Here is a 72,089-nt window from a genome sequence, read left to right on the forward strand (position 1 = left end):
TGCAGAGGAGCCTTGGTGGAGTCTGGAAGGGCTTGGGGAGAAGGGGAGTTCTCTCTTCTACCCCCTGGGAGTTGGGGCTAGAGAATGCCAGATGTCCCAGGAAGGGAAACTTGTGGAGGATTCTAAGACCCATGCAGAATATGGGGACAATGCTGATGAGCATTTCCTAAGCAGGGACCAGATCAGCCCCCCTACCGGGCCCCCCTCAGACCTCAGGGGAGGCACACCTAGGCCAAGGGTCAGGGAGGATCTAGTCAGGGAACTTCTGGAGGGACTGGATGTATTTAAATCAGCTGGTCCGGATGATCTCCACCCCAGAGTGCTGTGGGAATTAGCTGAAGTCATTGTGGGACCCCGGCACGGCTTTACAAGCACTCGTGGTGCTCTGGTGTGGTGCCAGAGGACTGGAAGAGGGCCAATATGGTTCCCATCTTCAAAAAAGGGAGGAAGGAGAACCCAGGGAACTATAGGCCAGTTAGTCTTACCTCGATCCCAGGTAAGCTTTTTGACAGAATTATTCTGGCACATGCCCACAAGGGGCCAGCAGGGGAGATTATGCTTAGGGCAACCAACATGGGTTCATTAGAGGCAGGTCCTGTCAGACCAACCTGGTGGCCTTCTACAACCAGTTCATAAATCCTTAGATGCAGGAGTAGCAGCGGACAGAATCTTTCTGGACTTTCGGAAGGACTTCGACACTGTCTCTAACCCTGTTCTCATTAAGCAACTGGGGGACTGTGGTGTTGACACCTACACAGTCATATGGGTCACCAGCTGGTTGGAGGGCCGCACCCAGAGAGTGGTGGGTTACAGGGGTGGGCAGACGAGAATAGGATGGGATTCAACACTGACAAGTGCAAGGTGATGCACCTGGGGAGGAAGAACCAGCACCGTACCTACAGGCTGGGGAACTCCCTTCTCGTCAGTGCAGAGGCAGAAATGGATCTTGGAGTCATCATTGATGACACGACGAATATGGGCAGGCAGTGTGGGGATGCAGTCAGGAAAGCCAACCGTACCTTGTCATGCATCCACAGATGCATCTCAAGCAGGTCCAGGAAGGTGATCCTCCCCCTCTATGTGGCACTGGTCAGGCCACAGCTGGACCACATCCAGTTCTGGGCGCTGCACTTCAAGAAGGATGTGGACAACATGGAGAGGGTCCAGAGGAGGGCCACTGACATGATCAGGAAGCAGCAGGGCAGGCCCTATGAGGACAGGCTACAGGACCTGAAACTTGTTCAGCCTCCATAAGAGAAGGCTAAGGGGGGATCTAGTGGCCTGTTACAAACTAGTCAGAGGGGACCAGCAGGCATTGGGGAAGTCCCTGTTCCCCCAAGCACTACCAGGAGTGACTAGGAATAACAGTCACAAGCTGGCAGAGGGTAAATTCAGGCTTGACATCAGGAGGCGCTACTTTACTGTCAGGGTGGCTAGGTTCTGGAACCAACTTCCAAGCAAAATGGTGCTGGCTCCTACCCTGGGGGTCTTTAAGGCAAGGCTTGACAATCACCTTGCTGGGGTCGTTTGACCCCAGTACTCTTTCCTGCCATGGCAGGGGGTCGGACTTGATGATCTGCTCAGGTCCCTTCCAACCCTACTAACTATGAAACTATGAAACTCCGATGGGGTGGTGGGGTGGAGGAGAGGGGGAAGAGATATTTTAAGAGCTCTCTGTAAGGTAGATAACATCTTTGGATTTTTCTAAGGGCCAGCTGTCAGGGATTGTAGAATCAGCAGGCTGGATGATCCCTAAAAACATTGGCAGGGCTCAGCCAGATGAGGGTAAGAAACTGTACTCTTCCTATTCTGTCTTCAAACTTATGGTCAGCATATCTTATATGATTCTTTCCTCCTGTATAACATATCCTTTTGCTGTTTGTCATCTTACTGATTGTCTGTGGAAAGAGTGACCTCTGGGCAGGTAGTAGTCCAGGCCTGCCCATTCTATAGAAACGGAAACTGAAAGTTTCTTCCTCAACTCAAATGGGAATCCATCTGGGGCTGGAAGGGATCCCCCTTTTGCATCTGTGAGGTCTGGTTTAAGGGCAGTGGAGCTGAGGCTTGTAGTGGTAAGGTGTTATTTCAGGACAACACTTGGTCTCATCCTGGGACAAGAGAAAGGACAGCAGAGAGAAACTCAGCACTTTGGATGCACTCTATGGATAGGTTTGTGACAAAAACAACCAACTCTCTTGAGACAGTTGCAAATTTGGGGGGTGTGTCCTAGTGTCCCCAAGACTCCTTTTAATATGGACATTTAGCCTACAGTTTTTTAAAAAGTGGTCCTGGTTGACTGCCTCCTGCAACATGTTCCCATAATTGCAGGCAGCATCCTGCTGTGTCTGCTAGAAGGATGCAGAACTATATGTATATGGCTACATTGTTTCCAAGTCTGGGGAGAACTGCAAAACATGGGTTGCAACATAGTTATAGACATGTAGCGCTGCGCTCAGGCAAATTAGCTGATTTACAATGTCACATTAAGATGTCTATACCATACAGAGCTGGAAACAGTATAGACCAGGGGACAGACATCTTTTACAAATGGCAGGCTTCCAAGTCCCTCCACAGCAACCGCCTCCAAAGTGCCCAGTCTTTCCTGCTCTGTGATGAGGACTGTTCTCTTTCACCCTCATACTGCAACTTCTCCTCACACTTGCTGCTGAGTGTCACCAATTCAGATCACCAATGGAGATGGGGAGCTGTGAATCTGGCAGGGAGGATAATCTGTGGTTGCAGTAGCAGAGTAAGAGAAGCCATTGGCAAAAAGAAAGGAGAGCTGAGGCAGAGGTAGGTAGCTTGTGTGCTTCAAAAGGAATTGACAGCATGCAAATGCACGGTGCAGGGCAGAGAAGGTACACTGCTCTGTGTTGCTGTGTGCCACATTCAATTTCTTTGAGGGCCAGATTCAACCCACAAGCCATAGTTTGCTGACCCCTACTATAGACTTATGGTTCCAAATGTTGATGTATCAGAGTCTGTCTTGGATTTTGCTCCCCAAAATTTAGCTTTCTTTAAAGAAACAGACTTGTTCCAGAACTACAGGACTAATTCAGTCATCTGAGAAGGTTAAATTAGCTAGCACAGAACTTCATACTAGTGCAGCTAGACTGTTTCCCACAAATTCAGTTAAGTCCTTAATGTTTACAAAGGCATTTTTACAAAATGCTAAAATCTCAGTTGTCTATTGGCTGATAGACAGCTACACCTCTCTAAAATATATATTCTTATTTCTAATCATGATAAATTAATTTTGATAAAATATATCTGTCTATTATTTTTTACTAAATAATTTTTAATTAGGCAACCATAAATACTCTGTACATGGTATACATGTAGGAAGTCTAATCAGGTGCCTAACGAATCTGCTTGAGGCTGACAAGCCCAATTCAAGAGTGAAATGGTTTGTTACAAGTTTCACAGATCTATGTGTTGTCTGAGTTTGAGTCCATGTCTAAAGCATGCTGCTTTCTTCTGTCTCACTTTGCTTCCATCCTCTGGATCAAAGCAGCTTCATATTGTGTTGCATGCAGTGTTAGATGTTCCCTCCAGAACAGATGGGATTCTGTGCGCTTTTCCAGCTTTCTACACTGATGCTAAATGAGTTCATATCATTGTATACATTATGGTACTGCCATGGAGAGTAACCCCATTTTCTAGAGATGTCCTGAATCTCACTGTACAAAATATTCTTGAGTATACACACAGATGACTGGTAGGGGGAACACAAGGGGGGAGGCATGTGCCCCCCCTGAGATTGCCCCCTGACTAGTGTAGGAGTAAATTTAGTCAGGCTTCTGGCCTACTTGACTAGAAAAACAGATAGAGACCAGAAGTGCTCATACTGCTTATTTCAGTTACATGTTTTGAAATAAGAAATCCTGCATGTCTTATTACCCTGAGCACAGATGTCCAATTAGGTAATGTTTTAGTTTCTCCAAGGTCGTATTTTTTTCTCTCTTTATCTGTCTTAAGTATAAAAATGCTTGAAAACTTAGAGAGGAAGAGGATTCCTTTGAAACAGACAAGAGGGTGATTCCCTTTGCTGTATGACATCCTCCCTGTGATCACAGTATAGCCCTAAATCAAGAAAAGCTGGCTCTGTCAGTTCTCATTCAACCACAACACAATGTTTGAGTTCTTCCACAATTTGGTGCCGTGACTCAGATAGAGACCCCCGGAGTGATCAGTTGGGACACAGACATCTCTTCACTGAAGCCCTGGTGCCAAACCAAGGTAAGAGACCGTTTGAAATCTCTATTGGGGCTTTTCAGTGAGAGGCTGTCTCTGTGTCTTCCTGATTCACTGCTTGAGGCTCACCCTATCCAAACTTTTTTTTCTGCCAGAACTGTCAGACCCACTGTGTAAGTAGTAAATGTGAGTAGAAAGAGTTAAGGTTAAAGACTCTGTGTTGCTGTTGTCAATGAAAATATTTCCCCATGTGAATTAAGTTCTGTAAAGAACTATGAGGTCTCTCTGAAGCCAGGAGTGGAAACCTTGTGCAGCTGCCCCGAAGACAACAGATTTGTTCTGTGTGCTCTTTGAAAGCAAGGGTGCAAGGTGAAAACTCTTAGAGTATGAGTGCTTTCCACGCTAAGCATTGACTAAGGCTGAGACTAAAGAAATGCTCTTGAACCTCATGCCTCAACGCAGAAATTCCCTTGCGTGAACTGAGAGTATAAATTGAGAAATATGAGCCACTGTCCAGGTCTGACACTAAGGTTGGGTTCAGCTGCCTTAAGACTGTCTGGAAGGGCAGTTTTGAATGCAAGGGGGCCCAACTGGAACCTCATGACCCAGTGGACAGGTTTACCCTTTCCCCACCCTCATAAATGAGCCATGTCTAACCGTAACTGCATTGTGTGCTGTTATTGCAGTAAAGTCTTGTCTTTGGACGTCAGCCACAGCATCTCTGTGTCGCTAGCAAATCTCACAACCTGACCGGACACCCTCAATAAGCCATTCCTGTATGAAAGACCTGTGTGAATTGAGTTTATAGATATGGGAAGCAGAGAGTCTAAAGACATACTGGCTCTGCCAAAATGGACTCCAGCATTGTACATGTACATACACTATGGCCATGAAAGTTGTAAGTTTCTAGACAAATGGAATTGGTATACAAGAGATGATTTTAGCTGGCAGTTACCTCTGGAGGGAACATTTGATTTAAGTAAAACTGTTCATCTCCGCAGAGACCTTTAGTTAGGAGGTAGTAATATACCACAGACTCGGTGGGACACATTTTTTGATTGGTATGAAGAAGCTTTCAAAAGACGTCAAGAATCTCAAGTTCGGAGTCTTAAGGATTCCCAAGAGAAACTGAAATCTCAGATAAAGAAATTAAAACAGAAAAGTGCACCAAAAGGGCCCCCCCACCCATCAACAGTACCGTCAGCACCAAAACAACTTTATCCACAAATAACTGAGAATGAATCTGCAGAACATATAATTGATTTTCTTAATGAGCCACCCCCATATCAGTCCCAGGAACAATCTGAACCTGAAGAAGTCCAATGTAACCAAATAGGCTCTTCGGGCAGGAAACTATCACTCAACAACCATCACCTGCCCCTGGGGCGTGCCCACGTCCACCGGAAGCATGGCATCTGTCTCCTGAAATCTCAACCCTCTCCTCTTGTTTAAGGTCTGGTACCCAGTATGGTCCAGCCCCTTCTTTAAAATCTAAAAAGGCTCAGTTTATGTCTTTACACCAACTTCCAGGGCAAGGTCCAAATGGGAAAACTACAATCACAGTCCCTGTCCCCTGGACCCCAGGAGATCTCCTAAACCTTGTTAAACAATTTCCCAACATCAGAGAGGAACCACAAAATTTAGAGATGAATTAGACACTGTAATCCATTGTTATAATCCAACATGGGCAGATTTGAACCAATTAATGAGAAGTGTTCTGCCCTCTGAGGTCTGCAACCACCTCATTGCACAGGCTACTTGGCGTACTCAAGACCCCGGAATAGGACATCACTTAGCAGATGCCCAAAGACGCTTCCTTGAGGCTGTGCTTAAAATTTGCCCCAGGAAAACTGACTGGGCCAAAATACATAACTGTAAACAAAATAAAGGAGAATCCCCAGCAGACTACATGGACCGCTTGAAACTAGTATTTGAAAGACATTCTGGTATTGAAAATGCAGCTGAAACTGCCCCAGAAGCAGTTGTTTCCGCTTTTGTCCACAGACTTCTTTCTAAAGTCCAGGAACAGTTGTGCACAATTGCTGTAGGTTGGCAGACTAAGCCACATGCAGAGCTAGTCACCATTGCAAATCATTGTACAACCTGCCAGGAAAAGAAAAAGGAATCCACGGAAACTAAGCTAATGTCATTACAATTACAGATTTTAAGCAGGGGCGGAAGCTGAGGTTTTCATCGAGGACAGTTCAAAGGCAGGGGACGTGGTCATGGGATGGGATGAGGAGGGTTTCAGTCCCAAAATAATGACAGTTGTCATTATTGTGGCCAACCAGGACACTGGAAGGCTCAATGTCCTCACCGGCCAGGCCAGCTGGGGATGACGTTTAGCCCACCACCACCTCCTCTCACTCAATTCTGTGTCCTGAATCAGGGAGGCTCCTGTTAGGCCAGCCTGAGGAATAGTAACATCATCACAACCCCGCTTCTCCCACTTAATCAAGATGATCCCTTCATTTCCTGCGTGATAAATGGCATCTCTACAAAATGTTTAGTAGACACCAGTGCAAGCCACTCTACTCTTCAAGCTGAAGAATTTTCCACAACTCCCCTCTCCTCTGCTGTTGTAAACGCTGTAGGAATTTCAAATCAAATAGTTCTTCATCCTGTTTCCCAACCATTACATGTTTCTCTTGGTCCTGTTTCTGATCAACATGCCTTTCTCCTTAGTCTTTGTTCTCCTGTTAATTTATTAGGCAGAGATTTGCTTTATAAACTCGGCTGTGCTATCTATTGCTCTCCTAATGGTGTTTATTTAGATGTTCCCTGTGATAATGATATAGCAGTACTTGCTGCTTTAGCTAGCTCACCTCCTGAGCCTGAGTTCCCTGATCTTTCTGTGTTGCAAGAAGAAATCATAAAAGCTGTCCCTCTGTTTCTCTGGTCCCAGCATGCTAATGAAGTAGGACAAATCCATACTGCCCAGCCTGTAAAAATTAGATTAAACCCAGCTAAGCCTTTACCCAAAGTTGCTCAATAGCCTTTATGTCAAGAAGCTGAAGAAGGGATATGCCCTGTTATAACTGCCTTTTAAAGCAAGGTATCATTGTCCCGACTAAGAGCCCTTGTAATACACCTCTTCTTCCTGTAAAAAAACCTGGGAAGAATATCTATCGCTTTCTACAAGACCTCTGTGCAGTAAATTTTGCAGTTGTACCTACATTTCCTGTTGTACCAAATCCAGTTACTATCTTGTCCTGTATTCCTCCTAATGCTTGTTATTTTACTGTTGTTGACTTGTGTTCTGCATTTTTCTCTATTCCTATACACCCTGATAGCCAGTTTCTCTTTGCATTTACCTATCAAGGACTTCAGTACACCTGGACGCGATTGCCCCAGGGACTATACTGAATCCCCTTCTCTTTTTTCTCAAATTCTGAAGAAAGATCTAGATGACATAATATTTAAAGAAAATTCTGTGCTTGTGCAACATGTTGATGATTTGCTCTTGGCAACTACCTCCCTTGAAGCCTGTAAAACTGATTCTTTAACTCTCCTCTCTTGCCCTAAAAGGCCATAAAGCATCTAAAGAAAAGCTACAACTTTGTCTTCCTCATGTCCACTTTTTAGGTCATGGTATTTCTGCTAGAGAAAGACTGCTTTCCTCTTCCAGAATACAAGCTATTCTTAAAACCCCTAGAGCAATTACTGTGTCCCAAATGAGTACCTTCCTAGGTACTGCCGTCAGCGGATACTTGGCTATGCCTCTATAGTCAAGCCGTTGCAAAATCTGACTCTTGTTAATACCCCTGAGCCTTTGCCCTGGACTTCAGAGATGAAAGCCGCTTTTGCCTCCATTAAACAATCTCTGTCGCAAGCTCCTGCCTTAGGCCTTCCCGATTATACTAAACCTTTTATTCTTTTTTGTTATGTAAAGGACGGATTTGCACTTGCGGTACTTACTCAGACACACGGAGACACGCACCATCTCATTGCTTATTATAGCTCTGCTCTTGAACCAGTTGCAGCCGGATTTCCTCCATGTCTCCTTGCTGTAGCTGCAGCCGCCATCACTGTTGAACTTTCCCCCACCCTTGTATTAGGTTCTCCCTTTACTGTTGCTGTCCCACATGCTGTAGCAGCCCTTTTACTAAAAACAAAAACCCAACACCTTTTAAATGCTAGATTAACTAAGTATGAAATCTTGCTTCTCTCTGCTCGAAATGTCACCCTAACTAGGTACCCTGTTTTAAACCCTGCTTCCCTGTTACCTACCCCTTCAGATGGTGAACCCCATGATTGCATTTTTGTTACTGCTCACCTAATAATGCCCCTCACTGATCTAAAGGACAACCCCTTGCAAAACCCAGATCTAGTATTCTATGTTGATGGATCATGTCAAGGAAATGACAGTATGATGTTATAGAAAGCCATCACTTACCTAATGTGTATTCAGCTCAAGTTGCCAAACTTGTGGCCCTCACCAGGGCTTGCACCCTAGTCTCTGGTGCCTCTGTTAATATTTATACTGATTCTCGTGATGCTTTTGGTATTGTACATGATTATGGTCAACTTTGGAAACGAAGAGGCTTCCTCACTTCAGGAGGTGCCTAGATTAGTAATGGTCCATATGTAAATACCTTGTTGAATGCTTTACAATTACCTTCTGCTGTTGCTATTATTAAATGCCAAGCTCACCAGAAACCTTATGATGATGTTACACGTGGGAATGCTCTGGCAGATTCCACTGCCAAAGCTACGGCTATTTCCACTCCTCAGGCTACGCCTGTGTTTTTGTCTATTCCAACTGACCAGTCTCCACTGGCAAGTCTTCACAACGTTGCCCTCCTCCAAGATCAGGCTCCAGACCCAGAGAAACATACATGGAGACTGGCTGGGTGTTTGTTACACCCTGACCATTTGTGGCGCTCTCCGGACAGCTGCCTGGTTGCCCCAATGGTCCTTCTTCCTCATCTTGCTTGCATATACCATGGCATAGCACATGTGAGCAAAGGGGGGATGATAGAAACTGTTAAGCTTGATTGGTTTGCTCCAACTTTTCCATCTGTGGCTCAACAGTACTGCCACACCTGTCCTATTTGCCAAGCCCATAATGTGGGAAAGCCTGTAAAAAAAAAAGAAGGCAGCACATCCCCCACCTTGAGGACCATTTGTAAATTTACAATTAGATTTTATTCAAAAGCAGAAATGTTGTTCTTATGAATATGTTCTTGTTATTGTATGTAAGTTTTCTGGATCGGTAGAAGCCTACCCATGTGCAAAAGCTGACACCATCACTGTAAGCAAAAAGTTGCCCAGAGACTTTATTCCAAGGTTTGGTATTCCTTTATCTCTAAACTCTGATAGAGGAACTCATTTTACTGGACAGATAATGAAAGAAATCTGCAAAGTCCTGCAGATCCAACAGAACGTTCATTGCCCATACCATCCACAGGCCTCGGGACAAGTGGAATGCCAAAATGGCATTCTGAAAAATAAACTGGCCAAAATTTGTGCTAAGACTCACCTAAACTGGCCAGATGCACTTCCCATAGCTCTTATGAGTATGAGATCTACTGCCAACCGAGAGACTGGGCTTAGCCCACATGAAATTCTAATGGGAAGACCCTTGAGGCTCCCCACCTTGCCACCTGTTGCCTCCCACTTTTGCGATATACATTCACTTGATAATACTATTCTGGACTATTGTAAGGCACTAATGAAGTGTGTTAAAGCTTTTCATTCACAGGTACAGGTAGCTCTCCCCAGAGAACGAGATGAGCCGTGCCATTCTATCCTGCCTGGAGATTGCATCCATATAAAAGTCCATCAACAAAAGTCATCCCTGGAACCTTGCTGGAAAGGCCCATTCCAGGTACTCCTGACCACCAACACTACAATAAAGTGTCAAGGACTCCAGACATGGATTCACGCTTCACACAGTAAGAAAACATCAGCCCCGTTAGACCCAGAGTCTCCTCCATATCAATCTTGTAATCAGCCTCCAAGACTGTTAGTGAGCCTAGCACCTCCCAGTAAGAGATCTCAAGACCAGTAGTTAGCCAAGCGCCTACTGGCAAAGAGGATTTGCCACTACAGAGCAAAGAGGATGTACCCCAACGACACCATTATGCCCTTTGGGACAGGAAAAAGGCCTAGTTCCTGGTTCCTGAGGTGGAGTTGATTAGTCATGATTTGGGTAGTTCTCAGTATTTCTTTTTGAGCCATCTTATATGAACTTGAATCATCAGTTATAAAAAACTCTGTAAACCAAACTACACTTCCGCACCAACAAAGAAGATCATTTCATAAAAATATGTTCTTGTCTTTAGTTAATCAAATTGGGATAGATTTCAATGTCTCTTGTTGTTGGATATGTAGTCATGTCCTATCTATTCTACTGGAGAAATACCCATGATACTGGTACATTTGAATGCAACTCGGATGTTAGCCCCTTACTATTCAGATGTTCATGGAAACGAAACTTGGCAGAATGTAAGTTGCAACCGGTCTGACTATGTACGATTAGCTTATGCCACCCCTGGAAAGTTCTGTTGGACCTGTAATGGATCTTGTGTTGTAGCAGGAGTCAGTAAGTGCAAGGTAGAATTTAAATAAATGGTGCTTGGTTTTCTAATGGTTCCTGGATATCTAACTACTCCCCTGCAGGTCAATTTTCAGGCTATTATTCACAATGAATGATGTCCCCATGCTGTAATACAGATGGATATACTGCACTAGCTGGTCACTATTTTGTGTGTGGAGATAAGGCCTATAAAAATCTTCCCTCCGGTTGGAGAGGAATGCACTATGTATCCGCAGCGTATACTACCTTTACTATTAAATCTCACTTACCTAAACAAAGAATTCGCAATGTTCACGAAATTACAGAAAATCAAAGATTTTGGGGTATAATGTTCCCCAGCTATGGTGCAGGCTTAGCTATGTCCGAGATAAAGAAAGTTGAAGCATCTCTGGAAAAGATTGCTAATGCTACTGCTGATAATTTTGATAAAATAAATACAGAAATGAAGGAAATAAGGCAAATGACATTGCAAAACTGACTTGTGTTGGTTTATATACTAGCCAGCAAAGGAGAAGTCTGTGCTTTAATAGGTAAAGAATGTTGTACTTATATTCCCGATAATTCAGAAGAAATCCAGGATTTAAGTAAACATAGTCGAAAAGCAGCAGCTAAATTCCATGAGTCAGATAGCTGGAATTTGAATTCTTTGTTTAGCTCTATTTTCAGTTCCTTAGGCTCTACCATCATTCATAATTTGTTGATAGTTTGTTGTTTTTATTGGAGTATGCGTAGTGTTTATGATGCTTAAGCATTGTAGTGATACAATGTTGCTTAAGCTGTGCTGCCAAGCAAATGAGGAATAGCCCATCGACCAGAAAAGAAGTATATAATTTGTATGTTGAAATAGCAGAAAGTAAAGAGAAAATAAAACCAGAAGTTGAAAGGTTAATGGCTATAAATATCTAACTTGTTGAAAAAAAAATTAGGGAAGGTAGGAGTAAATTTAGTCAGGCTTCTGGTCTACTTGACTAGAAAAACAGATAGAGACCAGAAGTGCTCATACTGCTTATTTCAGTTACATGTTTTGAGATAAGAAATCCTGCATGTCTTATTACCATGTGCACAGATGTCCAATTAAGTAAACTTGTTCTAGTTTCTCCAAGGTCATATTTATTTTTCTCTCTTTATCTGTCTTAAGTATAAAAATGCTTGAAAACCTAGAGAGGAACAGACAAGTGGGTGATTCCCCTTGCTGTATGAAACCCTCCCTGTGATCACAGTATAGCCCTAAATAAAGAAAAGCTGGCTCTGTCAGTTCTGATTTAAACACAACATGAAGTTTGATTTCTTCCACACTAGGAACCCTCAGGACAGGTCAGTTTTTTTGCTGCATAGGCTGGCAGTGTGTTGGGGGGGAGGGGGCACTAAGCTCTGGCACAGAGTTACAGGAGTGGATATGGGTCTTTTGGCTTGCCCCCAGGCCCACCCATGAATTGTGCTTCCCCCCACCCCAGACTCAGGAGGCACCAGTCACCTGAGTATACAGTCTCCTTCCATTTTCCTGACATTGCCAAGACATTGCAAGCTCCTCTTCTTGACAGTGGTTTCTAAGTGCGTCAGTCCTGCATGCTCCAGCACCTCTATGTTTGGCATTTTGTCTTCCCATTTTATTTTCAGGATCTTGCACAGGCATCTCATGTGGAAGCTATTCAGTCTCCTGATGTGCCTAACATATGTAGTTCATGTTTCTGAACCATAAAGCAGAGATGACAGCACACAAGTCCTGAAGATTCGTATCTTCACATTAGTTGATAGCTTGTTGTTGTTCTTTGCATGCTTTGATAATAACCCAAAATTCTTAGCTGCATTTCCAATTCTTATTCAGAACCCAAGTAACAAAAGCTGTCGATGACACCAGCTGTGATGTCAGGTATTGATTCTTCCATCCCTTGGTACGTGATCATAGTCTTCTTGAGAGTAATTGTAAACCTGTAGTTACTGCATGACTCAGAAAATCTGCCCAAGAGATTTTTCAAGGAAGATTCACTGTGGGCAACCAAGGCCACATCATCCGAAAACAGCAAATCTCTCAGAAGCAGCTCTTTCACCTTGGTTTTCACTCCATGCCTTCTATTGTTGAACAAGCCTCCGTCTAGTCTGGTTCGAAGATAAATGCCATCATTGCTGTCCCTGAATGCACGAAGAAGCAGGAATGAAAAGTAAATGTTAAAGAGCACGGGGGCTAAGACACACCTGTGTTTCATTCTGTTGTTGATGTCAGAAGTGTTTGATTCTTTGTTTTCATAAACTAACTAGGTGCCTTCATATGTTGATGTAATGAGCAAATGATATTCAATAGTTGGGGGGTGTGGGGAAACCCAATTTCTTCAGAACAGTAAAAAGGCTATTGACCATATTGAAGGTCTTCAGCAGATTGATGATGACTATGTGCAGTGGTATTCATTTTTTCTATATTTCTCTTGCAGATGCTTGACCAAAAATATCACATAAATGATGGAGCATCCTGAGCAAAAACCACACTGACTTGCAGGACAGATTCTGTCACCTAGAGACTGCAGACTAGGGATCATGATGTGAATGACAGTTGTTCTGATGATGTTCAACAGAAAAATACCTCTATAGTTGTCACAGTCACTTCTATTTCACTTGTTTTTGTATAATTGTACAAAGTAAGCATCTTTGAAATCTTGTGGTACTGCTTCCTCTTTCCAACAGAACAGTATAATTTGAACTTTCAAAGTACTTCATGGTTGGTACATTTGTAGATTTCAGCAGGCAAACAGTCATTGCCAGATGCTTTGTTCCCAGGGACTGATTTAATGGCTTTCTGCAAATCTTCTAATGTAGGCTCACTGTCTAAATCCATCATAACTTTGAACTGTGGTAATCCTTCGAGCTCTTCAGAATTCCAGAGTGTTCAATCCAACACTTGAGTTGTTTTTATCAGTGATGACATTTTCATTTAGGTCTTTCAGTGGAGCTGTTTTCTTCTTGACTGGACCAATTACTTATTTGATGCCTTCATACATTTCATAGCTATAACCTGCATCAGCTGCTTCCTGAATATTATCACAGAGTTTGAGCCAAAAATTGGGGATGCATCTCCTTGCCTCCTTTTGCATTTCTTTTTGAGCCTTCCTCAAATTTTCCAGGGTTATGGTGTTGGCAGATTTCTTGTAGATGGTTAACACTGTCCCTTTTGTTCCCAACAAGTGGTAGAAGGGTTTCACAGTGCTCTTCAAACCAGTCTGTATTTTTTGCCATATGTGGTTATAGCAGCATTGTACATGTTAATTTTTAAGTTATCCCAAGTGGCTGGGTTGTTAGGTAAATTTGCTTTCCCAACTTCTTCATTAAGGAGTCTGCATCTTTCTATGTCTTTAGTTTGGCTGACATCAATCTTTTTGGCACTGATTCTGATGCTTAAGCAAACTAAGATATGGTCAGTGTCACAGTCAGTACCGTGATAAGACCTCATATGCAGGATTTCTTTCAGGTAGTTGTGCCTGGTCTAATGAAAATGGCCAGCGAGTGTTCGAACCCTATGCAAGTCAAAATCTGTGCGTTACCAACACCTACTTTGATGGAAAAATTACAAAAAAGACAGTGGAAACATGCAAGATCAGGACATGTCAGCACAAAAAAGATCAGGACATGTCGTGAAAAAGATCATAACAAAAAAACAGTGGAAATATGTAAAATCAGGATATGTCCTGATCTTGCATGTTTCCACTGTCTTTTTTGTAATTTTCCCAGCAAAGTAGGTGTTGGTGACACACAGATTTTTGACTTGCACAGAGTTCTAACACTCACTGGCCAATGTTCCCTCTAAGGTGTTGTGATCCATGAGCGTGCCGCTTCAGTCTGTAAGCGTGCTGCTTCAGTCCTGCCTCCCCCTTTTGGCACACACTCTTATTCAGAAGCATGGCTTGTATTCTCAGATGGTGTTTGCTCTTGCCTACTATTCAGAAGCTTATCTGTGATATTCCTGTATTCACCTAAGCTAATAAAAATTTTAATTTATAACTTTAGTCTATGCATATGTTTTTTAAAGATGTGACTTTTCACATTTTCATTAATTTACCTAATTAAGGGAAGTGTATGTGGGGTGCGGATGTCTTTTCTGTTCACCTTTTCCTTATTATGGCAGGCTATGGATGGATGGATGGATGGACATAAATACAGCTAACTCCTGTTTCCATGGAATGGGACTATTTCCCAATTTTGAGAGAGAGAAGATAACTGGCTTTAATTTCTAAATGACCAGGACCCCAGCCCTAGCCCCTGCTTCGCTTTGCCTTGGGAGCAAGGTGGCACATGGTATCGGGGCTGGGGAGCAGAGCAGTTCCCCGGAGTCCTGCCCACCTGCACTATGCAAATCTCACCTGAGCCTCTGATTGCAGCACAGCAGTTCTTCTCTTTGATCTCAGATGCTGATTTTAATTTGGGGTGATGGGGATACCCATGGAGGAGGTGCTGCAGAGAAGACGCTTGGGAAATATTTGGTCTGCAAAGAGCAACTGCTATTAGTCTTAGAGAACTTATCTCTCCCTTTCTTGGAGGATCTATGGCTCAGGAGTGGAGCAGTTCCACAGCTCCAGCCCCGAGCCTCAGCTCCCATCCCTCCCTCACCTTGGGGAGCAAGGAGGCACTCTGCCCCAACCCCGGCCTCACCCCAGCCTCACTTCACCTTGGGGAGGAGCTGCTGCCTGAGCTAACCTCCAGCAGATGTCCCACACCAGCCCCGGTGTCTCTGTTGCGCTCCGTGCACAGCTCCTCTCTGGTGGGTGTACGGCATTAAGTTAGTGTGTGGCAACATTTTAAATTGTGCGTGGCCACGCGTGCGCGCAGCTTAAGGGAACCTTGTCACTGACCATTTTCATTCATATTACCAATCCCATGTCTGCCCAGAATAGCAGGCCAAGTTTCAATAATACCAGACCAAGTAAACAATATAATGACAGCATTCTGTGTGTGCACAATGAGCATCATGAATCAACAAGATATAGCAATGTGGCTTTCACGGGAAGACAGTAAGCTGTTTTTAACAGCAAAGTCTACTCCCTGCTCTCTTCTTCCTCCTGCTGGCTTCCCATGCCAGAATATGATGCAGTCATTCTCTTAGATAGAACCTGTATCTGAGAGCTGAGTAAAGCAGCAATGTCGATTCTAAATCTAACCAATTTGTAGTTTACTAGTACTGTTCTCTGTAAATCAGAGTCCGAGTTAAAGTGGAAACTTGGACAAACAACCAGGAAGCAATATGAGTATTGCTTGGGCATGCAAGGATGAAGTCAGGAAGGCCAAAGTGCAATTGGAGTTGCAACTAGTAAGGGATGGGAATGGTAACAAGGGTCCCTACAGATATGCCAGCAACAAGAGGAGGATCAGGGAAAGTGTGGTTCCCCTACTGCATGAGGGAGGCAACCTAGTGACAGATGATGCAGAAAAGGCTGAAGTACTCAGCGCCTTTTTCACCTCAGTCTTCACAGGCAAGGTCAGCTCCCAGACTACTGCACCTGGCAGACCAGTTTGGGGAGGAGATGAGCAGCCAACAGTGGCAAAACAACAGGTTAGGGAATATTTAGAAAACCTGGACATAATCCATGGTGCCAGGTAGGCTGCACCTGAGGGTGCTGAGGAAGATGGCGGATGCAATTGCAGAGCCATTGGCCATCACCTTTAAAAACTCATGGCAATCAGGAGGGGTCCTAGATGGTTGGAAAATGGCAGGTATAGTGCCCATATTTCAAAAAGGAGGATCCAGAGAACTACAGATGATTCAGCCTCACCTCAGTCCCTGGAAAAATAATGGAGCAGATCATGACCATTTCAAAGCACTTAGAGGAGAAAAAGGTGATTAAGAAAAGTCAGCATAGATTCACCAAGGGCAAGCCATGCCTGACCAACCTGACTGCCTTCTATGATGAGATGACTAGCTCTATAGATGCAGGGAGACCAATGGATGTGGTGTACCTTGATTTTAGCAAGGCTTTTGGTACAGTCTCCCACAACATTCTTGCAGGCAAGCTAAGGAAGTACAGGCTGGATGAATGGACTGTAAGGTGGACAGAAGACTGGTTGCAATATTGGGCTCAGAGGGTAGCAATCAATGGCTTGATGTCTAGCTGGCCACTGGTATCAAGTGGAGTGCCCCAGAACAATACCAGTCCTGGAGCTGGCAAACTAAGGAAGTATTGGCTGGATAAATGGACTGTAACGTGGATAGGAAACTGGCTGGAGCATCAGACTCAGGGCTAAGAGAGTACTAATCAATGACTCAGTGTCTAGTTGGCAGCTGGTATCAAGTGGAGTTCCCCAGAAGTCAGTCTTGGGGCTAGTTTTGTTCAATATCGTCATCAATAACCAGAAAGATGGCATACAGTGCACCCTCAGCAAGTCTGCAGATGACACCAAGCTGAGGGGAGTAGTACATATGCTGGAAGGTAGGACTAGGATTCAAAGTGACCTAGACAAATTGGAGGATTGGGCCAAAAGAAATCACATGAGGTTCAGTAAGGACAAGTGCAAAGTCCTGCACTTATGAGAAAACAATCCCATGCACCAGTACAGGCTGGTGACTGACTGGTTGGGCAGCAGCTGTGCAGAAAAGGACCTGGCAGTTACAGTGGACAATAGCTGAATATGATCCAACAGTGTGTCCTTGTTACCAACACAGCTAACTGGGCTGCATTGGTAGGAGTGTTGCTAGTAGGTCAAGGGAAATCCCTCTATTCAGCACTGGTGAGGCCATATCTGGAGTACTGGGTTCAGTTTTGGGCCCCTCACTGCAGAAAGGATGTGGACAAATTGAAGAGAGCCCAGCAGAGGGCAACAAAAATGGTGAGGTGGCTGGGGCACAAGACTTACGAGGAGAGGCTGAAGGTACTGGGATTCCCCTAGTCTAGAGAAAAGAAGACCAGGAAGGAATGTAATAGCAGCCTTCAACTATCTGAAGCAGGGTTCAAAAGAAGATGGAGCTAAACTGTTCTTAGTGGTGGCAGATGACAGAATAAGGAGCAACAGTCTCAAGTTTCAGAAAGTTTAGGATAGTTATTACGAAGAATTTTCTCACTAGGAGGGTAGTAAAATACTGGAATGGGTTACCCAGAGAGACTGTGGAATCTCCGTCCTTGGAGGTTTTTAAGACCCAGCTTGACAAAGCCCTGGCTGGAATGCTCTGTTTGGGGATGGCCCTGCTTTGACCAGAGGATTGAACTAGACAATCTCCTAAGGTCCCTTACAACCCTAATTTTCTATGATTCTATGAGTCTATAAATCAAATCCAGGTGTCAGAGTCCAAACATTCCAACATGTGACTCACTTTTATTTCATTTTTGCCAGGATAGGTTGGGTTTGGGCATGGCTTTTTCTGACTACCTTTTCTAGGGCCTTCCTCAAAGGAGGCAAGCAGGACACCCCTGACTAGGGATGCTTGGATGCTTTGGTAGCTGTCTCAGGTTCCTATATGTCTCATATGGAGTCCTGCAACCATCACACCAAGACCTTCAACATGTATACCTAGGCAAGAATATGGAGGAGTGAGGCTGCCCTAGACCTACCCTCTCCCCTTTTGACCATTGAGACAGAATCCAAAGGCCAGACTGAGTTTAGACATTCAGTATCTCAATGGTTGTAGCTCAGGAGTGGGCAACTATTTGGGCTGAAGGGCCACTTAACAAATTTTGGTGAACTGTTGAGAGCTGCACACACAAACTTGCACACATGCATGCATAAATACACATGCATGTGGACACACAGGCTTCCTGCAACTGGGCTAGGGCTAGTGCCAGAGCAGCCACAGGTGTATCAACCCACCCAGCGCTATAGCACACCCCACCCTGCTCACACAGAGCCTAGAACCAGCACCTACCAGCCATGTCCACAGCTGGGTGGGGTGGAAAATTGAGCCTGGTTGCAGACCTCTACACTGCCCCACCCTGCCATCAGGGCTCCTGATGTGTGTCCATGTGCCTGCATGTACACACACCCCTGTCTCCCCTTTACCCTTCAGCTCCTAGGAGCCCAGATAGGGCAGGGCAGGGCAGGACAGCACAGAGGTTTGCATCCAGGCTCCATCCCCCGTAGACAGAGGCTGGCATCTGCTAGCACTGCGGGAGACACTGGGTGGAAGCAGCCCCATCTGCCTGACACCACATGGTAGCTGGATCTGCCCGGGCCAGAGCGCAGTTCATCCAGGACATGCTGCATGGCTCTGGGTAGATGGGCAGGGCTACTTCCACCCTGCATCCTCCACAGTGCTTGGGAGATGCAGTCCCGCCCCTTAGGTCCTGGGCACCACCTGCCATCAGAAGCCAGGGCTTGCCAGCTAAGGGCGGCTTGCCCAGGGCTAGTGGAGGATACTGTTTTGAGGCCCGATACTCACCTTCCTCTGGAGGGTGTAATGTTGTGATATTTTATAGGAGCAGCCCTACTACACAACCTCTAGCCTGATACAGTTTACAGTCATATTCAGGACTAAAATTAGCTTCTATGGAGCAGCTTTATTCCTAATTTGAAAAGAACCTGCTATTTCCTCTCCCTTTCACCACAAAATATCAAAAGGTGCCCATCCACATCAAAACAAAAAGTTGCTAAGGATACATTTCTGCAAGGAAAACCAGATGAACAAAGCACTGTGATGGAATCCACACAGTTTCTTTCCATGTTAACCCCTAATGCAACTGCATGTTGTAGTAGGATAGCCTGCCCATGAAAAAATCAATGGAAAGTGACAACTATTGTATATTTTACAGTTTTAAAAGTATTTATAGTTCAGTGAAGTGTTCATTTAAAACTGCTGGTACCATCAAGAAAACATTACATCATAAACTGCCATTCTATATAATTTAATGATCAATATTTCTGGTTATATTAATTTCAATACTGAAATTGGTAAATGAGCTTATTTACTATGTCAAGGTAACTTTTAGTGCTGGGAAAGAAAACATAATGTTGCAGCAGTTGTCCTACAACTTTATTATTGCAATGGATCACATTTATGAAGACATCATAAAGTTACAAACAGTCGTAATAAAAAAGCAGTTTCAACAATGTAAAGTGATCCATTACATGGTCAGTATGACAACTTTATTACTGTAGTGGACCAGTATTACAATTACAAATAGGAAATATATTACAAGGAACTTGTTTTGAGACAAGAGAGCACAATAGGCTAACATATTACTTTAAGAACATATTTTTTATAAGACATAATAATTGCTTTGAAAACGTACAAAAACAAGTGAGCTACTGTAATCTGACAATCCGCTACCACAACTTTCAAAATAAAATAGTACAATAACAACTGTAATAGGAAAAAAGGAAAATATGCTTCCCTCCAATTCTGCAATGATTAGTGCTAGTGGTATTGTCCATTATTTTAATCAATGTGGAATGTGCTGATTCCCATCATGAACCATCCATGAACTCCCTGGTGCTAGGCACTATATGAAGACAGAACAAAAAGATGCTCCCTTCCCCAAAGAGTTTACTAGCGAAGTACGAGTCAGGAGACAACAGATATAGACAGACACATGATAGATGCATCCTATTTGTAATACTGGTTCCACTACAGTAATAAAGGACTTGGTACACCTACAGACTAACTGTCACATTTTCAGTGGGTACCACTTCAATGCACTGTTTTAAAAACAGATTTTGAGGATAGCAATGAGAGACCTTTCCAGATATGTGTGCGTAGGGGGAGAGCGGGGAGGGGGAGAAAGGGGCAGCACTCCTCTTAAGTGTGAGAAGCAGCCTGAGGGAAAGCTGGAAAGTAATTACTTGAGATGACTTTTCAATAATTAATAAGAGAAGGTATGGAAGTTAGGAGCAGACTAGTGATGCCCCTAGAAGTTTTGAAATATCTAAGAGAATATATTTACTTCCAAAAATCTATCCTTAATAGACCAAGATAATATACGGTCACTAAAATCTTCCATGCACTTCCACAAAGCTATCCTTAATAGACCCAGATAATATAATACGTTCATTAAAATGTTCCATTCAATTAGTAGTGAGATTTATTAAATTTAAAAGTGGTGTGTGTATGACAAATCTTGACTATCAGCAAAAATGGACTGATTTGAAAATTTCCATGGCAAATGCTAATCAAACAATGGCTCCTTATTTTTGTTTAATTAAGAAAAAGCAGTTTCATTTGGTTTTCTTGCATGTGTACATATATGCTAATATTAGAAAGCCATAAATCCAAATCAAAATTAAAAAGGTAAACAAATTAGAAGCTAAAATTAGAATAATTAATTGGATTTCACAGCATCAGTATGTGAAACATTAGGCACCACAAAATGGCTAGGCATGCAGTTTTTGAACAGATGGTGCCAGATGAAGTTGCACAGTTGTACCTGGGGGCAGAATTTGGCCACTGTAGGAACTGACACTTTTAGTAAAAGAGGTGAGAGTCTTCCTGTGCTTTTTATTAATTACTTGGTGCCAGTCAGTCAAGAAGTTGACTGTTGTAGCTCTTTTCAGGAATCTGCAGTTCAGTCTGAAATCTTTCATTTAAAATGTCTCTTGTTATAACTTGCTAATAGGATGCTGACTCTCTGGAATCATTGCTTTGCTGTACAGTCTCTTACCTCTCATCAACCTTAGCTTTTAAGGTTACTGTGGTTGGTAAAGGACAATTAACACTCAGAACAGTGACATCTGAAGTAAATTTCCACTAACGATGCAGAGAAGAAATCAGTATCAGAATACAACTCACGTTTATGGAGATGCAAAGAAGTTCCAGCATTTTTAGCATGAGCATTTTTAAAACAATTGACTACAGAGGCAGAACTGAAATAAAAAACCCAAATGGCAAAGACAGATATACCAACCCTAGCTGTTGTTTGTGCTAGTCAGTTCTGTGGGCCAAATTCTGCTTTTTGGTGGTATTAATGTAAAAATAAATTAACTCTACTGACTACACAGATTTACATGGAGATAGCTGAATTTGGTCCTTTATGTTCAGCATATAGCTCACAATACCCTGACAAATAATAAATGACTTCAAAAGATCATTATATAAGCTCAAGTTTTTAGTTATATGCTATTAATTTGAATTCAAGGCCAATCAAATTACTTCTTCCTAGGTATGATGCAGGTAATCTATCACAATTAATATTTCATTTGAAAAATAGTTTCTATGTGGAAAATCTTAATTCCTTTGTAATTGCCTGTAGTCCTTTGTTTATTTACCTTGTTAAGGAAAAAAATTACAGAAGCCATTCAGTAATGCAACCAGTTTAGAATTATGGTTAATTTGGTCTTTCTTTTCATTTATTAAGGGGCCTACTTTCTAGGTAGTATTTCTTCTCTTCTCTTTATTCCCTTTCCTTCTAACTAGCATTAACTCTTACACTTATTTGGGCCCTAATCTTTTTTTCTGCAAGCTTTATACAGAGATATATAGCACAAATAAGAAATTTAATATTGGAAATAAATTAGTTAGCAGAGTATTTACCTGAATAAGGTTTCTCTAGACAACTTGTGGTTTTACTTCTGGGAACTCTCTAAAGCCAAGGTCGAGTTATTATTGTGTTCAAACCTAATATTTTAAGTTTATTTTATTGTTTTGTTGACTTTTGTAATAAAGGATAATACACTTGTTCTGTGACTACCCTAGCCTTCTGAAGTCTGTGGATTATTTTGTTATAATAAAAATAATATAGCTCCAAGCTTTTTAAACCAGTTTGGGTGCACTGACAATTTATGCAGGCCTACAAACCTGACCTTGTCAAACATGAAGTCCAGGCATCTCATCACTCTTCTTTCCAATGTATTATCTAGAGACCAAGGGCCAAATATATTCTTGGAACAGTTTGACTGAATTTGGCCCATGTTATATTTAAGAAGACCAATGACATTTAGTTGAAAAAGTATTCCTGTGAGACCTTTATAGCATCTGAGTTTTTGATAGTTGCAGCAACAGCTATTTTTTTCCTGTGGTGCATAAGTAGTTACTAACTGGTAGAAGATCAGTGATCACTTGTATGAAATTATTTTGAACACAAATCAGTATTTGGTACTAGCTGAGTCTCAAGTGCCAACATCAAGTGACTTTATAGATTTGAAGTCATTCGGACTACTATAGCAACATATCAAAAGGGTTTAAACTATTGGAGGGTGGTTTATTTCGAGCACTGTTGGCAGGATTATGAAATTACATATGTGTTTTATTATTCTTCTCTTCAGCAGGGCTTTCATAAAGGCTTTAATAAATGATTTGCCGAGGCAGTAAAAGATAGTTGAAACTGTTTACACACACATATCATAGAAGTGTTCCTGTGCCCTAGACAAGACACTTATGGCAGAACACATATACAATCTGAGAATGGCACCTAAAAGATGGTGTATATAAATATTATCAGTCTATATAGAAAGAAGTAAGGTGAGAAGTTGATTTGTTTTGTTCTTTTTTAATCACTGACCAACTGCCACTTTTACAGCACAAAATATATTTCTTGTTTGAGCTTCCGTGGAATTTTTTTAAAGCTCTCTCTATTGAAATCATCGAACTGCAACGTTGAATAGATGCCCTATATTAAACTGGGAGCCTTGGCTATGGAGTTCTGCCAACTCTAAGGGGCTGACTTAAAAATCATACAATTTTTTAAATGGTGAAATCTTTTCACTTGCCTTCTAGCATTTGAGCATTGGAATTTCACATTTTCAAACCTTTCTCTGAAACTGTGATGGCTAAAAATTTTACTTTTAAAAAACATAAAACCTACTATTTTCTTGTTGGCACAGGAGCTAAGGCTTTAAGAAAAATAACAGCATGAAAGCTGCCCTTAAAAGTGGAAGTTGGGATAAAGTACGCTCCCAAAATTTACATGCATCAACTTTTACATGCCATTCTGCTGGGGGAGGGGGGGTGCGCACGCGCAGTCAGGTATCCAGGTTTTGTAACCGTATTGGTCTAGAGGCAAAAGGAATCAGAACTCACGGTAGAGGTGCTATCTTTTATTAGACCAACTAGATATTTGCAAAAGAAGTTTTTAATTGCAAGCTTTCGGGCACATGTAAGATCTTTTTTCCTATGCCTGAAGAAAGGTGCAAGTTCTCCTGGGTAGAAATGAAAGCTCATATTTCATAGGAGAGTTGAAGGTATGGTAAAAACTCCTGTCTGGAACAGTTAATTTTATATGCAGATTAGGGTCACCTCTACCACAAATTCTGATTCCTGTGTGCATGCCTGCATTTATTTCATTCTTTCCTAATGACATAAAAGTCCATTTTTCTTCCAGCATTACCAAGATGGGGATCTCTCTGCTTTGTGCACTGCAAAGAGTGATCCATTACATTTTTTTCATTTCACCCATGGTTGCCGACCCAAGAATGTTCTTTTTTTATTACTAACGATCTGCAAACTTTTTTACTGAAGTGTTTTACAAAATGTAAAGGTAACCCTTCTGCCAGGCCCTGGACAGCAGTAATGGGTATGATATGGAATTTAAAGGTTTAATGCCAACTTTTAACATCTGAAGCAAGCCCCGTCCCAGAATAAAGTCTTACTAGACAGCAAATAGTTTTATACCAAGCTGTCCCCACCCCAGAAGCCCCTACGCCCCCGCACCCTGATACCCCTGACCACAACCTGCACCATGTTGCCTGCTGGCTGCCTGCTTTGTTTCCCCATGTCCTGGAATGGATACCACCTGTTGCCTCTTCCTCCTGCTGGCCCTGCAGCTCTATACCAGCCACACTGCCTTTCTCCCTGTCTCACCTGGTGCTTCAGACGGCCTGGGAATGCACAGCCTCTCCACTTTCCAGGTGGGCAGCCACTGGAGGCAGCTGTGATGCAGCAGCAGCAGCACATGCCTGGGGAGGAGGAGGGGTCTATGAAGGCTTCTGTAGGCCACAAAACCTTCACAGGTCTCTGCAGGGCACTGAACCATGCACCTGCTCAGCTGCAAAGTGATACTGATGTCCTCTGTCAATCAACACTTGCAAACAGCCTCGGTCAAGCTCATACTTTCTTATTTTTTTATAGACTCAAAAAAAGCATCTTTCGCCTCATCTTTCACAGCTCGGCTGTAAACTTGCAGACAGCTGGCGACATTCATCAAAATGGACCCCTGGTCGGATTTGGCGGGGCGCTGTCCCACAGGGCTTTACTAACACGGCTCTGGATTGAGACCGGAGGCAGCTTCTGTGGCCTGAGACAACGCGGTCAGGTGAAGGTGGCAGCAGGAAACCTCCTCCTGCTGCTGCGTACCCTGGGTCCTCTCAGGGGCTTTGCCAGGTAGGCTTCCCTGCCCTGTCTGGACCGCCAGCCCCCCATTGCTGGGTCTCCACACTTCACACCTTGATAGTGGCCTCTCCTTGATGGCAGTCGCATGCTTGCCTGGCAGGGGAAATACCATGGTCAACACGGAGGGAGGCGCTCGGAACGGCTGCGCTCTCAGAGGCGGGGGGTGGAGCGCAGGAAGGAAGGGCGAAAGGGGCGGGGCTGAGAACCTCCTCCCCTCCGCTGGGCCCTGCGCAGTGCGCAAGCGTCGCCGCGCCGGACGTGGTGCCGTGGGTGGGTCACATGGGCTCGGACATGGCGCGCCGTGGCCGCGGGCCGGGGCGCTGCCTCCGCGTCATGATTCTGGTGCTGGTGTTGGTGCTGGGCGCGCGCGCGGCGCCGCTGCCTCTGGTGCTCAACACGTGGGCCTTCCGCGGGGCGGCGGAGACAGGTGGGGCCTGCGGGCCGGCGGCTGCAGCTGTTAGCTCCTCGGCTCCTGCGCACCGCCTGGTGCCTTCCCCGCGGGGAGAGGGGCCGGGGCGGGCTCCTGGTGACCCACCGGGCAGAGCTGGGAGGTGCCCGCGGTGCTCCATGCCCTACTTGGGGCCCCGGGTTCAGACAGTCGTGAGCCCCAGCGCCTTTATTGCGCTTGGTGTTAGTTACCCCAGGGCTCGAGGCACGAGGGCAGTGGGCGCTGCTGACTGATGTGGATGGAGCCTGGCACGCACACCCCCAGTGCTGCAGGTGTGTAGCTTCGCAGCTACCTGGCCCTCCTGACATGTATTTCTGAATGTGTGCACACACGCACATGTCAGGTGCTCCTGATGTGTAGCTTTACATGCACAGCCCAGGTACGGCTGGTTATGTAGATTCACATGCACAGGACACTAGCTTTGCAGGACCCAAGTGCTGTAGTTTCACACATGCACACATTGGGCACTACTGCTGTGTAGTTTCACACATCCCCCAACCCTCATCACTACTCATCTGCTGGTTGATGCACAGGCACCAGGTGCTACTGCTATGCAGCTTTGCACACGTGCGCTAGTGATGTACAGTTTCACGCAGATGCGTGTGCCCTGGGTATTACCAATGTGTAGCTTCACATATGAATGTGTTTGCACACACACACACGAGGTTCTGCTGGTGTGTAGCTTCACACATGCACATGCTGGGCACTACTAGTATGTAGCTTCAACCCCCCCCCACGTTACTAATGTGTAGTTTCATGCACCAGGTACTAGTGATCTGCAGTTTCACGCACACGTACTGGGTGCTACTGATGTGTGGCTTCATATGCACTCATACATGAAAAATTTGTGGAAAAAGGAGATGCACTGGTATCATCATTTGTTGGTTAAACCGGAAACTCCAACTTATCCAAAAACTCAACTTTACATAGTGAAGCTCTGACTACAAACATTTGCTTCCATTAAGTACTCTGAATAGAGTTGTTTCAAGCCACATTGGTTTGAGAGTTAGTTATGTACAAAGCATTTGGTGGGTCAGGTCTTAACCCTGCAAGCTGTTCCTCAGACATTGCACCCAAGTAGGGGCTCCCTTGACTTCCCTTTGGCCATATGTAGTCTCAGAGTCCAAGCTTGTGAAACAGTTCCTGAGATTAAGACTTTTGACCAAGTTCAGCAAAAACGGATGTTTGTGACTCATAAAGTTTTGCAAGTTCAGGCTGTGAACAAATATTAAAAAGCAGAAAACATTAGATAAAAAATAGACTAAGGTCTTTGGTGTTGCATGAACTTTGCCTTCATTGCTTTGCTTTAATTTTAATTCCACCCTTCACATTTTTACTTGAGTGATATTTGAACTCCAGATTCTCTTTAAAATTGTTCTTGAGCAACACTTAAAAACTTGTTTAGGTTGTGTTTTCTTAAACTTTTAATAGTTCGTACTCTTGCAAGTCATTCCATGTGGAACTGTAAATATTTAATACAGGTCCGTGTGGGCTTAGGCGAAGCAACTTTTATGACTATGACTTAAAGTAACTCCCACCTTACTGGGTAGCAGAAGCATTCTAATTAGATAATGTTCTACTCATATAAATTATTTTTGGGTTTTTACTTGGTATACCAAATACATGCAAATTTTGGAGAGTGTTGAACAAGAATACGTCTGTTACAAAAACAGCTTCACTTTACATTCAGAAACACTAATCAAAATGGGGAAAAAAGAAAAATTTTGTATTTTGAGTAACATTTTCTGATGATTTTACCTATTATTGACACTTAAATCATTTATTTTTGCCTCCATCCTTTTTGTTTTAAGATTTCAAACATTAAACAGTAGATGCTCATTTTCACTCACAGATTTTATCATTTGTTGATTGACAGCATGGCGTACTTTACAGTCAGGAGGCTCTGAGTTAGATGCAGTTGAAACAGGTTGTGGTCAGTGCGAGATTGAGCAGTGTGATGGAAGTGTGGGGTTTGGAGGAAGCCCAGATGAACATGGAGAAACAACGTTAGATGCTATGATAATGGATGGGTAAGAAAATTGCCTGTGAAAGTTTGGTTTTGGGGATCTGTGGAACACTTAGATATAAACACATATTTATGTATTGGGTACTGTAGTGAAACTGAGGAAAAAGCAATCCGGTCAGGGAGGTGGCCTGTACCATAGCACCAGGACATTTGGAATCTAATTGAGCATTTATTTTGCAGTCACTGCTTTTCACTTAATGGTTGACAGGTAAAGCAGCTGAGAGATGAGCTAAAGTGGGTGGAGTCTGTGACAAAAATAAAGTAGAGATTCTCTCTTTAAGTGAAAGATGGCATGGAATACATGTCACTGTACAAGTAAACAGTGAAAGGAGAAAGATGCGGTTTTTTTCCCCAGGATTGAGGCCTTGGAGATTTTCAGAATAGATTTCTAATAGAGAAATGTGAAATGTTTTCTTTTTAGGAAGAGTCTGGCACAGCCCCTGGCCCCAAGCTCACAGCGGGCAAGCTGCCCTCATCCCACGCACAAATCGAGGGGACAATGCCCCCATGCCTCCCCTGGAGGTGCTCACAGCAGCAGGGATCTACACCCTTGCACTCCCTGGGTGAGCCTCCTGTGGCTCCATCCCATGTTCCACCCTGCCTGGGCAGTGCCTGCCCCAGCCCCACTCCTTCCCTCACTATGGGGGGCCTTGATTTGTCCCCACCATTTTCCTTCCCTCCTTCACGCCCCTTCCCTTCCCACCCCCGCAACTTACCAGCAGAATTCTGCTCTCCATGCTGCCAAGCTGCATTCCTGGCCCTGTTCATGCAGTAGCTGCACACGTGCACGAGGCATTTATCGGTGACATTATCAGCTAAACCGGCCAAAAAAGCTGATGGCCTGTAATGTCAATCTTCCTCTTATCAGTGCCCATTTGTGTGACTTTTATGCCAGGATAATTAAAAATGATACAATTTCTAGTGTAAACAAATTCAGAGTATATATAACAAAGGGCGCACAACTATTTTTGTTTGCCACGATTTAAGTTATGCAGTCCTTAAGTATCTCTCAACTGTAATCTCTTTTCAGCAACACCATGGAAGTTGGGTCTGTAGCAGATCTCAGACATGTAAAAAATGCTATTGGTGTAGCACGAAAGGTGATGCAACACACTAAGCATACACTATTGGTGGGAGAGTCAGGTAATTACCTACTTCATTCTAAACTTTCTGTGCCTTAACCTTGTCTTACTTGTGACTGCAATAGTGGGAGAAAGTTTATAGTGGATTAAGCTTGGTATAAATGGCTGCATCTAAATAGCACAAAAGCATGTATCTTGCTTTGATTGTATCCCTTATCCCTAAATTATCAGAGTTTTTAATTTGGGTATTTCTGAGGAAAAAAGAAAAGCTTTATGTTCCCTGTACTTGTCTCATCTGCAGCAATTAACTTGTAATCCCAGGGCTGCACTAATATCTCTGAAAATGCAGGCATTAAATAAAAATTATTTGGCATAAGATGGTATCAACAGAAGCTGTTCAACATAAATATTTCATTTAAAACATGTGGAAACTTTCCTAAAGAATAGTAGAATTGTTAGAGAATGCATTTATTTCAAAGCATATTTTAACACTTCTCAGCCTCTTGTAGACTAAGATCAAGTTTAGTAATATATTAAACACTATTGCTGTATTTTGCACTTTAAAACCATACATGAGAACTGTTCCTGCCTAAAGGAGCTTATAAACTAAATCAAGTGTTGTGCAGCTTTATGTAGCAAGTCAGGTAATGGTAAACAGTATGAACAGTGAAGTCTTCACCTTTTTAAAAGTAACAACACTTTGTTGGTAGACTAATTTTAATTTCATTTCATAGAACAAATGTGTCACAAGTTGGAAATTGAATAGACAGGGGAAGGGGTAGTTGGGTGATAGTTAAGGCTCCCTTAAAATGTAGGGGCCTGCAGCAGGGCACTGTGGGGGCCTGCCACTTTAAGGGCCTGGAGCTGGCAGCTGCCAGGTGCCTGATGAGAGCAGCCATTTTGAATCTGGGGCTGCCCATATAAACAGGGCAGCTTTGCTGCTGGGAGGCCAGGCAACAACGTTGCTTGGCTGTAGAGGTGCTGGCATCATCTGGAGGAAAGGGCAGGAGCTGTAGGGGATGATCAGGAGGTTCCTGGTCCTGGGTATGACCTAAATCTGCACCCTGCCAGGAGTGGGTGGCCTGGTGGGGCTCCCAGTGGCACGGGAGCCCCCAGGAAATGCCAGGCCACTTACCACCCCAGTGAAAGGTGGGTTGGGGTGCGTTAACCCCTAGCCCTCACAACTGGGTGGGTTCCCCACTTTGTAGGGTTGAAGGTTGAACCCCAGAGAGAGTGGGGCCATAGACTTGCACCTGTCTGGACACCCCCTGACTGGTCAATGCTGCGGCCCAGTTCCACTGCGAGGAACACCCAAGGGATGAGGGCCTGGGGTTCCAACTGGCCTGGAGATGGGCCAGGGCTAGTAGCCAAAGGTCCTGGGGAGGACCACACCCAGAAGGAGCAGTTCAGGGAGCTATGCTGCCCAGGATGAAGGTGGATTAGGCCATCGGAATGGAGGGATCTTAGAGGGGTCCTGATTGGAGAAGTCTGGGGCCCAGCAATGACTATATGCCATCTGTGAGGTTTGTGCTGTGGTGTAGGGGAGGAATGGAGCCACAGATAGCGCCCCCTGGCATCAGGGCAAGAAATAGGCAGCCTCCCGCTTATTAAGATCAGTTAAACTATTAACAACAAGGCATGGAGGGAGAGAAGGCGGGCAGTTAGCCCAGAAACAGGTGGGCAGGCCGCTGGGTAGTCGGCACCAAGAGGCCCCCCTGTTACAGGGCTAAATGAAAAAAGGGAAGAATATAGGTGAGAGAGTAGAGACTCGGAAGGAAATGGTGTTCAGAACCATCAGGGTCAAAACTAGAACATTCTGATTTTGAAAACAAGATGATTTGAAGAGGCTAGTAAAATGGTCATAGTTTCCAGAGAGAGATCTTTCTGATGCAGCTTTTTTCATGGAATAGTGAAAAATAAAGAATAGGTGGTTGGCAGGCATGGGTAACTGGTGCCACCTGAGTCGGGGCGGGGCATGCGCCCCCCCCCCCCGTGACCAGTCAGCAGCTGGGGTGAGGAGGTCCCCCCAATCTCACCGACTGGGGTGGGGGGGTCCTCCTGCAGATCACGCTGACCCAGAAGTGGCTGCAGCACTCCCAGAAGTGGCCACAGCGCTTCCAGAAGTGGCTGCAGAGCTCCAGCCAGCGCTCTCAGTGGGGGCACTGGTGCTCCTGCCTGCCCCCCCTGCCCATCGCTTAAGCAGGGAGTGCAGCCTGTCAGGGGGTCCACCAGCACTCTCAGAGGGTGCACGTGCACCCCTGTATACCTCACATGCGTCATCACTGTCAGCGGGTGTGATTGGGTTTGGTTGGGATGGGAGGACTTGAGGGTGAAAGGTAAATTTTCACTATTCATTGTTATACTAAGCTGCACAGTACTTAATTTAGGTTATAAACTAATTTAGGCATGAACAGGTCTTGTGTATCCTTTTAAACTACAAAGAACAGAGATGGTATTTAGTATGTATTAAAAGTACAATGCTTTGAAACAAGATATATTCCCTAACACTTAACAGAAAAGAGGGGTTCAGATGGAAAAAGGTAGAGCAGTTTGAAATGCCAGAAATGGAATCGGAAGAGTGAGTTGAGAATTGTAGGGCTGGGAAAACAAACTAGCAATTAGGTGAGGATGTAGTTAAAGAGTTGAATTTCGCCGCTAGGTTTAGAATATGAATTTGGAATATAAAACAGTAAGACCTAGTTTTGACTGGCTCCAAAACACAATGAGCAGTCAGTATTAACCAAAGAGCCACAATGACATGTAAACCATTAGGTCAACTGTGCAGACACTCCAGTTAGAAAAGCTGCAGAGCATTAGTGAATGGTGGTAGTTTGCGTTGCATTATTCATGATGGCAAGAAAAATCCTCAATGCATGCAGTAAAAGGAAAGCTTCAATAATACTGTCAGTGAAGAGTGGCAGGTGACTAAGTGAAGAACTACTTATAGACTGTAAAGGATGGTCTCTTAGGCACGACTGTAAAGGATGGTGTCTTAGTGAAGGTAGGTAGAAAGTTACTGATAAGTATAGATGCTAGCTAAATGTCTTTCAAAAAAAGAAGAGGTGAGATGAAAGTAGGTTTGAAATGTGTTCCTGTGTGAAAAGACTGGAGATGGAAGCAAAATAAAAACTTCCTTGTGAAGGTAGTTGGAGCATTTGTATGATTTTTTTTTTTTGCAGAGAGGGACAGAGAAAGCAGGTATGAATGAGTCAGACACAGAATATATGAAGAATACGATGATGGCACAGATAATAGGAACACACATCTAGAAGCATAGAGAACTGAAACTTTGAGATCAGTGGGGAAACAAATTTGAGTTATGTCGGTTCAAAGTAATAGAAACAACTTAAAATATGGTTTTTAAAAAAAACCCCTGATATGAGTCGTAAGCATTTTTCTAGTATGTAGTTTGTTTCTTATCAAGTGAAGGAGTCAGATCATTCCCTATTTTCTTGCTGTTACCCTAATTCAAGATGTTTCTGCTTTGGAGACTTAAAAGATTCAGTATCTCGGTCCAGGAATATTAAATCTTTTTTGAGTGCTTTGTTTTTTAATGATTCAGCAGCCTTCACTTGTTCACTCCTGGTTGTCAGTATTGTTAAAGAGTCATTGTGTAAAATGGTGTGTGAGAGAAACTATGTTGCATCTGACAGTACAGCTGTAATGGAAACTTATGTTACTTTCAGTATTCAATATTGAAAATGCTAATTGGATCTCTTGCACTTCTGTGACTACTAAGCAATTTTCACAGTTCTGTTTAGCTCAAGTACCTCTAGATTATATCAAATAGAGAGGATGACAGGGTTTTTTCACCCTACAGCTTGCTATTTTAATGTTGATTGTCCCAGTTTTTAAGGTGAGAGAGGCAGGGTGATGTGCCACTGAATCGTACTCGAATGGATGATTAATACTGGAATGGTTGGGTAGAATGAATGTGTTCAAGTAGTTGATGCACACAGAATAATCTAATGAGACGATGAATTCTTGTTAAATCCATGTCTTAAGCATGTTTTCAGTTATACTAAAAAGCAACATATTTTCATTTATTGGTAGTAAAACCATGTATCTAGCACTAATGGAATTACTGTATAAGTCTTACTAAAAGTGTCCAAATTGCACATTACCTTCACTAGCTCATTTTTTCCATCCTTGCTGTGCAGACAGTCCAGTTGAAAAATTATGATTTTACTCAAAATGAAAAAGTAGCAGAAAAGAAACACAAACAATGTAAGCTTGGCAGGTTGGCAGTTTGAGTTTAAAATTCAAGTGGCTTCCTTACCTCCTGAAAAAATTATTTTTTAACTTCTATATTACACTAGATGCTAAAGCAGGGGCAGGCAGTTATTTCTGCTGAAGGGCCATTTAATGAGTGTTGGTCAGCTGTCGAGGGTTGCATGGGTAGCCCCACCCCTTATTAGTTGACTTGCCTCCTGGTTGTCATAATGGGACCTGAATTCTTGCCCCTTAACCTCCTGACCTGTGCCACTGGAAGTCCATCCTCTTGCCCCCCAGAAATGCATCTTTTGGGAGGGGAGGGTTGCCATCTTGGAACCAGAAAGAAACCCAGTCGTACACTCGATCACCTATCATAGGCAGCAGAAGGGGACGACTAACAGGGCTAAGCCCCCAAATGCAGGGCAGCGGTAGGGCCACAAGGCAGCCCGGCTGCGGGGTTCTGGCGGCTGCAGCTGGGCTGGGGAGCCCTTGCCCCACTCCTCCCCCACCTCACTCTGCCCCTTCTCTTGCAGACTTACCTGTTGGAGGGGGATGCATGCACTCAGTGCCCCCCCCCCACCAAATTTGTTCTCCCTCCATTTATGACACCTATTATAACATATTTTAACTTTATTACAAAAAGTATTTGTCATGATTTATGTTTGTGTACTGTATATAGAGGTGATTGCATTATAACTCAAAAATCAAGTCTTACTTTTGTATATTTTGTGGAGTATGGTTGGGGGCAGGAGGGTGTGTTTGGTGGGATGTGGGGAGTGTATCCAGGTGGATGTGTGGGGAGGTGGAGATGGTGTGTATGGGAGGTGGGGGGATGACTTTGTGTGGGGTATAGAGTATATTGTGTGTGCCTACATGTGGGAGGGGTTGTTGGGGCAGGGTGTGTGTGTGTGTGAGGGGTGACCCCCCCACATGGTATGCAGCCCCCACTGCCCCGGCACTGGCACCCAGTGGCTTACAGCTCCAGCCAGCATTGCGCATAGGGGTGAGCAGCACCCTGCCCAGCCCACATGTATCATGGGCTCCACACCGTGCAGCACCTGCATTCATGTGGCACTGGAGGGAAGCCCTGTGTTGGAGCTGGCTGCCTTCCCTGCCCCTGCTGTGCAGGTCCCAGGACTCCACAGGGAAGCAGAGTCTGGGACACTCCTGCCCCGCCCCCCCCCCCGGTGGAGTCCTGGGACTTGTGTGGCAGGAGGTAGGGAAGGCAGCCAGCTCCAGCACTGGGTTTCCCCTAGTGCCACATGAATGCAGGTGCTGCAGGCACACTGCTCGGAGCCCTCATGATAGTCAGGCTGGGCAGGGTGTGCTCTGAGTGCCCCTGCCTGCTGCTCTTGCCAGTAGTTGGGGCTGCACGCCATGCAGGGGAGTGTGTGAGGGATCCCCGTAGCTTCCCTCACACCCATACCCTGCCCAGCTGAGCTCCGTGCTCCTCCAACCCCACACTCCTTGCCTCATTCAGCTAAACCCCCCCCCCCCCCCCCCCAGCCTCTTCTCTAGCTGCTGCCTGGAGCAAGTAGGATGCTGGGGAAAACAAGCAGGTCCCTTGGGGGCGGCTGCTGCTGGTTGGGCCAGGCCCATAAGTGTGGAAGCAAACCCCAATAGGGTATGTTGGGGGTTGTATATATACCTAGGGGTCTCGCTCCCACCCTTGTGGGCAGAAGGGCCAGGCAGGATACAATTCATTTGTGGATGCCTTCGGGCCAGGTGAAAGTGCCTCGGGCCATATTTTGTCTGCTCCTGCTCTAAGTGCCTTAGCTATATTTTCCTTAATTTGTTCTAAGCATTTTATACCTACTCGCAGCCTGCCCACTGCCTGCTGTGAGCAACCCAGGCTCCACAGCTGGCTGCAGCTGCATATGCACCTCTGCGTATGCGGTGGGAAGGAGCCAGAGCAACACAAACCCAGCCCCTCTCCTGTCTACCACCCAGAGATGTGTGTGCACCTGCCACCAGCAATGAGCTGGGCTGGGGCTCTGCAGACCTCAGTGCAGTGGCTTGCAGCCTCCCTGTTGCCTGCCACAGCCAGCCTGTGCTCTGGGCTGGCAGGGAGGCTGCAAGATACTCAAGTAGGCAGTGGGGAGGCTGAAAACAGCTGCATTGAGGTCGGTGGAGCCCCAATCTTGCAGGTGGCAGGTGTGTACACGCCTCCGGGTTAATAGCAGGGAAGGGGTTGTGGTTTTGTTGCCACAACAAGGCTTTGGGTCCCTTGCAGTTCCCCCACCCTCTGCCCTGACATACCAACATCTTAAGTCGAGGCTGGGGTGTTTTTGGCACTCCATCCAAAAACATTGCTGACTTCTATGGGGCAGCAGGTACCCCTAGAACAGAGGTCAGTGTGTGCTGTGGAACACCTGAGTACCTCACTCACTTGCCTACCATGCCTTCTGGTTTTATTTTGGGAGTATGTCTTTAGTCTTGTCAGAGGGCAGTAACTTTAAGTGTCTCTTCTGATTGTATCATACAGATAGATCCCCCTTCCTAGGCCCTTATAGTATCCTATCTCTCTTGGACTTCTGCTCTGCCTGCCAAATCATTTTGTAGGGTTTTCCGGCTCTGCATCAGACCACCAGATCAAAAAGCAGTCTGAAAACTCCAACAGAGTACCCTTTTTGCAGCCTCCCTACTCCCATCACAACCAGAAAAAGGAGCTTGCCTCACGATCCAAGCTCCTTTTGCTATAATGCCTCACAGTCATGGGTGACTGATGCCTTCTGAGTGTGGGGATACACCCACAGAAGCTGTTGGTGGCAGGGGTGGGGCTGGCAAACACCTGCAGAAGCTGTTGGTGGTGAGGACGGGGCTGGCGAGCCCCCACAGAAGCCGGCGACGGCATAGGTGGCAGGGATGGCCCTGTCAGGTGGAGCATATGGGCCTCCCCACCATATGCTGCCTACCTGTCACCTATGTTCACAGTGCATCAGTCCCTACCAAATGCCTTAACTCATAGGTCTCACCTAGACACGGCTGGTTTTTGCTCAACTGTCACCATTGCCCGGGCTTACTCATAATTAACTGGTTATGGAGTTCAGCTTCCCCAGCTTCATCCCCAGGAGCTCCACACTCTTCCACTGCCAAACACTTCCTGCTTTTGAGTTTATAAAGCCCAGTATAGAGACTTGGCTTTAGTCTTCCTTAAAGCCTCCATTCCCTCCCTTTCTTCCTCTCTCAGGAATGGAGTTTAGGAATTTCTTATTACAGGCTGGGCTTGTAAGAACTACTCTTTCAGTTTATCATGTGAGCCTTTCAGAACAGGGTTAAGGTATGCTAGCAGAGAAGAGTAACTAAAGACTGAATACTGCACAGAGCTCTGCATAGGTGTGAAGGACCATCTGTGCAAATTCACGGCCAAATTTGGGATTCTATACGTCTGTTTGGCAAGGGGACTTAAGGTTGATTGTTAAGATTTGAGGAGCATCTGTGATCCCAACATGACCTGTTCACTGCCCATTCTCTTGCCAATGAGTCCATTAACTAAAGTCCAGAATCCTAGTGAAAAACTTCTGTAATTAAAAACAAAAAACAAAAAAAACCCAATAAAGGCTCTACCACCTAGACTAAAAAGCAGGCTACGAAAGTCAGAAGGGAGGTGTTGATACTTACGAGTAAGCGGGCTTTTATCACAGTAGTCTCATACTTATTTACTCTAGATACTGGAACATTAGTAAATTATGAGAGAATTGCTGTTTTCATAACAAGAAAACTTAAATAAGCACATTTTTGTAAAAGCAATACACAAATAAACGGTACATAAATAATTGTCCTTTTTTTAGACTTAGACATCAAAGGAATCAAATGATGAAAAGACTGGTGACTTAAAATGTCAGTCAATGTGCTTTACCGTAACTAAAAAGAGTAACTAGAACTTTTTCCATTTATTTGCTTTAAACTTGGCTTGCTTTCGCAAACGCTTTTGCTCCTTGCTGCATAGGGAATCAGTTTTCTTGGTGTTTGGTAGGGCCTTTTATATAATGTCAAAGGATAGAAAAGACCTTAACATAAGGAAATAATCATTTTTAAAACTGTAGGAAATAAGACTGTTATATCATGAAAAGTTGGGAGATGCGGCTTTGGGAGGCATGGGCATCTGTTCCCTCTCTGCAGGCATCACTTAAAAATGTTAAGATTTCAGAATTTTAAAGTAATGTAACTTTGTTACTTTTTATCTATTTAGTTAAAGTAGCACATTCTATTTTGGTTGAGCGGTTGTATATGTCCAGTTGATTGCAACAGTTCAATTTTGTTCCTTTCTGCAGTAACACAACTTGAATTCACTAAAAGTATACTTGTAGATGTAAGTAGGACTCTAAATGGAGAGGGAACCAAGATATATATTATCCATACCCCTAAAAGAACAAGATTATAGACCCTCTGGCAAAAGAAGACTTGAATGTTATAATGGTACATCAGAGTAATCTCGGATATTGTTTCTCTGAAGAACATATTCTGCAGTTCCAGGGAAATGAGCTCGTTTGTTGTCATGATCATCAAGGAAATTTATTGTATAATAATATAAGTATATTAAAATGTTGTTGATTTCTTTTTTTGCCTGTTAAAGCCTCCTTGTTTGCTGTGAGCATGGGGTTTCCATATGAAGATTTAACCACTCAGAACTCACTTTCAATATATTTAAAGTGGCTTAATCAAAGCTGCCAGCCAAACTACTGGAAGGTATAGTATATATAATTATTGTAATAGTATATTATTTTGCTTTTAGAAATTTGAATACACAGTATTGTTAGCTACTTTCAACATACTGAAAACAATGTTTAAATTTAAGAAACATTAACCAACAAAATAGTTGTGGAGTTGCAATTGGTATGCTTGGAGACTAGAAGATTTTTGGCTGATCTGCAGAATTCTGTTAACCTTTAGCTTTAGTATAAAGCTGTTCCTGAATTTGGGAACACATCTTTGCTGTGAACCATGCAGCATGATTTCATATTTCTGTATGCAAGAGTCTCTCTAAATGAAATCCCATACTAGAAATTAAGGCCCTGATATTTCCTTAAGCCTGTGAGTGATTTTTTTTTTTTTTTAGGCATGTGAGTGGTCCTATTAACTTTAATACAACTCCTTGGATGTTTGCTTTCTAAAACTGGCCCTGTAGTAAGAATTAATTACTGTTCTTGTCTTTCTGTGTGGAGTGGTGTCCTTATTTCTGTATTATTTTTTTTTCTTGTATGGTGCGCTTTGTTATTGTATGTATATATACACTGGTTGCCTACAAATGTTCTTTTGTAGAGCTGGATATTTTCCTCCACCAGAAATGATTCTGGAAGAGGTAGAAATATAGCTGTTGAGTCTGCAACTGTTCCTTGCCCTTTCACCTTAATCTGGGGAAAGCATTAGCTGCTGCAGTCCTGTTCCTGGGAGACTGAAGCAAGGGACTTGCAGTTGTGCTCCATCTGCTTGGCTCCCGATGCTGGGGAGCTGAGGGGATGGAGCAGTGGGGCAAAATCCCTTCCTGCTCCACACATTTAGGACACCAGTGTGAGAAGCAGGAAGGGACTTTGCCTTGTTATCCCAAGAAGAGCCTCCTCAAAACCTGTTTCCTGCTAGGTGGTTCCCCTGGGGAAAGGCAAGGGGAAGTATGCAGGGGAGAGTGCAGCAAAGCTCCTGTCTGCTTCTCACTCTAGGAACTTGGGTGTGAGAAGCAGGCAGCGAGGTGAACTGCTCCCTGTCGCTTGACTCCTGGTGCCTAACAGCCAAGCAGAGGGAGTGGTGAGGCAAAGCCCCTGCACAGTTCTCATATGAGGAACTGTAGTTGAGAAGGAGATGACTGTGCTGTGCCACCCACATGGCTTCTCCACACTGGTGATTCTGGGTTCAGGGAGGGCACAGGAGCCTTTACCCCAGCTCCACTCCACTTGGTCCCTAGGAGGAGTTAAGCATTTAGTATGTAGACCTTCATTCTTTCGGAAGAAATGCTCTCTGGAATATTAAACCTGGTTGTTCGCAAGGTATTTTTCTTGTAGGGCAGCCACTTTTGCTCCAGGAGGAAAAGGTTGACAAATGTACGCTTGTGGTTTTTACTAAAACATGGTGACTCTTCTAGTAGAAACTGTATATGAGTACATGGCCACTGTCTCTTATATGAGACGATGTAAAATTGAACCGTCTTCATTTGATACCTGTTTTCTTGCCTCTACCTCTGCTTGAAAGTGTCATGTCTATAGTATTTCATCTTTACAGGAAGAAAATCCAGTTTAAAGACGGGGAACCTGCTTTGTCTTTATAACTCTGAAAACTTTCACAGTTCTTCATTTTGCTGGGAAATGTAAACTTGCTTTTACCAGTCTAATAAGCAACAATGATATTTTAAATGAACTTACATATTATAGAAACTAGCTTCTACATCACACAATATTGAAACCATTCAGTGAATGCATCTCTTCTCAGCTTTTGTACTTCAGTACAGCTGTATCATCGTCATTTTAAGTATCTGATACTTGGACTGAAGATATTTGTTACAGTAGCTTTTTAAAATGTAGTTTTACTGTAATATCATTATGTTTATGAATAAAATGTTGATTTCAGAATGTAATACCAGATCCTTCAAAATCCTGTGGACCATACAAACGGGCTAAAGAATTAAATAACAGAAAAGAGTGGAGCATCTCACAAAGAAAAATGAATATTCATAATCATGATACTATTGGTAAAGTTTTTTGGTAACTTTTATGCTAAAAGACTCATTTTTTGCTAATTGAATATAACAAGAAAAGTTTTCAAATTGGCAGGATACCAAATGCACATCAATGTTTTCAACATTTTGTTTTTAACTTTGTGTCTATTGTAAAGGGATAGCTACAACATTTTAGTTAACTTAAACTTACATTATAAACCCTATTAACATCTTTCCTCCACTTAACTTTTGGGTGGAACAACAGGTTTACTGCAAAGTGGTATGCTTAAAACAAATTAAGAGTAGTAGTAGTAACAAAGGCACCTGAGAGTTTTGCTAGAGACCCCTGTTTGGAGGGTCGTATAAAATTGCCTGTACTTTAAAATTTATGTATTTATTTATTTGATTTATAAGTTTCCCTCTCAAAAAGACGTCAAGCATGACTTGCAATAAAAAAACAGATAAATTTATAAAGACAGATAAAGTTATTAAAACATATCATAGAACATACTCCCTAAATGATCTCCCAAAAGTAACCCCCCCCCCCCCCAAAGCCTCTTGTATTTATTGGTATACGTGATATTTATATAGCAAGGATTCCAGAACTCCTGGCTTGAGGCTGATTCTAAATGCTTTAGTCCAAGTTACCTTTCTATATTTTGTTAGTTAAATTTTAACTCCCTCATTTTGTTCTGGATTGTTGCCAGTGTAGTTACTGAAGACTTCTTGTATGACAACTGGTTTTCTGTACCAAGCAGCCCTTAAGAAATTAAGTACTGAGCCCCCGTGCCTCACCCCCTTCTAAAACCCTTTGCATATGGAAACACATCTCACTAAAGGCAGTTAGGCTCCTTACAGGCTTTAAATGCCTTTGCTGAATTAGGACATACATTCATAACTGTGTCCAGATTGCAGAAGTTGGGGAGGCCAAGGTAGATGGGTTATCTGTTTATGGATAACTCTATTGCATTTAAAAAACTGAACTACAGTTAAGTTTCCACGCCCCCCCCCCCCCAATATATGGGCTTCTAGATGCAATATGGTATGAGAGCTGCTTCAGAATTTGTCCAAAGTAAATGTTCGTAAAGGATTTAGAATATACGTACTTTGGGTGCTTATAGACGTCAAAGAAAAAACAAACTGCTTTCAGCTTGGCACACCCTGAACACAGTGCATGCCCAGAAGAGGAAGTACATCAGTTACGGCCTGTCTCACCCAGTGCCTATATAGCTCACATGTTTCAGCAGGGCTTTTTGGCGCTTCTTTCCAGTTAAATCGGCTATTAGATAAAAGCACCAAAAACCCCACTGAAGCGTGAGAGTTGTATACAATGGGCGAGCTGCGTCAAACTGGCAAGATTTCTCTTCTGATAAAGCACTGTTTTGGAATTTCCCCTCCCCCACGTCTGTCTTCTACTCGTTAACCAGAGATGATTACATATAGTCAATTTTAAAATGTTCCAGTGTATCAAGAATTAAGGTGCTCAAGTGCCCAACTGCACATGCAACCTGGGCCTTCAAATGTGCTGTCAAAATGTTCTGTTCTGACACATTCGTACTGTCAAATGTATGTGAATTACTCCTATTAAACTTCATTCTTGTCAAAATCTGCAGGCATGATTGTAATTGGTGAGACTGGAAACGTTGCTGCTGGGACATCTACAAATGGTGCAACCCACAAAATACAGGGGTTAGTATTTTTAGTTCAGAAGAAATATGTATGTTGATTATAATACCTGATTTAATCAATGTAAGTTTAAATTTTGCTTATACACTGTGCTTATGCTGTGACCAAGTAAAAAAGGCCCCAAGTGTCTATTTGGGCTTCCTTGGTGCTCCTGCATTACAAATAATAACGTTTTAATTGGCTTGTTTTTCAATTTTATGTATAAATATAACACATTCTCTGAGTCTGCTTTTGCTATTGACTTTTAAATGGAAACAAAATTAGGTTCTTTAAGTGTAGTGGGTTTGCTACTTTCTGCTTTTATTACCATGGTAGAGACTTGAGAGTCTTTTTATTGATGATCACTGCATACGTTTTCACTCTTAAAGCTAAAAAAGCTTTAAAAATTATTCCTGTTGAAGATAAATTTGACCATATGAATATCTTCTGGACTTCAGGAGCCACACCATAAATACAGTAGGGCTTGCGTACATGTGTGCAAACATTTTTATTTTGAGTAAGAGTCTCTTCCAAATAGTGAAGGCTGAGGTTAGAGTTGGGCATTGTTTCACCAGGTTATGATGATTTTCTTGGTGTGGTTTTTATAGTATGCTATAATGCTGATCTTTATACTGTGGTGTGAGAAAACATTAACAAGTTGTGTGTTTAGGGAAATCTGGCATATGAAACTAAGAACAATACTTTTTTAATGATGCTATATTCTATTTGGGGAAACAGAGGAGGAATTAAACAATTGCCTTTACATATTGGGCCCAGCTATTTTCATATACCAATGAAACTGAGAGAGCTGCAGTGAAGATACACTTAATGTAACTGAATTTGACCCATTATAACCAACTGTCCAATTAATTTTGTGGGTTTCTTTCCCTTTCACTATCTAGTCGTGTAGGAGACTCTCCAATAGCTGGAGCTGGAGCTTATGCTGATAGCACAGTTGGTGGAGCTGCAGCCACTGGAGATGGTGATATCATGATGCGATTTTTACCCAGGTTTGTCCTTTTTGGGGAAACTGCTGAAGTCTCCCTGGAAAAATGTTGTGGAATAAAAACTAACACACAGAATGATTTATTAAGAAGACTTGTTTGTTTATTGGTTTACTGCACAGCATGGCATGCAGAAAGGGAAAAAGGAGACATTAGGGCCAATCACCATGGCTTTAAAAAAACAAAACAAAACACTTGTGTTCTCCACAGCTTGTCTTGGAGATGACATATCAATTATGAATTCTTTCATTTCCTTTTCCCTACTTCATGACAAATTCCTTGAATGCTGACAGTGTTGGGATTCACAGAGCAAATTCCAACACCATATGTCCTCCACCAAAATGTCTTGTTTGGTCCCTAGTGTTACTTGTGGGAACAAACAAAGTTTGAGGAAATGAGGAAGAGGCCATAAGTTATTGGGTTTTTTTGTCCTGGGATTTATATATAATTATGTCTCATTTACACCTGGAAATAGAGGCAGAAGGAGGGTATGCTTATTCTTGCAGACCCTGCTTAAAACTTTATTGACTGCTATTTTCACATCTTGCAAGTGATCTTTATTGGAAGGCTCATAGATACGTGTTTACAATATTCAGTTCTTGAGGTAACGGGTTGCTGCTTACAAGGGATCTGCCATAGTAGTTTGAAACTAATTCACACAAATGAATAATTGTTCACTCTAATACTTTGGAGCTGACTGCCTTCCCTGCTGGAGTTGTGAGGCACTGAAGGGAAGCCCCAGGCTCCTTCCTCTGGGAGGTGGGGAAGGCAACTGGCTTCAGCGTGCAGGGTTTCCCTCCTGTGCCTGGCAAATGCAGGAAGCTCTGGTAATACAAACTGCCTGGTGAAGGATGTGCAGCGCTGGCCAGAGCTGAGGCATGTCCGCCTGTTGCTGTGCCGTGAGGGGAGTGCAGGGGGTCCCCAAACCCCTCCACCCTTCCTCACACACCCACATCCTGCCCCTACAACCCCCTACATATATATACACAGTTCCCCAACATACCCTATGTTCCCCCACACATTGTCACCGCCTCCCCACCCACACCCCCCCTCCATACCCCCCCCCCCTTAAATACTGGTGATACTTAAGGTTGTATCATTTTAAAGTAGTGGTGCACAATCTTTTTTTCCAATCAATTGCTTTAGGCCTGTGGTTCCCAAACTTTGAAAAAGTGTCAGATAGTTGTGCTAGTTGTACATACTGGTTTTGAAAAGTGACTGATCTGGAAAAGAAATATACATTTACAATGTCAGAATATAGGTCTATATTCATATACCAAAAATTTGCTTAATTTTGCAGCCCTAACATAGAAGCTACATTTTTAAGGAAATTTGGGAATATTAGAGGATCCTTCTTCCAAAGTGATTTGGTGCTGGGTACTATTCATGTAGAAGTGTTAATGTATTGTAACATGTCATTGTGACTTGATTTGTCTTCTGTTTCTGAAAGCAAAAGTACAGAATAGCAGCCTTTTAGGGATGTGTTGTTGCACAGAATTAAAAGCGCATCTTTGGAGGGGGTTTTCCATGTTGTGTAGTTCCAAATTACAACAGAGTTATGTTCTTTGTTTTCTTGGACATGGCAGAAATGCGAGGCAATATGCAGCAACTATTCATAGTGTCGCTAAGCTTGTTACCATGGATATGAAGGAAATGTAGATATTTTGGGAGGTTTTATTGTATTCAAAATAAAAAGTATTTAAAAATCCCATAGCTCTGGTGAGACTATGGGGTGGCAATTTATAAAGGCCTCCATTTAAAAAAATAAAAAAACAAAGGTGCAAAGTCAGTTTAATCACAGATTCCACTTCCACATGAGTACTTGTCCTTGCAGCTGTGGAAAAAACATGAATGTTTTACTGTGCTTCAACATTTTTAAGGAGAGGCATGGATTTATTCATACTTCTCTAAAAGGTTTTTTGATACCTGAAAGTAAGATTTACTGTTTATCTTCAGTGAAGTATTAAGATATTTTCAGCAGCCTAACACTTGTAGAAATTACTGGTAAAATCAACATAATACACAAAATAGCAATTCAGAATTCTTAGGTGTGGCAGTTCATAAATTCAAACAAGAAGGAATCTGGCAGTAACTTAGTTTCTTCAATTTCTAATTCATGTTCTAATTGGCATTCTTTCTCTTTTGTATTATTTACAAAAATGTGGTAATATGATATGTAATACTAACTCATTAATCTCCAACATGGAGTTTTGCTATTCTGTAGATTTTTGAGTTAGAGTTCAAATCTTTAGGACTAAGCACAGAGAGTCAAAAATCCTGAGGCTAAATTGATTCAGTCTTCACAGGTTGGTCTAAGCTGTGTAGATTGAACCAATATGCAAGTAAACAGACATTCACTTTTGATTCCGGAAATGCAACTGCATGCCTACAGTGGCCCAGGCCAGAAGCCAGGGGGAGATAGAGCACACCTTCCTGTTTAGATGGAGCAGACGGCTCAAGCCAAGGCTAACCCACCCGCCCTGCGAGGGGAAAGGGCTTGTGGGGTAGGTGCAAAGCATCCTGGGATGCTGGGGCACTGTGAGTTAACTTGAATCTGGAGGGGATCTAGGACAGAAGTTCAATAAACCAATTTAAATTAAATCAGTTCAGTCTGATACTACATCCATCCAGGTTTATCTTAAATCAGTTTTGGCTATTTTGAAAGTAATTTATGTGCACTGAACTTCTGTTGTGTTACAGAAGTCAGTTTCTGATCGCTTATACTGGTTTGTGTCCCTGGGCTAAATTTCTATTTCAGGATGTGATTTTTTTTGGAAGGGGGGGTTTGTTTTTTTAATATGTATTTCATTACTCTGATTATACTCTGTCAGACTGATTTTAACATTTCTGGTTTTGTTTTTAAATTAGTTATCAAGCGGTGGAGTATATGAGGATGGGAATAGACCCAACTATAGCCTGTCAGAAAGTTGTTTCTAGAATCGAGACGTATGCTCCAGAGTTCTTTGGTGCTGTTATCTGTGCCAACACAACTGGAAGTTATGGTATGTCTTCTTGTTCAACACGCACAACTTAAGTCAGGTCACAAAGACAAATGAAACAGACAGATCCATTTTAAAACAGGATCCTCCAACCTTCCCAACATGTGGGGGGGTTTTGTTTGTTTGTTTGCTTTTCGGGTTGTTTGTTTGGTTTTTGTTTGTTTCGGGGTTTGGGGGGTTTTTTTGTTGTTTTTTTGTTGTGTTTTTACTTTTAACTGATGCAGTCATGCTGTCCATCCATAGCTTTGAGTATCAAGCATTTTAGTGGGGAGACGGTTTGGATTTCAATGTGGCATTAAACAGCACCCTACCAGTACACTGTGGTTTTCCATCTTCAGCCTAATCTGTAGGGTTTTCACAGATTATTTCTTAAAGTCTTAGCAAAATTGAAGCCATTTACTGCAGTCTGTCATATTGAGATATGTATGATTTAATTTGAAGGTTAAAAAGTCTCAGGCTACTTTGAGGAATGGCATTATGCAGTCAGAATGTGACTATTAACATAGCTTCAAAGCAATTCCACATCAGTTATTGTGCTGGGTATCTCATTAGTGGACCCTTAGATCAGTAGAAAATACAATTTGCTGATCAATATGACTTATTGAGTTAGGCTGCTTATTGGAGTACTTTGATCTTTTCCTTCCCACAGTTCTGTGTTTGAGAGATTAGAGTTAAAGGAACTCATTACACTCATCAGTATTAAGATATATTTTTGCTAATTTACATTATAAGTTTTGAATTATATTTTAAAGGCATTAATTGTACCACACTAGACACAGACACTGTATTTCCACTTCAAAAGTAAAAAGGCTTTTTGAGAAGTCTCAATGTTGGGTTAAACAGATTGTTAAAGGATAATTACACTATTGTAGTAGAATTAATAATTGAGTCTCTAGATAATAAGGTACAACAACCAGTACACTAATCCAAAAAAGAATGTAGCAAGTCATACTTTTTTTTCCCTTTTTTTCCCAGGTGCTGCCTGCAATAAAATTCCAGGATTCAGACAGTTTCACTTCATGGTTTACAGTCCTTTGCTAAGTCAGCCATCTGAGCAAGTAGTAGACTGCATTTAATTATTTCTGTACCATCAGCATCTAGGCTATAAAGACGAAGGAGGAAAAGAAAGCCAATAAGGTTTACTGAACTGCATTTTACAGTCATTCAGTTTTGCACTCTTTTTTGCACCAGTAGCTGAGTCTGTAAATGCATGCTGAAATTGCACATACAAATCTACAGGTTTTTACTACCATTTCATAATGTCAATAAACTTGATCAGTCCTGCAACCTATTAGTCTGGCAAGCGCTTTCTAAATTTTGACAGATAGATGGTGTTATCTAGAGAGAAGCTAAGCAAATTTAACACTTTGTTACAGCAGTGTTGGAAACTCATGAAATTAACACCAGTTTTCTGAGGGCCCCTGTAGATGTGCAGGTAAAGGAGCACTAGGATCTAATGCACAATCCAATGTGTGATAGATCCTATCGCACACTGCCAGTGTAGGGGAGCCTGGGATCGTGCTACTGAGCCATGCAGCTGATGTCTGCAGGGCTTGCAGCAGGGAGAATGCTGCTGCCACTGCTGGCCTCATCAGCTGTAACGCTTGCAGTGGTAGCAGCATTCTTCCTGCTGCAAGCCCCACACCTTATGCCGCTGCTGCTGTGAGCCTCCATCCTGGCATTTCCTCTGCTGCAAGTCCCCCACCTGAGGAGGCTCGCAGCTGCAACAACATTCCTGGCAGTGCTGTCCCTGCTGTGAGTCACACAGCCAACATCTGTAGGGCTAACAGCAGGGGTAGTGCTGGGAACACCGCCACCACAACAAGCTTTGTAAGGTGTGGGGCTCATAGCAGGAAGTATGCTGTGTCTGGTGCGAGCCTCACAGCTGACAAAGCTTGCAGTGTCAGCAGTATTCCTGGCCCTGGCCCTGCTGTGAGCTTTCTCTCCATTGTTAGCCCTGCAGCTGACAAGGCTTACAGTAGGGGCAGCACTGGGAATGCAGCCACAGCTGCAAGCCTTGTCATCTGTGGGGCCAGCAGCAGGTGAGCACCCCTGTGGCTGGGAGCCCTTCAGTTGAAAGCATTGCCCTTGTGTTAGGGAAACCTGTCAACTAATAACATGATTAGAACAAGCTACAACTCTTACACTGTTTTGTGGAATAACTAGTTTATTGCATGTTATATCTTGCTGTTAATTAGTTGAATGTGTAGCTAGGTCACAAGGCATTAACAGGTTAATTATGTCTTCAGTGTAACATGTAGAGGGGGCCTTGTAGTCCAGATCGGAGTGTGTACCTGTGTGTTCATCGCAGCAGAGAGCAACAGTGATCAAGGAACAAGTTCTTATGGCCTCTACAAATACTAATGACCAAATGGCCTGGGAAGAGGAGAATGAAAATAGTAGGACAGGGCAAGATGTATGTACACTATTCCTCAAGTTCTTCAAGTCAGTGGTAATTGTGATAGCTTTGGAGCGATTTTTTTTGTAGCCATGAAGGTCCAGGAAATGTGAGGAGTAAAGATTTTTGCAGATGATATCTTCCAGAAGAATGAAGTACATTCCAAAGCTTGTCTAAGTATATCCTAACCGTGCAGTTAAAAAAAACACAAAACCCAAAACCCTTGCCTGAAACAGGCATACAATACAACCGTCAATATTTTGGGTTATAGATTCTCTCTTTCACTGGTCATATTAACAAAGGTATATAAGGATGACTACAATCCCCACCCATTATAGAAAAGACTAAGGGAGAATGGGGGGGCAATTATGAATCAAGCAACATATTTTATGTTACCACAATAATATCCCAGCTGCAAACATCTCAGGATGAATATATATATAATCTCATGAACTGCAAGAAAAGCAACCCAAAAAAGTGTACCTTGGAAATACAGTGACAAAAATACTCTATTAATGCTGAGTTAAGATTGCCTGCTAGTATCAAAAGTGTGGTGAAGTGATCTATGGATGTGGGGGAGGAATGGGAGCACTGTCATACAAGGTTCCCAACCTTGGTGGGGGAGGGGGGGCTTCCAGATATTGAAAATTGCAAATAATGTATGTAAATAAAGCAGCAGACTTACTTAATCTCTAGAGACTTATTTTAAAACTGAATTCAGATTACAATTCCAATGAATTACTCTCCTCTTAACAAAATGGGAGGCATGTCTGCTCCTGAATGTCCTAGACCTCCAAATTTCTCTCACTGGTCATAGGACCAGTGAGAATGCATGCATTCCATCAGGTAGCTTTAACCCTGAATTAACTAAGTCTTATGTCTCTGAATAATTGCTTCTAATGATACAAGGCAACACTTCTGTTTTAAAATATTCTCAGGAATCTTAAAATGGATGACATTTTGTGTAATTATACTAAGCACGACAACATTTTTGGGGGGGGGGTTTCATTTTTGAATGGGAAGTGGTAAAATCACAGTAGAGGTTAGACATGCTGTAGCGGCTTTTGTCTTGATGCATCATTACAGGGATGGTCAGTAACAGTGGTCACATACAGCATTCAGTTTCTCCCTGGAGTGTTACTGCTTTTCCAGGGGAAACCAGGAGTCTATAAACGTTAAGGATTTTTCTCCCAGAGCAAAAATGGAGTCTTCAGGAAAAAAAATTACCTGGGAATAACCAGGGTTAAATTACTCCCAGGAAAGTTTCTCTTGAGAGAATGAATGTTTGTACATGTTCTCTTCTGAGAGAGGAGTGGCCGCAGAATATTCCTCCAACATCCCAGGGTGCCTTGCTTCTCCCTCTTCCATAGGAGACTGCATGTCGCACATTGGACTCAGCTGCTCCAGTCAGGTGTGGAGCAGAACATGCTTCCTTCATAATCCCATATCGTGCTGCAGGGCAACAGAGGCTGACCCTGTGCACTGCTGCCATCAATCTCGGGGCAGATGGAAGGTGTCTGCAGAGCATGCTAAGATGCATATACAAGGTCCCCTGGCTGCATAGCATCAGCACTACAAGCTGTCTGCTCTCCGAGGGCTTAGCAGTCTAATGTTTATCAGATGATTTCAGCTAAATTTTTCTATCAGGAAAACAAAGCTGGAACAGCACTCCCAGATCATTTGAACATGGGTACGCAGCCAATATTGCAGTACTGTTATGAATATCACCAGCAGGGTCAGAAAGTTATTCTATTTTGTGGCTTTTTTTGAGTCAGGTGTACTTTCACTTATCTTCCCCCTTTAGAAACAGTTGGAGGTCTTTCTTTTCCATAATGGTGTGCAGGATTGCAGAAGTTTCATTTTTCAGACAATTTTCTATTCTGCTTCCCTTTTCTTTACTGTAACACGTTGGATAGTACATCTGTTGCCACTGTTTCTTGGTTGTCTGCACTTCTTATTTGTCGAGTAGCTTATTAAGCTGCACAGCTTTTTAAACTTTCCGTAGCTACAAATGTAAAAATTTGCTAACTTGGGCACCTGTCACTGTTTCTATAGCAGCTTTTTTTCAAACTGATTTCACAGCCAGTGAAAGCTTTAACACAAAGAGGGCATGTAAGTTCATAAGCCTTTAAAGAAATACAAAGAGAGAGAGGCTGTGTGTTCATACATGTTTGTGTGTATGTATATAAAACTTTCCACTGATTCTTTCAGCATCAGCTTTCTCCATCCATTAGAACTATGTTTCAGTTCCCTTTTTTATCAGTAATGCTGAAGATTGAATTATGACAGTCATCCCAAAATTGTTTGTGGCTTGTTTCCCTTACCTTTGTTTTTGTAGTGTGCCATCCCCTCCAGCCCTGATTTTTATACCTGTAAGTGAGCAATAACAAGTATCACAAGTGAAAATTTTGCCCTCTAAAAATAATTTCAGTGACTAGCATTTTTTCAAAGTGATATTCCTCATTCTGTTTCCTACTATGTTTTAGTCGTAGATACCAAGTTTCATTTATAATGTAGTTCAGTATCCTGTGGATCTTTCCCTAGATGTTTGAAGATCTATTGTAGAAGATCTTTGATCTTCCCTTTTAACTTGGTGGGCTTGCTGATCAATTTATTAAGTCAGGAGCTTGAGAATTCTAAAGAAACTTAAAAAGGCAAATAAAGTAAAATGACCAAGTCATTCCATAAATATTTTAATTAGCTCTGTCTGTTTGAATGAAAGGTCTTGGTAATGCAAGCAAGCTTTAATGTATCTTTTTTATAATTAGTTTTTAGGTATCCTTATACACAATGCATTAAAATGGCTGTTGCCTTATGTTCTAAGCTGGTTTGTTTAAAAGCTGGAAAAAAGCTTCCGAGCCAGAATGGCTGTATTTTTTATAGTATGTTGTTAACTGTTTTGTTGAAGAATTCTATTTGGAGGATTCATTTTCTTAAGTAGGTGTTGAATGCTAAATTAAAAAATGCTTTAAAAACCCTTATAAATGTTTGTAAGGGCTTCAAACTAAATCCCTGAGAATTGCCTAAATTATATTAACTTAAGGGTATGTTTACATTGCAGTTGAAGGTGTGTTGTAGCACAGGTAGGGATATCAACCCTAAAGTTCATTCAGTTAACATTGGTAACAACAGCAGCGAAGTCTTGGAGACTGCAATGTACACTATACTAAACTACGGGGCAAACTTGATTATATATTTGAATTGGTGGTGAGGTGTACCTGCCTCTTTGTCTTAGCTACTCTACTATTCTATCTAATGTATCTATGCTACCTGTGGTACTGTAGGCCTCACTGGAGCATGCATTTCATAGATTTCATAGACATCAGGGCTGGAAGGGACCTCGGGAGATCGAGTCCAGCCCCCTGCCCAAAGGGCAGGAAGTCAGCTGGGGTCATAGGATCCCAGCAAGATAAGCATTGTTACATATGTCAGGGGTGGGTGATTTATTTGGACTGGAGGGCCACGTAATGAGTTTTGGTGAGCTGTTGAGAGCCATATGCACGAAGTTAATGGTGTTTAACAACTTACTATAGTAGATGGTGGTGGTATAGTAGTAGATAACAGTATATGTTAAACACCATTGCTATAGTATATTATAGTAATGGTGTTTAACAACTTACGATGGTGTTTATACTAGAAAGTTTATAGCATAAATGCCATACCAAATTTTAAGTGTAGTATAAACTGTCTACTATAAATACCATAAACAGCTTTCCACACGATTCCAGAAAATCCCACATTACCACCCAATTTTCCAAATATATTTTCATAAACAGTTCCCAAGTCACCACGTTCCCAAGTTGACCATGTTGCCACAGTGTCCACGCAACCCGCTCTCCCCCCTTCTGTGGCAGCGCCTGGTGCCAGGTCGTGCCCGTGGCCCCCTCTGATCTGGTGCAGGCCATGCTGTGGAGCAAGGCCAGGTGGTGCCTAGAGTGCAGCGCAGCTGCTGCAAGCTCTTGGAATAAATCTGCATGGGTGCAGGGGGAGGAAAAGCGCAAGGGTAGACATTGCAAAGCAGTGTCCCATTGGCACTGGCTCTGCAGAGGAGCGGCCCATGTCTCCTGGCTGCTCAACCATGTCCCTGGGAGCTTGGGGAAGGAGTGGACAGGAGCTGCTTGCAGAGGGATTGCTGTTCATTTTTCTGGGTTATTTCCAGGTTGCTTTGCCAGCTTTGTTTATGCACAAAAGGCCACAGGGTGCATGGTGCTGCTTTCCTTGCTGCTGCATGCAAGACTGATGCAGACCACACTCAGAGCCCTGCTGCCCTCCTGTGGGCAAAGGAAGAGGCAAAACACTGGGCCCTACTACCATGCGATGGACAAGTGCAGGCCTCTATGGCCTTTCCACATTTAAGCAAAATAACAGTACTTAATATGCTAATGAATGTGATACAGGTCTACCCAAAACTTATCCATGGGCCAGACAGAATCCATTGGTAGGTTGGATATGGCCTGCAGAACATATTTTGCCCACCCCGATATATGTACAACTGACATAAAGTGTTTGCTAACGCATTGACCAGAGAAGGCCTGACCAGCAAAACTGACCAATGCATGAACCCGTCACATAAAACTTGGCATATGGGCCAAATGTGGTTTCCTTACAAAAGATGGGAGGGAGAGATGGAGGTACAAGGTATAGGATAGTCTAGTACCAGACTGATAAGGCAAGAACAGGAATACCCACGTCAGGATGTGAAACAAGCCCATGGTACAGGATGGTTTGAGGTGTTCAAGATGCAGGTGGAATGCATTATATAATTTGTTTTGATCATTGTATAAAAGGAGGGTTGGAAAGGATGGAAATTTTGAAGCAGCCTAGTGGAGCCTCCATGGTATTATGCTGACTACCTTGTCACAGGTACAAATGCCTTAACTGCTGGTCTGCTGTACATGTTAGGCCCCAACACGTTAGGGCTGTGCTTGTAGACCATAAACCTGGCCAGATCTTGGCCAACAAACTGAGCCTGTGGTTGTTGTATAAGATTGGTGCTGAGATCTCCTGGCTGTGACTTCTGCTGGAACCACAGTTCCTGAGACTTCAGCACTAACAATACATTAGTAACACCTGTTGAGGACAACACCAGTGATGGATGGCACTGATACCACCTGATGACAGCTATAACCATGCCTTCAGTTGAACTACCAGCATACCCTAAATTTCTCCTAAGTATGAATTTTATCTTGCTGTGTAGCAGTTAATATACTGCTTAGAACTAATATACTTGAAGTGAATTGGCGGAAGCACAAAATAAAATATTGAATCTACTGAGATGCATACACTTACAATTATGGTGTAAAATAGAAGGTTTTGTCACGTTTAGTTAAAAACTTAAGAACATAAGTCACCAATTAAGAGAAATACTTTGCATGAATTCTTTGATTATATAATTAGGAATGTACTGAAGTTCAGAGTTACAGCTGTTTGCAAGATGAACATATGTCATTAAGTGAATGTATGACTTCGAAGAGAATATTAATCTTAACTCAATGTTTCTTTTAAATGTTCAAGGATTCACAAATGTAATGCTGCAGTTACTTACTTTGAATAGGGATGACATTAATTACCATAGTAACCATAACTTATGCTACCAAGTGTTCTGTTTCTGAATTCTCTTTAAAAATAAATAATTTTTATTATTTTTTTAAAATAAATTTTAAAAAAATACCACTTCCTGATCTTTTGGTAAAAAAAAAATGTACAGGTTTTTATTATATTGGTATAGTTAAAGTAGTACAGCTTCATGTTAGAATATAGTTACAGCAGCAGTTAAATTTCATGTAAGTTTATTGAATAAGCCATAACAGTACCTTATAGTACTGGTACAGTTGTCTACATGAAGAGTTGAACTATTTTTACTAATTAGGTTTTAAAAGATGCAACTCAATGGAAGTAGCCAATGACTTGGAAAAAAAAGTTTCATTTCAAAGAAGTAGGTTTCTATTAGGGTTTGAGGTCAATGGATCAGAGATCTTTTTAATGAAAAAAAATATTTAAAATGGGGCAAGGGTGGGAACAAATGAATAGAAAACTTCCAGATTCCTCCTACTTGAAATGTCTTGATAAGGGCTGAATACCTCAAGGAGGCCTGTTGAAGATTTTAGTCTTGGCCCTTTCTTGGAATGACTTGGTGGCCCCCTCAAAACCTAGATGATTTGGGCAGTGAAATTGTCTCCTAATTTGTTGGAACGAGAATGGCCCTTGTGGCTCTGTTGAGATGAGTAAACCTTCATGAAAAAAATTGTCTGTCCTAACTTAAGTGGCCTACATTTGGTCAAAATCTTATTAATATAAATAATATGTAGATTTAAGCACTTCTATAAGGAAGAAAAACTGTTTGAAAATTTAACAGTGACGTTCCTAATGATGCCTCCATAATAAAAACTCGATTTTTGCGTGTGCCATTTCTTAAAGATTCCTCAAACTATCATAAGTGAGAGCATGGGCTGGGGGTAACTCATAAATTAGTTACAATCCCATTCTATTTGGAGTATTGAAAGGAATATGTGCTCATGAAAGTATAGCAAAAAGTGTTTGCATGGAATTGAGAGTCCTCAAATGAGACAGCTCTAGTTTAATGTTGCTTTTAGCACGTGTATGTTCTGAGGGAGAGAAGATTCAGTGTTTGAAACAAAAAGGAGAGGAACACAACTAAAAGCACCAGGATTGCATTTATTTATTACAGCATCAAGACTAGTACTTAGAAAAAGTTTGCTTATTACAAAAAACTTTTGTATTTGCCTGCCACAGGGTTTTTATTCTTGGCAGATCACCAGATAGTGAATGCTAGGATGACATTTTGATTTTTTGATCTATTTCCTACTTCAGTTGCAACAGGATTCCTGTGCCCACTAACAGGAGTAGTTGCTAGACCAAGGCTTTGCACCGTTTTAAGCTGGGAGCGCAAGCATTGGTTTCATTGCTATTTCAGTTTTCATATAGCCACTGCCAAGAATCATAGTGGGATTGAAGTTGAGGGAAATGGAGAGGCAAGGTGTCATTTCATGGCTCTACATCTAGCTACTTGTCAGTTCAAAAAGATGTGTACCATTATTTATAGCTGTGCTGAAAATATTAGGTGCTGTATGTGCATGCGCATACTATTGAACTAATGAGAGATGCATCTCAGGTCTCTCATTATTTCTGGAAAGTTAGGCCCCTATTACATTTAAGTCTAGTGAAGGGTTTACATTCTAGAAAGACAAAACCTAAAATACTAGTACACACAAAATACTGTGTACTTGCAAGCTTAGTAGTTGTATTGAATCTATTGGTGCGGTTGTTTTGTATCCAGTCCGCTACATTTAAGTACAAGTAATTTAGTTCTACTCGGCAAATTAAGAGCTATTCACTTTATACCACTAGTAGCTACCCTTTTTTTTTTTAATGCTTAATGGTCCTTACCAGATTAATGATTTTTTATGTTTATGTAAAACAGACAGGCAGCATACTTTAGCTGTCTGGTTATAACTAATGAAAAACATACCACAGTTTGCTTTTGTATGATACTGAATACAAGTTGATCCCTGTGAACCTTTGGAAATAGTTTTTTGTACCTTACTTGATAAAACTTTGTTTTCACCCCTGTTCCTTACTTGTAGGTACCAATTCATCATTTAGCTGTTTCTTTCCATCAGTGAAACCACTGGGTTGGGGGAACTGCTTCAGGTCCTTAGAATATTTGCCAGTTAGATTATAACGTAGAAACTGAGTAGTATGGTATGTAGTTCTGGAAGTCTAGAAGCTTTTAAAACAGCAAAATAGCTGTTACTTTCTGGGAAGTTCAAATTTCTACAAATCTTTCAGATAGCTGATATTAGGTATTATGGGTGCATAGATATTGTTTCAGTATCAATTTTATTTGTAACTCTGATCTTTAAAAAAAGGCCTAAACAGGGAGCCAGTTTTACACTGGATTTTGTACTAACATTTTGAGCCATCACTGATATGGCTAACTTCAACTGTAGTGTGGAAGGATATGTGGTACATTAAGCACTGCATCACTAATGTCCTCGCTAGGGGGTCCATTCTTTCCTCCATGTAATTCCCATTAAATTTACGGCGAAAGGACATTACTGAAACGTCTGTGTAGCAGATGTGGCGGGATCTTTGGATTTTTATGACTAGTTTTGCTATTATTATCGGAGATGCTGAGTCAGGTGGTAAACATTTTAGTTGTTTGTGCATTTAAGAATATTGCTGGGTTTTCATTTTCTTTTACTCCTCTGACAGTTGGAATCAACATCACTAAATACACCTGCTGTTGCAATGCTCTGTCTCATTGTGTATAGCTGATGTGTTTACAGTGACAGGTGGTGTTATGTGAAATAAAAGCAATAGCAACTTGTAAGTGTGCCAGTTGTTCAGGGAATTCCTGCAAAGTATCTTATTACTGATGTTTCTTAAGGTTTTTTAAAACAAGGTGCAGAGAAATGTTTAGAAAAATAGGTTTTGATTTCTTCCCCCCACCCGGTAGAATTTGACAAAAACATTATAGTTGTAAATGTCAAGTTTTGTTTTAGAAATGATCAATTTGGGGTTCTGTGTGGATAAGTTTTCAACATGCAAGTTGATATGGAAGCTCTTTTTTTTCTTGACATTGGAACCGTGTACTCTTTGGGCTATCAGAATATTATGTTTCAAAAAAGTATTTTGCATTTTGTGCAACTAAGTTATTCAAGAAGGTCTTTCAGAAATTATTTGATTAGTGAGAGCCTGTGACTGAAGCTTAAAAAGTAAAATTGAGCTTGGTCATTTTAGTATAGTTTGAAAATGTAATTGCATTTTGTATTTATATTTCCCTAGTACCTTCCCTCCAGTGAACTCAGCCTCTACAAATATTAAAGAATTCAGGCCACGTCCACGCAGCAAATTTACTATGGCAACAGTACGCTCAAGCAGGCTGCACTGCACTGGCCCAGCTGCCTCCTAAACCAGAAGCTGCGTAGTTGCATCTATACTGTGCTGCAGACTAGCTAGTATAACCTGTACCCACATTAATTGGCTCTGCATTATCCACCAAATCTTATGTGCAGACATAGTCTATACTGCTTTTGGTTTAGAAGATAGCCTCTTCAGAGCAATACAGCATGTTTGAGGGTGCTACTGCCAGGCATAGTAAATTTATAGTACACATACAGCATGAACCTCACAAAAAACCCTGTAATTTAGATACGAGATATGGAAAACCTGAGACTATAACTTTTCCAAGGTGACATAGGTGCTACACAGGTCCTGGCACAGCGTCTAGTTTGCCTGACTTTTCAATATATGAACTGTAAAAACCTTTCATTTTTATACATACAAATAATGAGAAGTTTCTCAGTAACATAGGTTAGTCCACTGTCAGTTTCTTAATTAATACATAATTTGAAGGTAGGATATTATTAATCTGTGCATGAAGATGAAATCCAGAACAAATTAAAGATCAGATCTGATACAAATAAAATCATAGTGACACCTGAATCAAGGTGTTGCAGTCTTCTTTGTTCAATCAACCTAAGAGCCACTCGCTCAGATTGTCTGTTGCTTGGTTCTTTCTCCCCTGGAAAAACTGGTTCCTTCAACAGGAACTTTCTCTTTGCCCTGTGTTTTTTGCATTTGAGTAGGAGGTTTAATTATCATTGTGCTTGGGAGATATGTGACATTAACCCTGGTAGCAAATTGCTGGTTCCATATACAACAAAACAGCAATTTAAGAAAATCAATTGAAAATCTAAGTTGTACATAGGCATATTCTCCAAACCATTTCAAGTGATACATAATAATTTCAAAGGTACGAGGATCTTTTCTCTTCGTCTCTATAAGGTCCTGTTTCTGTGTTCTATAACAGTGAATTTGGTGCAGTAGACCACCTGCATAGTACGCAATGCCAGTCCCAAGCCACCTCAAAGAGAAAGCTAAACAAGGTTTGGCAATTTTTCCCCTCCTAGAATTCCATCATACCTATAACTTTCCTATATTTTTCTGGAGTGCTTTCCTCATATATGCCCCTTAGCTTTGACTTAAGCTTTGTTTGTTGCTGCTTTAGAAAGTTTGGTTTGAGTGGGTGATGATGTGAGCTGGGTACAGTGATACTGATTGAAGTAGTTTATGTTACTGGGGGTACACATTTCCAAATATATATTTGCAAGATATCGTACTCATGTAAGGAATTGGGATTTGTTTTTCATGTGTTGCCTGGAACTCCACTGGAACACTTTCTACTTTACTTCCTTTGAAAAAAGCATTTTATTTGTAACGGTAGAAGAGTGGACATCTAAGGTACAAATACATTTAAGTAAGTTGGATGAGTTAATGGTCACTTAAGATGTTAGCCATAGAAAGTACATTGGCTTAGTGCTGTATGTATTTAAACCTTTTAGAGTCAATATAGTGAATTGTGATTAATTCACCACTCAAAGAGAATGTGAATAATGGTGAATTATCCAGTTATAAAAAGTATGGTTTGTAATTAGGGGGAGGGGTGACAGAGAATTAAGACAACAGCAAATTAAATCATGATGGCAAATTATCCCACAGGTGAATAAATCAGTGTATACTGCATGTTTGCTATAATAGCTTTAGTGTGGTATTATTGTGTTTTATTATTTATAAAATGTTTTCTGTAGTATGTATAATTGTTTATCATACAGTGTGGCATGCTACTTAGAAATACAATAGCTTGTTGTATTAGCTTCAAATAGGATAGTTGTGTCACCATCCCAAGAAACAGATTGACAAGAAAATGCTATTTTAAACTACAACAGTAAGCATCTGGCTTAGCGTTGCTCCTGGATATTCACTCTCATGGGAAAAATTCCAAAGCAAATTATCATAGATGGCCTCTGAGAAATGAATCTCAGGTTGGCAGGTTGATTCATAAAGTATGAAGAAACTAAAACTTTCCATAACTAAACACTTCTTTCTTCACTAGTCATTTTCTGAACATTGAGGAGCAATATAAAAATGACAGTTTTCTACTTTGTCACGTACGTATTTTCTGTCAAGAATGCCCTGTTTCTAGCATAATTTCCAACTACTCTGCTAGCCACTGTTACAATTATATGGAACAATCCTGCTGTGATGTCATAAAAAAAATAGAGCCTGGGGAATAATCAGAGGTCAGCTATACAGAAAATGACACTTATCTCATTAAAAATAAAAATAAAGCAGCAGTCTTGGTGATTGCCAAAGAAATGTACAAACTGACACTTTCTAAAGGACATATGATTAATTTCTTGTCTTAGTGAGATGGTGCAAAAATAAGAAATATTCCATTGGCCTGTATGAAGGCAATGGAAGCCGTCTTTGTGTAAAGGGTGGAGGACCTGTCATTTCATAAAAAGTTATAAAAGTTTACAGTAAAGAATGAAATTAAACATTAAAAGTTAACACTGGGTAACAGTGATGTAACTTTTTCACAGTGATATCAGGTATCCAGGTTGTAGCTATATTGGTCTAGAGGCAAAAGGAATCAGAACTTACGGTCGAAGGTGATATCTTTTCTTAGAGCAAGAAGATTTTTTCAAATTTTTTTTTTTGTGTGCAGAAATCTAGTTGATCTAATACAGGGGTGCCCAACCTTTTTGAATGTGGGGCCGGATCACAAACTTTTTATCACCCAGTGGGCCGGTGCGCCATATACAAAGACCTCACAGGAAGTGGTATCACGTCAGAAAGTGATGTCACGTGACCTATGACACCAATGAAGTTGCAGGAAGTGACAATGAATGGGTCTAAGCAGTCAAAACTCTCCCTCTATAGCATCCACCTCTGCCACTGTTTGGGCCTGGAAACTGAGCTAGATGGACCATGGGGCTGACCAAGTATGTCACTTTTTATGCTCTTATGTTCAGAAGCTCTTATGTTCTTTGAGCTTCCAAGCTATGGCTGAGATTTGCAAAAAGGGGTAGATAAGCATGTTACAAAGTTGTCATAAAGCCCTCTAAATCCCATTCATTTTAATGGAAGTTGGCCTTTTGACTCAGCTTTGAAAATCTCAACCCAAGGTGCCAACCAAATAAGTCAAAATATATTTTGCATTGCTATGCAGTGCATCTATGTGGGACTCTCCAAGCATTTTATAAACATGAAATGAACCTCAGGGTAAGCCCAGCCAGAGCAGCAGGGGCTCAGCTGCATTTTCCCCCTACCTGCACTAGTCAGTCCCGAGCAGCACATGGCTTCATCGCTGCCTCTGCTGACTGGTGCCGACCCAGGCGGGTCTGTCCCATCCGGAGCAGCACAGCTGGGTTCCCATGTGCTACTGGGGACAGGAGGAGCCTGGCTGGGTCGGCACCAGCCAGCAGAAGTGGCGGCAGAGCCATGTGCCGCTTGGGTCTGACTGGTGCAGGCAGGGGGAAAATGCAGCTCAGCCCCTGCCGCTCCAGCTGTGCTTGTCCTGTCCCAAGCAGCACATGGCTCCACTGCTGCTTCTGCTGGCCGGTGCAGACCCAGCCGGGCTCCTCCCATCCCCAGCAGCATGTGAGAAGCCAGCTTCAATTGCATGCCGCTTTCCTGGCTGCTGCTGACCCGGCTGGGTCTGTCCCATCCGGAGCAGCATGTGGCTGAAGCCAGGTTCCCACCAGCTGCTGGGGATGGGAGGAGCCCGGCTGGGTCTGCACTGGTCAGCAGAAGCGTCGGCGGAGCTGATGTGGAAATCACTACAGGATCACTGCTTGGTTTTATTTTTCATGGCCACAGGAGAAGAAGTAAGGGCGGCTAATTCTCTGCAGCTGCAGAGAACAGACCCTGTTATATACTTGTGAGAAAAAGACACTCAGAAGCCTCCCCCTGAATACATTCTTGGCAGTCTGACAAGAAATCACCCTGGAGTCTTCCTAGACTAAACATGTTTTTTCCAGCTGTCTCCCGATAAGTTTATCTCAAGGTCCCTTTGTTTTCTGGCCTTTACTTATGCTCCTTATTATGACCTAATTTTATTTTTGCTTGCTCCAGTACTTTTCCTCATCATTCCCCCTTTGTAAGCACTTGTGCTTACATCTCTGTATTTGTAAGACCTTTGACCTTCTTGATGGTCGTACTCATAGGCCACTTCTTTGAGCACCATCATCTGCAACTCAGTTGTAGCCTAGAAACACTTTGGGCGGTTTTTACTAAGAAAAGGAGTGAAGAGCACAAAATCATTAGGATAATAATAAAAAGAGCAAAAAGGCATAATACACTTATAATGCACCACTTCAATAAGTATTTCACCCATCTCCCTATATTTGGCAGCCAACCTCACCAATCAAAGAATTTCTCTTCGGCCACAGCATGAATCACTTGCAACTGCTTTCTTATCGTGCGGAGATCCCCTTGCACTCATTGGTGCTGATCTATCCAAGTGCAGCACGTGGTTCACAACCACACGTACCCCCCCTTGGGCGACTAGGAGATAGTCCAGGGCCATACGATTTTCAACAGCTACTCACCCCACCTGGGTAATCTCATTATTGAGAGCTCCCAAAGCATCAGTATTAGCATTGATCAAGTTCTCTATGACTCCCAAAATATTTATAATGGCTTTTTCTAATTTAGCTACTCTTAGCCAAGGGAGGAATGCCCTGGTAAATTGGTGAAACCCTGTGTGTTGGTGAACCAGCAGGTTCTCAACAGCACGCCGATGCCTGGGCAAGCCAGGTAGGAAGTTAGACACTTCATGCCAAGAGAGGCTAGAGTGCAAGTCAAACATTGGGACGACTCTGCCCAAGGCACAGGTGCCAACCCAATTCCACAGTAGAGTCTTATGGGCGTCATCCCCACATAGCCAGTACAAACTGGGAGCTGCTGCAGTGCTTGGATCCCTACAGGGTGTGTTTCTTTCTTGACATTTTTGATTGACCTGTAGGGTGTAAGAAGGGGCACGTTGGCTCTCTACGATTCTGTGATGAGATAGTGATTGGTTACAGGAAACGGGACCTAACATCACATAAAAATCAAAGCCATCGAGCACTAAACTAGACATCACGCTGTAGTTGTTATCTAAAGGTGTAAAGATGGCGATGGGTGCCCTGTCGCAAGAATGGGACTGAACCTCTCTTGACACTTTTCCCCTTTTTTTAGCTCATGGCCAGGTGAAGTTTACTTTGCCTCTGGGGTAATGTTCTACAAAGTAGCCAGCCTCCTTCATCTTTCCTGTTTTATTAAACTTATAACTGAGGGCTGCTTCTAGCTCTGGGGATAATTTCTAACTGTTTCAAGTTGCTTTCTACCACATAGGTATTGACAGTTGGTTTCTGCTAGGTGCGGGGGAGAACTTGACAAAGCTCATATTGGAGTCAGTTCTCTAAACCTCAAGGGGGATTGACACCTCAAGCCTTGGGATTTTTTTGGTCAGATGTGTGGGCTTATGTATGTATACTTAGCAATTTGTAAGATTTTTTGCATGAGCAATGCTCTGTCTTAGGAATACAACATTGTTCTTTTCCCATGCCCCAACTGGAACCCTTGGCAAGAGGCAAAGCAAAAGAAGGGACAACATCTTAGAGCCTGCCTGAGTGCTATCTCAACGTAGCGATCTCTTGGAACTTTGAGGAACTTTTTTTGACTAAAACTTCCGTCTCTAGTACAGTACTAATAACAAAACACTGATCACAAGAATATAAAACAGTGTCACTCCTTGGGAAGTTTTTAAATCTATGTAATTATCTGCAATTTTTTCATGGGTTAGTGCTATTTACACTAATATTACTAAAGTATATTAGTACACAGAACTAAAGTTCATAGCTTCGGATGAAGCTAGGCTAGCTGGGCAGGCTATTTTTGAGACTTCGTCGTCTAATGTTCATTCACAGGAACTTTTCGAGATTTCGTTGTCTGATTTTTTACTCACAGGAACTCTTTGGACTTTCAAGGAGGTATCACTGGTGACAGAAACTTTCCACCCCATTGGGGCAGATACTTTTTTGCAGTGGGAGGTATGGATCTAAGCAGAAACTTCGGCAACCTTTATGGCAGTTGGGGTGGTCAGCAGGACCTGGAAAGACTCCTTCTACCGAGGTTGCAGGCAATCCTTCCTCTGGTGGACTTTAATTAAGATCTAATCTCCCGGTTGGACTCGATTGACAACTGAGTTGTTGTCTAGAGACTGATGCAATGCTGTAGCTTTAACTTGCAATGAGATAACTTTGAGGGCCTTGGTGAGCCTTTGGCAATAGGTTAATAGAGAATCATGTAGATGAGTCAGATGTTGGGGTGGAGGTGCGGCGAGTCCCCTCATGTGTCGACTTATAACAATTTCAAAAGGGGTTAGACTCGAGGATCTTTGAACAGAATTTTGGATTTGGAAAAGAACTAAGGGAAGGGATTTTGGCTACTTTAGACTAGTATGTTCACAAGTCTTTGCCAAGCAAAGCTCAATATCAAAGTTTTTCTGTTTTATTTTACTTCTACTCTGAGGACGATTTGGGGTGTGGAGTTGGAATTGGATGGAAAGGGCCTTGCAAACATGTTGGACCACCTGGCTAATGAAATGAGGGCCTCAGTTTGAGTCTAGGGAAAAGGGTAGACTGAAGCGGAGGACCAGGTCAAAAAGAAGTTTCTTGGCCACAGTGAGAGCATCAACTCGTTGGCATTGGTATGCCTCAGGCCAGCTACTGAAAAGGCAGACAATGACTTGCACATATTTCTAGGGTCTTGACCTGGGCAGCTCAATAAAGTCCATCTGGAGGTGGGAGAAGGGATAATGGCTCAAAGTCCTGTAGAATATGTGTGGCTGGTGGGGTGGTCAGCCAGGGTTGTGTCGTGGACACTGACGACAAAAATGTGCTGCCACAGCAAAAAAACCTGGGGCATATTAATGACGGTCTACCTCAGCCATCATTCTCCCTTTGGCTGAGTGGGCCATTTGGGCTAAGAGGGACAACAGGGCCTGAGGGGCTACAAGGTGACCAGACTGGTGTTGTCACAAGGAATCAGGGTGGAGAAAGCAGCCTGTGGAAATCTAGGCATTTTTTTTGGTGTCTGGGGCAGCATCTTGGAGGGAGGCAAGGTTGGGGAGACAGGGGAAGAGAGGTAGAGAGCAGCCTGAAGGACTGGGGCTGGGAGTTCTGATAAGGCGGCGGTCTTGGCCATGGCATCTGCCCTGTTATTTTCTAGAGACACAGGAACATCAGTAACAGTGCGCGCCTTGCACCATAGGACAGCAAGGGTAGAGGGAAGAAGAATAGCATCTAGGAGAGCAGTAATACGGTGATGATGAGAAATGGGAGTTCTAGCAGTTGGAAGGAAACTTCGCTGCTTCTAGATTTGCTCGAAGGAGTGGCAGACACTAAAGGCATAGTGAGAGTCGGTATAGATATTAGCAGATTGTTCAGCGGCAAGGTGGCAGGCATGAGTCAGAGCAATGAGTTCAGCAGCTTGAGCACTAGAAACAGAAAGAGGAGCAGATTCAATGACAGAGTGGTCAGAACAGACAGCATAACCAGCTCGGAGAACGCTATGACTAGCTCGAAAACAGGAGCCATCGATGTAAAGAACGAGGTCAGGGTTAGTTAGACAGGTATTAGAAAGATCAGGATGGGGAACAGAAACAAAATCCACAAGCTGGGTACACTATTATGGGGTTGACTATTGGAGGGTGAAGGTAAAAGAGAGGCAGGATTGAGGAGGTCACAGCAAACAAGGGTCACATGTCTGCCGCCAGGCGGACCATTTCATAGCGGATTAAGTAGCCAGGGACAGCTGAGTCTTGCCGCGTTGAAGAAGGGCAAGGACAGCATGAGGGACAGCAACAGTAAGGGGGTGCCTAAGAACAAGGTTATCAGTTTTAGAAACTAGCAGGGCAGCAGCAGCAACAGCACGGAGGCAAGGGGAAAATTCAGAAGCAACTGGATCAAGGGAGGCACTATAATAAGCAATGGGACAGTGTGGGGAAGGTTCAAAAGGCTGGGTTAAGATACTAGAAACAGTGCCTTGGTGTTCATGACAGAAAAGAGTAAATGGCTTAGAATAGTCAGGCAAATTGAGAGCAGGAGAAGAGGAAAGGGCTTGCCTGAGCTGGCAGAAAGCAGATTCATGGCTTTCATCTTAGGGTAGTGAGTTAGGGGAAGAGTCACAGGTGAGAAGGGTAAAAGGTTTGGAAAGTCTAGAGTAATTGGGAATCTACTGTTGGCAGTAGTTTACAGCACTTAGGAAACCACGGAGCTGGCATTTAGTCTGTGGGCGAGGTAGAGAAAGAATAGCAGAAAGGTGATCAGGTGACAGGTACTCTGAGAAATAGTATAGCCCAGGTAGGTAACGGAAGACCGACAGAATTGGAGCTTAGAGCAGGAGGCTTTGTGGCTCTGCGCTGCAAGTTGTTCTAAAAGGACAACAGAATCATCTTGGCAATAAGGGAGGGTATCAGAGCAGAGGAGCAAATCATCTACATACTGAACAAGCACAGGATCATGAGGCAGCTGGACCGTATCAAGGTCAGACTTGAGAAGTTGGCTGTATATGGTGGGTGAGTCACGGAAGCCTTGAGGTAGACGTGTGAAGGTATACTGCCGGCTTTGATAAGTAAAAGCAAAAAGATACTGAGAATCAGGGTGAACTGGTATAGAAAAAAAGCATTACAGAAATTTATTACAGAAAAGCAAGAGGCAGAAGCAAGTATTTTAGAGAGAACAGTGGCAGGATTGGGTACCACAGCTGTCAAAGGAACTACAAAACTGTTAATAACACACAAATCTTAAACTGATAAACAGGCAACTCTTCAGGGGTGAATTTCCTTGGTTTGTGGACTGGTAGGATTGGGATATTACAACTGGAGCGAGTAGGTACAAGAACTCCTTGCTCTAGGAGCTCTTGTATAACAGGCGCAATGCCTCGAGAGGCAGCAGCTGACAGTGGGTATTGCGGGACCGATGGGGGAGACACTTGGTTTAACTTTGATAGAAACTGGGATGGCACTCAAGAAGCTTTACATCGGTTGTGGAGTGGGACTAAAAGGACTCAGGAAGGTGAGCTAATAGTTCTTGTTGCAACGAGGAAGAATTGGGCTCGGGTTCTTGTTCTGTTAGTGTCATTATCAAGGCAGGAATCTGGGTCTGGGGTAATAAGAGGAAAACCTCATCTGGAGAACAATGAACAGTTGCTCGTAATTTGCACGGGAGGTCTCGCTCTAGCAGGTTTACGGAAACACAAGGACTTAACAAAAAGGCATGTTGCTGAGTAAGGGGACTTAAGGTCAACGAAAGCAGCTGCGTAACAGGGTGGTCAACAGGTTGATCTCTAATACCTACAGCAGTGATTACTTTGTCAGAAACGGGAACTTTAGAAGCAAAATTTGTGCTAAGTATAGACAAAGAGGCACTGGTATCAACAAGAAAGGGAACAGTCTGTTTTCCCACAGTAACAGGTATTGTAGCGTCAGAAAGGGTAGAAAGCAAGGGGGCCAGAATCTTTGGGTTTTCTTGGCTGTCTTAACACTGATCTTCACCTTCGAAGGATTGGAGAGGAGCTGGTCTGGGCAGTGGAGTTTGGCGGGCGCCTGGCTGAAACGGAGGGGCACTAGCTGAGAGCGGGGGCCCCCGGGGTGTATTTGGGCACTCATTCTTCCAGTGGCTTTTCTGTTTGCAGTAGCGACAGACATCATTAGGAATGTTAAAGGGACCGGGTGGGCGGGTTGAGCGAAATGGTCTGGTAGAGTGCCGTGGTCCGGTGTCACCTTGAAGGTCCCTGCAAGTAGCTGTGCCACTTGGGACTGACCAGCACAGGTAGGGGAAAACTGCAGCTGAGCCCCTGCTGCTCTGGCTGGGTTCATCCTGTCCTGAGAGGCACATGGCTACTCCTCTTCCCACACGCACGGCGTCAGCAACGTCAAGCTGACGTGGTGCATGTGGGAACCTTGTCCCTTCCCCAGCCCTTCAGCAGCCGTTAGGAAGCTGCTGAGGGGCTGGGGGAGGGACAAGGGGTGGGAACAAAAGTAAACGGTGTTTACTTTCATTTCCCATCGCAGCACCGTGGGCCTCAGAAAATGCCTTGGCGGGCCGCGTGGCGGACAAGCCTGATCTAATAAAAGATATCACCTCTACCACGAGTTCTGATTCCATCATGGTGATTTCGGCACTTGTCCTGGAGATGTTACCATTCATTTTTTATAACAATATTCAATTTTAGAGTAATTCTTAAGCAGAATGAAGTTTGTTTTGCTAATGCAATTAGTAATATTGGAGACCAATTTACATACTATGAAACCTGGCTGATCTATATTTTTTTCATTTGGGGTTGCCTTCTGTGTCATTAACAGTATTTAATTTTTTTAAATTAATATGAGGCTGCCAACATGCGAAGGCCTATATTTTAAGTTATCAACAAGTTTTATGACCGTTGTATTACTGCTAAAGTCTAAGCCATCGCAAAAGAGGTTTAAGGAATAGTAATGCTGCGCCTAACTTGGGCAGCTGAGGCCACACACCATGACTCTGACTCCCTACACAGTTGGCGCATAGGAAGATTTAGACTCATAAGAAACAGATTCACAGGAGTCAGTACACTTCATGGAGCTACCTAAGGTAGCCAACAGGGGTGTATCCTAATGACCACCTCTCTCTGGGCTCAAAGGATGCACCTCTCTATAGGATTCATAACTCAGAAACCTTTTCTGGTGTTGTCAGAAAGGGAGGTGCTCTCTCCCTTGTACTCAGGAGCACTCACCCAGAGTGTGGGAGCTCTGGGTTTCCCCTTATAGCTGCCTGAGGAGGTTTACACAAAGAACTCCTACTTCCCATGTGAAGGCTTTTACCACTAAGCTTCTGCAGTGCAAATCAGAACAATATCAATATTTATTGAGGCAGAAGGCATACTTAATACAAACATGCAATGCAGCCGAGGTCTCTTTTCTTCTAAGCAGAATCACTTACACTGAAGAGGTTGTTAACACCCCCATCACAGCATACTTTGTAGTTTTATGGGCAGGGCATTACCTTAAAAGTTGTGAACTGTTGGTTAAAATTTGTCAGGCAGTGGAAGGAGCTGAACCGGCATCTTTCAGTTCATGGGTTGTTGCTCTAACCCAGTGGTTTTCAGCCGCCTTAGACTTAAGGCACCATTCCATGTCTTTTTTCTGAATCCACTGGCTCCTTGGGATGCCAGCTGAGATTTACTAAAGTAGAGTCTAAATAACCAAGTACTAAATAAATGTGCAGTAACCTGAGTTACTGCACAGTAGCACCAGCGAATGTCTTTTTTGTGTTACTACCGCACAGTAGCATCTCATCATGGTTTTTCCCACATGACAGTACTGCGCAGTAGTAGCAGACTACTATGCAGTCAGCATCTCATGTAGATATGCCCAGAGGGCATATCTTTGCATCTAACCTCTTCGCAATACCTAGATGGAGCAGTTTTTGGCTTTGCCAAGGCATGAACCTTTAGAAGCCTAGAAAAGTCTACTGTCAAAACCTTGGGCACTTAACTCAGTAGTTCTCAAGCTTGTTAGATTCAAGGCACCCCTTGGAAAAAACAGCACTTAGTTTTATCTTGTTATATAAGAACATGTGACATGCCATACTGTACTGGATAAGACCATCTGCCCAGTGCCCTGTCTCTAACACTGGCAATAGTGGATGCTTTGGAGGGAGAGCACTGAACTGGATACATCTGAAGTGATGTATTGATATCACCTATTCATTACTCTCCCTGGCATCCACCATTTATTGGTATAAGCATTTCAACTGTTCTTTCAATAGTTCAATTGATAGATAAATTCATAGATCTAATTCATCTATCATCTATGAATTTATCAAGTCAATTTTTGAACCAGGCTATGCTCTCTGCCTATACCACCTTCTATAGCAATGAATTCCACAAACTAACTAGGTGTTTTGTGAAAAAGTACTTTGTCTTGCTAGTTTTAAACTCGTCATCTACTAATTTTAGTACATACCCCATAGTTCTATCATTCTGGGACTTGGTGAACAACACCCTTCATGATTGGCTTGGTCCACACCCTTCATGATTTTATAAACCTGTATCTAATCCCCTCAGGCTTCTCCTTCCAGACTGAAGAGTCCTAGCCTATTTAGTTTTTCCTGGTATAGCAACTGCTCCATGTCCCTAACCATTTTGGTTGCCCTTCTCTGTACCTTTTCTAATTCTACCACATACTTCTTGAAATGTGGGGACCTGAAGTGCACACAGTATTTGAGATGTGAGCACAGCTTGGATTTGTATAATAGCATGATGATATTCTGTTTTGGTTTTTTAATGATGCCCAACATTTTATTGTCTTTTTTGGTTGCTGCTGCACACTGAGCTGATATCTTTAGAGAACTGTCTATAATGACTCCAGGGTCTCTTTCCTGAAATGTAACAACCAGTTCAAAACCCAGGACTGTGTATGCATAATGAAGGGCTTTTTTTATTTTCCTCCTGTGCATTAACTTGCACTTGTCAACACTGAAGCTTCCCTGCCATTTTTTGCCCATTCACTTAGCTTGACAAAATCTTTCTGCAGCTCTTCTTCATTAGCTTGGGACTTGAATACCTGAAATAATTTGGTGTCATCTGCAAATCTGGAAATTTCACTGTGCACCCCCATTTCCAGGTCACTGATGAAAATGCTGAACAAAAAAGTCCTTGCAGAACTCCACTTTCGACTTCCCTTTATCCTGAACAGTGAACATTTAGCCCTACTCTTTGGTTCCTAACTTTTAACCAGCTCAGTCCACAAAAGAACCTTCCCCCCAATCCTGTAGCGATGCAGTTTTTTGGTTGAAAGCTTTCAACCTTGTTGAAAGTTTTTTGAAGGTCCATTATATTATGTCAGTTAGATCCCCCTTGTCCAACTGTTTAACACCCTCAAAAAACTCCAACAAATTTGTGAGCCTTTATGAAAACCATACTGACTCTTCCCCAGCAGACCATACTTTTCTATGTGACTACTGATTTCTTTATTATAGAGTCTGCCAGCTTGCCAAGGATGACAGTGAAACTCACTTATTTTACAAAAGAAGACCTCAGAAAGACTGCAACAAGTCAGAATGTTTTTAATACTATGAATTCCTATTTGAAAATTCTAGGTTTCTCTTGTGCATCATGTTTGCACTCGGAACAGAGCTAGGATCGCATAGCACCTTGCCACAGTCTTGAAAGGATGTCAAGGCACCCTAGTATGCTGCAACACTATGTCTGAGAATCACTGATCTAAATTCTAGATTTTGTTATCTAAAGTGGCAGTTAGGTGTCATCGTTGCTGTCCTTGTCAGTTGTTACTGATGTGTTGTCAGTGCTGAAGTCTCAGGAACTGCAATGCCATCAAAAGTCGCAGCCAGGAGATCCCAACACCAGTCTTGTCTTAAAGAACAATTGCAAGCTCGGTTTGGTAGCAAAGGCTTCACCAGTTTATTTTGTACAAGGCATTGACCCTAACACACTTGTGAGCTGACAGACAAGGTGACAAGATATTGGCACAATGCCACATCAATTCTCCTAGGCCAATACAAGTTCCCATATTTTCCAATTCACCTTTTATACAGTGGTCAAAACAAATCATGTATTACATCCACTGTATTTTGAATATCTTCAGCTGTCCTGTACCCTGGGCTTGTTCCATATCATGATTTGGGTGTTCCCATTCCAGCCTTATTATTCTATTAGAGGACTATCCTACACCTCGTACAACCATCTCCCCCCTCCCATTTTTTGTTCCATTTTTAGCCCACATACCAAGTTTTGATTACGTAGGAGTTTATGCATTGGTCAGGTTTGCTGGTCAGGCCTACTCTGGCCAGTACTTTAGCAAAGCTTTGTGTGAGCAATGCATATTGATCAATATTTCAGCAAGGCCTGCATTAGGCCCTTAAGTTCTTTTGAGGATCTTGAGCTGTAGATTTTACAGAATGTGTTGCTGCTTAGCTTGATTACTGCAGTGCTTTGTTTTAAGAATCACATGCTCCTTAAATCTGAGAACAGAAATTAAATTTGATGATAAATAACACTTTTTTGTCCTTGCATAATCTTCAGAAATCCATTAAAATGATATGGGCTTACACAGTAAAATGTTTAATTTAATGAGGGTCTGTGCTAGTTCAGTGTCTTACCTGTGCATTTTTAATTATGTGACTTACCTTTTAATCAGTCTTATGTATTTTAATATGCTTATCACAGTCATGCATAACCATTGTGCCACAACTATGATTACTGCAGGCTTAGCTCTGAGAAGAGCTTAAATTCATGCCAGAAGTTGGAAGCAGTCTAGTCAGATAATAGCAAGTTAACAGGAAACTAGTTAAACAGTATACAGCTAATTAAATCTGTTCTCACACACAAAAGGTTTAAAACGCTTCATCCCTGGAGAGGTGGAAGGAGTGCCATAGCAGAAAGCTACCTACCCACAAGGGACAATTTGAAATGGACTCAGTGCTAAATCCACTGTGGGCATGTCTATAGTGCCAGGCAATATCATTCTGAGACATGTCATGTTTGTTCTGTGCATGCTACATCTCAAGACTGGAAGTAGGGTAACTGTCATAATGGGGCATCATAATTAAGCACTATAGGCACCCAAGGGTCCAGCATTTAAACACCACAGATCCAGTCAAAACCTCTACTGCCCAAGTTTAGAAACATCTATTGTGCCCTAGGCATGAAAGCTTGTGATAGTGTCTTGCAAAAAAAAGTCTAGTTCTGCTCTTGTTTGCTGGGCCTCAGACTATAGTCTTGGAACAGTAAATTAACATATTGTTATGGATAGACTGATTCCAGAACCTGAACTAGTTCACTTAAATCTAGCATGGGTATCGCATATTTATATTGCAGATTGGTGCAACCTTAAGTCCTGCCTAAATGCCATTTTAAATGGCTTAGTTAGAATATAGATTGGGGCGGGCAAAATGGTCGATCCAGTTAGCAGCCAGAATTCAGGATCCCCTGCCTGCATTGCTGTGGCTAGTTTCCATGGAGGCCCCATCACTGGTGGCACTGAGACAGCTTGGGGCCAGGGTTTCCATGGAGACCAGCCCCAACAGCACTGGTAGGACGTGCAGCTCGGTGGGATGCTGCTCTGGCTGGGATCTTGCCGTGGTAATAGCGTGGTCCAGAGCTGGGGCAGAGCCACAATCTGCTGCCTGCACACCCCTACCCAACATCCGCACATGGACAGTGGATCACAGCTCTGCCCCAGCTCCAGACCATGCTGTTGCTGCCTCACGATCCCAGCCCCAGAGCAGAACCTGCCCAGCTGAATGGCCTGTCAGCACTGCTGGGGCTGATCTCCATGGAAACCCTGGCCCTGCGCTGTCAAAGCACTGCTGCTGCTGGGGTCTCCATAGACACCAGCTGCAGCAAAGTGGGTAGGAGCTGCTGGAAAATGGAGTCACTGCAGACCTGATCCAGCCCATGGGCCAGACTTTGCTGCCCTTTACATAGAACCAGCAGCTCTCAGTTTTGTTAGATTCAAGTTACTCCTTGGAAAATGCCAGCTTTTACCCTTCACTCTTACTATGGAAAAATAATGGAGCAATTCTGCTGCCTCAAAGAACTCAGAAAAACCATATCAGGTTTTATGTTCCTGAAGCTATGGATTCTTCTTTGAAATTGCTGGGTTTATCTTGTGAATCACATGTAGATAGGTGTTCATACATCTTACAGTGCTAATATTGAGCCACAGAATGCTGGCTGAGAATTGCTGACCTCATTTGCTGCTGCTACATGCTTGAGGTGACCATTTCTGTGAA

The 72,089-nt window shown here is 42.7% G+C and overlaps 1 protein-coding gene across 1 annotated transcript; it reads left to right on the top strand.

Moving 5' to 3' along the window:
• Nucleotides 1–25,203: 25,203 nt before the first annotated feature.
• AGA (aspartylglucosaminidase) lies at nucleotides 25,204–58,973 on the top strand. The gene is made up of 9 exons (XM_090036148.1): nucleotides 25,204–25,386; nucleotides 27,284–27,437; nucleotides 28,464–28,576; nucleotides 37,307–37,419; nucleotides 39,289–39,409; nucleotides 40,990–41,065; nucleotides 41,944–42,051; nucleotides 44,914–45,047; nucleotides 46,020–58,973. The coding sequence occupies exons 1-9, from the start codon at nucleotides 25,239–25,241 to the stop codon at nucleotides 46,118–46,120; spliced, it is 1,068 nt and encodes a 355-aa protein (XP_089892274.1). The 5' UTR covers nucleotides 25,204–25,238; the 3' UTR covers nucleotides 46,121–58,973.
• Nucleotides 58,974–72,089: the final 13,116 nt, after the last annotated feature.

The sequence above is a fragment of the Crocodylus siamensis genome, chromosome 2 (genome assembly GCF_052110815.1).
Source record: "Crocodylus siamensis isolate JL-2025a chromosome 2, ASM5211081v1, whole genome shotgun sequence".
Taxonomy (NCBI): Eukaryota; Metazoa; Chordata; order Crocodylia; family Crocodylidae; genus Crocodylus; species Crocodylus siamensis.

Coding starts and splice junctions, on each gene's coding strand:
- AGA (XM_090036148.1), top strand. CDS start 25,239: ATGGGCTCGGACATGGCGCGCCGTGGCCGCGGGCCGGGGCGCTGCCTC. Junction 41,066..41,943: donor GCAACCCACAAAATACAGGG/GTTAGTATTTTT, acceptor TTCACTATCTAG/TCGTGTAGGAGACTCTCCAA. Junction 45,048..46,019: donor CAACACAACTGGAAGTTATG/GTATGTCTTCTT, acceptor TTTTTTTCCCAG/GTGCTGCCTGCAATAAAATT.